Source organism: Lytechinus pictus, chromosome 7 (genome assembly GCF_037042905.1).
Source record: "Lytechinus pictus isolate F3 Inbred chromosome 7, Lp3.0, whole genome shotgun sequence".
Taxonomy (NCBI): Eukaryota; Metazoa; Echinodermata; class Echinoidea; order Temnopleuroida; family Toxopneustidae; genus Lytechinus; species Lytechinus pictus.
The window spans coordinates 5,083,148-5,155,236 of record NC_087251.1 but is presented as its reverse complement, the minus strand read 5'-3'; the positions used below and the strand labels follow the sequence as shown (position 1 = coordinate 5,155,236).

The following is a 72,089-nucleotide window of genomic DNA, read 5'->3' as shown; positions in this document are numbered from 1 at the left end:
ACCTGCTAATCATAGAGGGATTAAAAGTAAATCAAGCAGAGAATTTAATGACCATGACTTTTTATATACATAGAACTTTCAAAGAAACCTCCCACCTCTTCTTATGGAAGAGTTTTACCCTCTAATAAAAAGAGGAAATTCATCTATGTGTGTGAATTATAATCACTTCACAATCTCACATCACTGATTAAAGGTGTAGGTGTTTCTATGAATATATACTTAAGCTTATAATGCGGAAAAGGCCAAAAGTGATCTTCACATCATAAACATTCTCACCCAGTACATTCAAGATCATACTGTTATACATTTTTGACTTGATTTGAATATGCCGTTTAATACCAATGAAAAATATTAAACCATGCTACATGTAAGTTTATAATTTTCCTGTACAGGTAACGTAAAAAGGATGTCTTTTTCAAATATGGCACGTTACGTATGTACGTACGTTACGTAATAAGGGTGTCAAAAACACTACAATAATGAAAAAGGGTATCTATTTCGCTAGTAAAGCTACGTGTTTAGGGTCAAATTTGCGAGGGTATAGACTAAAATGTTTTATAAAAGATGTACTTTTTTCCCCAACAGTCAACACTACGTGTTGATTTGCGCAAGGTGTGGGAGGTGCATGGGGCCGTACTTAGGTATGATAAAACTAACGACCGAAGTCTGTGAAACCCGCTGTGACATAGATACATAATAATCAAAATATTGTGCTGTACTTGTTTAGGGGTTCAATTCAGGGAATACTTGCCAAGGGTATCGTTTTGTTTCCAATACTTGTTAAGGGTAGGGTTTTATATGCCAATACTTGTTAAGGGTGCATTTTCAGAATATGGAAAATACTTGTTTAGGGTGCTTTTTGAGACCCCATGGTTGTGCATGGTATCCACTCATCAATGGAAGTGCCCCCCCCCCCTCCCCGGGTATTTGTTTCAATATATTCATGGAATATTTGGTATGATAATCAAAATCAATATGAGCAGTTAGTGATCATGTAACCCAGCACTAGTTGGCTACCTTTATAAAGCAAACTGCAGAATGTTTTACAGGAAGCAGATTACTTGGCATCATACATACACATTGACCCTCTGTCAGTGTTAAAGAACTGGATTCCTGTGGACTGGCAAGGGAGGCGGACTTGCATGGGAGGCGATGATGGGAGAGATGGGTGATAAATATAGCATTGCAGGAAGCTGAAAGTTGGGCACATATAAATGACAGATATGATCATGGTTAAAACAGGAGATTTAGGCACAGGATTTTTGGCAAAGTCTACCCAAAACACTGATGACTCTATCCTGAACTGAGATAACCTGGCAGATCAGACCATTTTGGTTTGGCAATTAGTTATCATGGTCCTCGGCAAGGTTTTTAATCAAAGTAAGGCACTCAAAACAAATTTCCCAATCCTTCTTTTTATACTGCACAGTAAAAAAAAAAACCTATTACAGAGTGATCGTTCTCAACAAGAGCAATCAATTTCATTCAATTAATTCTATTAATCTTGGCATTCATTCAATTAATTCTATTAATCTTGGCAAATAAATCTAGTTCCATAATAAAAAGTAACATGTGCAACCAATGACAGTTTCAATACTACGAGTATCTACTTATTATTTAATTCTCCGCAAATGGTCTGGATAGTCATCTTCAGCCCATTCATGTCAATGGTGTTGTTCTTCAATGACTTCACACAATAAAGACAGGTCTATTAAACAAAATGATGCCTGTAATTTTGACTTAATACTGACATTAAATCATAGCCATGTTCTGTAAATTGTAATGATCACAAACATTACACCCCCATAAAGCAGGATTTAGAAATAATGTGTTCTTCATGGCAAAGGACCCTCAGACATGACTTGCTTGATCAAAAAGATAAGGTGTGATTATGAGACTACATACTCTGGAAATCAGCCAGTGTTTGTGAGCTAGAGGGAACAACTGATCTATATATTGTGTATGTAGATCAACAAATTTATAACATGAGTGAAAATACTTCAAAGAGGAAACTGAGGGATTTACAAAAGTTTTATGGTATACATAACCTCATATAATTCTTATGTTCAGCTAGTATGCATTCAGAAAATAACTATTTGGAAAAATATATTTCATATTCTTAACTAATTCCATGAGAAGATGGTGTTTGAAATCATAATTTAACAAGAAAAACACTTGTACAAAACAGTCAACTTAATTGTCTTATTATCCATTTATAGAAGATAAAGATTTGTGGCATATTAGCAATTACAGGATATGAAAGGGAGAAGAATGCATTTTACATGAAATATTGAAAGAACAGAAACAAATCAACAAGCTATAAATAACGCAATCAAGAATTATGAGAAATGGCAACTAATGACAATTTATTTGGAGTTCTAAACATATTTTCTTCAGAGATTCTGATTGAAGACAAATGCTTGATGAAATAGATATGATTAATCCAATGCTCAATGCAAAAGAAATCAATTCAGAGATTATAATCAAGATATGAATGCTTACTACATTGTAATCTTTACAACATGAGTAAACTGTCCTTGAAGATTGAGCAACATACATGTACTATATATATATATTTGGAAAAAATTCATCTCTAATTTTCTTTTCAAAAACAAGTTCTATAATAAATGAACTCTAAATTTTTGTACCACAATTATTGCCAAAAAATGTTATAAGTACATTTATTTTCCAGAAACTGACACTTACCATCATGCATTAAGACTTTGTTAAGAAAGTCCTATGATTCTTTTTAGAACACCATTTTGCATAATTCAAGTGATAATTTATTGTGAGGATAGACTGAATGTGGAGGATATGGGAGCACACTTGACTTCAAGATAGGCATATGACATCATTTGGAGGGGTGATGATTATTAGATCCCCCTTTTGGAACTCTGCCAAGGTCATTGACCAGCACTAGTTTGGTTGCACATGGGTGTTTGAGAAGAAACCACATGTTGGATAATGTAGATATGGTGAACATTATTCTACCCCTTACTTCATATCTGGATGAGATCAAGAGCATTCTAATTGACCTAGATGCCATGTACATGTATGTATATCAAGGTTCTTGGATAGCTGACAATTCCTGACCCTACAATGAAATCCAAAGTCATTCTGAAGGTTAAAAGCACATGTGAAGAAAGAAAATATATCATAATACTGGGGGTGTAGCAGGCATGGTGGCATAGTGGTAAAGAGCCGGCCTCATGAACAGGAGGTCTTGAGTTCGTTTCTGGCTGAGTCATACCAAAGACTTTTAAAATGGGACCTTCTGTCAGGTACATGATGTACAAGAATGGAGAAGGGTGATAATAACATGTTATGTTATATGCAAGGCCCGCTGGAAAAAAATACAGCTGAAGTGGATACCCTGGGTAAATAAGGGTTGTTGTTGTTGTGATGGTGGTGGTGATGGTTGTTTATGTTGTTGCTATTATTACTATCATTACTATTATTATTATTGGTATTATCATCATTATTATTATTATCATTATTACTACAAAAATACTACATATTGGGTTTTGGGGTTATACCATCCTGTATCTCATTTGTAGACTAGATATCAATTTATTTAGTCAGACATAAATTTTTTTAATTTTTTTTTTAAATTCTGCCAAATTCCTGCCTGAACACTTTCTATATAAATCATTGCAGACCTTCAAAGCAGCTAGAAACATGTCATGAGTAAACCAGTGTTCAATCACCTATCGTTCAAACCTAGTAACCAAACATTAAAAAATAATGCAAAGAGCATAATGAAATAAATTCCAAAGTTGTGAAATACAGCAGATTGTATGTGGGCAAGACAGAGGTATTATAAATAGATATAGATGGTAAACTAACAATAGGTATTTCAGTGTCAAGGTTACTTTCATTCCTGAATTATTCAGCTAATCAATCCTGATAAGTTTGAGTTTATTCATGAATATGTCAGGTTGAGCCAGGGCTTTATGATTACAGGTCAAAAGCAATCACTGTATGATTTTAGATAATTATTATGTAGGGCTGGATGCCGCATTGATATAACATATAAATGAACAAAAGAGATGTGTTATCTGGTTGGCGGTAGCTCTGGACGCTAGATAAATAGGTCTAGGTTCAATTATTGCTAAACATCACTGAAACCTTTATTTTTTAGATTAATCTTACCCCCCCCCCCCCCCTTCTATAAATACAGTATAAAGAACAAACAAGTGGAACGCCTCTGGCAGTCTCGCCTGCATTACGCGATTTAATATAGCAGCAGTGCTAACTTTGAAAACTACTATAAAATAATCATTCACAAAAACTCCATTCATACACTACTCAAAAAAAGTTAAGGACCACTTTTTAATGTGTGTATACAATTTTCAAACCGGGTGTTGTATTTCTAGAAATACCCGAATATGGCTGTCTTGAATCTCCTCAAACACCCTGTAACAATTTCACACATGGGTGGTTTCAGTTGTTGCATGATGTCTCTCGCATTATTGCATATCCTGAAAAGTGGGCCCATTGTGAAGTGGTACAAATGTGGATTCAAATGCATTTTCTGTCTTTAGTCTCTACAATCAACAAATTGCTGACAACAGCAATGCCAAGATACAGCTGTCCAGGATGCCATCAAACACAATGAAATCAATTTCACACATGCAGTTCTTTCATGTCTCTTGCATCATTGCAATGTGCCCGTACAAAAGTGGCTTCCAAAGCATTTTCTGTCTTTAGTCTCTACAATCAACAACTTGCTGACAATAGCAATGCCAAGGCCAAGATACAGCTGTCCAGAATGCCATCAAACACAATGACATCAATTTCACACATGCAGTTCTTTCATGATGTCTCTGGCATCATTGCAGTGGGCCATAAGACAAGTGTCTTCCAAAGCATTTTCCGTCTTTAGTCTGTACAATCAACAACTTGCCTACAACAGCAATGCCAAGACACCACCTAAGTGAAACAGATGTAGCCAGAGCCCTAGGGATGCTGGAAGCTGGCCTCAGTCAGCGAAGAGTAGTCAGAATGATGGGCGTGTCACACAGTGTCATTAGCAGAGCAAATCAAAGACACCGAGAGACAGGGCTATACTCCGAGAGACCCCGCAGTGGCCGACCAGTTTCGACAACCCCTAGAGATGATCGCTACTTGACGAATCTCAGCCTCCGCAACCGCTTTCACAGTGCACGCCGCCTCAACAATGACTTCGCTGCAGCAACTGGAGTGATTGTTTCCACTCAAACAATCCGTAACCGACTTCACAGAGCCAATATGCATGCCAGACGGCCAGCTCAGTGTGTCCCACTCACCCCTGCTCACAGAAGAATTCGTCTCAACTGGGCCCGGGAGCATGTCAGATGGACCAGACAGCAATGGCGTAGAGTTCTGTTCACAGATGAGAGCAGATTTTCCCTTGACCACAATGATGGACGTTCGAGAGTCTGGAGGCGACCAGGAGAGAGATTTGCAGACCCCTGTATTGCAGAACATGACCGTTATGGGGGAGGCAGCGTCATGGTGTGGGGAGGCATCACCTACGCCAACCGTACTCGTCTCTACGTGGTCCCAGGGGGAGCAATGACAGGAGTGAGGTACAGGGATGAGGTCCTTGAACCTATAGTGGTGCCATTTGCAGAAAATGTGGGACAAAACATCATTTTCATGGATGACAATGCCCGTGCCCACCGAGCTAGGGTGGTGACCGAGTTCCTTGAGGGCCAGGGGATTGAGCGTATGGAGTGGCCAGCGAGGTCCCCGGACTTAAACCCGATAGAGCACGTCTGGGACATGATGGGGAGGAGTCTCGACCAGCTCGAAGCCCATCCACTTGGACTGCAGCAGCTGGGTGTGGCTCTGGAGGCTGCATGGGATGCACTGGACGTCAGAGACATCAATCGCCTCATCAGCTCCATGAGACAGCGCTGTGAAGCCGTTATTGCTGCAGGAGGTGGTCACACTCGTTACTGAACTGCCTGAAAGACACTCAGACATTCGTTTTTACCACTTCATGTCGGTAGCTGATACCCCTCGGGGCCCACTTTTCAGGATGTGCAGTGATGCGAGAGACATTGTGCAACAACTGAAACCACCCATGCGTGAAATTGATTACAGCGTGTTTAAGGACATTTAGGACAGTTGTACTGAGGTATTTCCAGAAATAAAACACCTTGTATAAAATCTTTATGTACGTTTTAAAAAGTGGTCCTTAACTTTTTTTGAGTAGTGTATAATGACATAATACCACGTTCATTGACCATAAATGACATTTGAACGGTGACTTAAGACTTGTCAACTACATCCATGTCCACATTTCAATCACTCTATCTATAAACTTTCAAAGTTATGATGGCAATTCAACAATTACCCCAACATGGCCTAAGTTTATTGACCTTAACTGACCTTTGACCTTGGTTTTGTGACCTGAAACTCACAGGGGATGTTCAGTGATACTTGATTACTCTTATATCCCAAGTTTTATGAACTAGATCCATAAACTTTCAGAGTTAGGATGGTAATTTAACAAATACCCCCAACACGGCCAAAGTTCATTGACATTAAATGACCATTGACCATGGTCATGTGACCTGAAACTCGCACATGATGTTTGCTAATACTTGATTAACCTTATGTCCAAGTTTCATGAACTAGATCTATAAATTTTCAAAGTTATGATAGTAATTCAACAAATACCCCCAACTTGACCAAAGTTCATTGACCCTAAATGACCTTTGACCTTGGTCACGTGACCTGAAACTCGAGCAGGATGTTCACTAATACTTGATTAACCTTATGCCTAAGTTACATGAACTAGGTCCATATACTTTCTAAGTTATGATGTCATTTCAAAAACTTAACCTTCGGTTAAGATTTTGAAAATAATTCTCCCAACATGGTCAAAGTTCATTGACCCTAAATGACCTTTGACCTTGGTCATGTGACCTGAAACTCAGGCAAGATGTTTAGTAATACTTGATTAACCTTATGTCCAAGTTTCATGAACTAGGTCCATATACTTTCTAAGTTATGATGTCATTTCAAAAACTTAACCTTAGGTTAAGATTTGATGTTGACGCCGCCGCCGCCGTCGCCGTCGGAAAAGCGGCGCCTATAGTCTCGCTCTGCTATGCAGGCGAGACAAAAAATGAGTAAAATATCTTGTTCAATCTCAAGATTCCTTTAGATTTATAACTTTTTCTTTTCTTTCTTCATATGGAATTTAATACTATATATCATATCTTCATATCATCCCCTCTACAACTTACTTTGTATATGACATGGGTACATCACTGGATTCCTTATAAAGTTCATATGCACCTATTTATTAAATTATTCTGGTTAAGAATAATCTATTTTGCTTATTTTTCCCACTTTCAATACAGTCATGTATGTGAATTTTTCAAAAGCATAAAATTGAAACGGAATATCCAACTAAAAACCAGAACTTGCGGGGTGTAGGGTGTACCCCCCGGTCATTATTCTGAATTATTACCTATACAAGGCATTTTAGGAGATAAATAAAAGTCATATTTCGCTCGCTACTTTAAATCCGAGACCAACGAGGTAAACATTTGCCATGTTGCCCTCCCCAGGCTTTGCCCATAGAAATCCTGTACAAAATAGAGGGCAATATTGGCCATATTTCTGCTAGTGCGCTTGCGCAGTAGGAGCCGATTTCGATCGCTAATTTCAGTATTTCAGAAATCTGGCTGGAACCAGTTTATGAACCAACGCATTGTAGATAATGCGTGGCGCGGCCAGTGCATACACAAATGTAACCCAAGCAAAAGATTTCTACACGTTGAGTGTATGTGCACGCCATGCATGATGTACGACTGCAAGGTAACAATTACGTCACAATTGCTTTTTAAAGGTTTACTTCGCTAAGGTCGTGAACATGAAATCAGAAGTAGTGATAAGCAATTAATCAGGCATATAAATTGTTCCAAATTGTAGCTTGAATTACACATTGTACAGCCTTAGGTAATAATAATAATATTGACTGGCTCTTCTTTCGGGAAACATCAAATATGTCGCCCTTAAAAGAACCATATTGCCCTCGTCTAAAGACTTGGGCCAATATGATTCTTTTGCAGGTGACATATTTGATGTTCCCCTCAAGTCAATATTATATAATTGTTTTATGGGAATAATTTTCAATATTTTGTTCATAATGATAATCTAGTGAGCTAATTCATTGGGAAGACATGGATTATGAAAGGTGCTTCATCAAGAAGTGTTTTGATTTCTTTATGAATAAGTCATTGGTCAATACTTCTTTGAATTCTGCTCAATACATAGATTTCAGAATTCTGCCCTCTCAACTACCATCCTAAACATAACTTGCCCAAGCCTTTATTCAATTAACCAATACTAATCAATTAGAAAGTGTCTAATTGTTATAATTTGAAAGGAAGTAACAGGGCTTCTGATGGAATATGTGGGGGCACCGGGGTCTAGGGGTCTCATCTTTCGATCTGAGGGACTTGGGTTTAACTCCTAGCCATAGTGTGTTTTCCTGCAGCAAGAAATTTACCCACATCGTGCTGCACTCAACCCAGGTGAGGTGAATGGTTACCCGGTAGGAAGAAATTCCTTGTGAATGCTTGAGCGCCTAGGTACACGTAGCAAAGCTGAAGCCAGGGTAATTATAATAGGAGGGCCCACTGGGAGAACAGTTTTAGGTACTGACATGGCTACCCTGGGTAAATATACTATAATTATTTATAATATTATTACTACAATCCGCTAAATACACATACTTCACAGGAAAACTTTTCCAAAAAAATTGGAGGGAATGTATTTTTTAAATCAATAGAAATGTATATAATAAAATACATATACGGTATATGATTAATACATTATTCATTCGCACTATAATAATCTGTTAATATTTTTATTTTCTTGATTCCTTTTACGAACAGGCGATGTACCACAGATACTACTCACACATAGTATTTTCATTAAAACCCCAGAAGTTGTACATCCTATATAAAGAAATCATGATCATTATTGCATACCATATTATGAAAGCCAATGTCTACAGAAGAGAGGGTTAATGAACCCAACTGACATGGCACTGGTGTCAATGACCTAATGTATCGTTCCCCAACACTTTCCCATCAAATTAACACTATTAGAGCCAGCCAACTGTAACAGTTTCAGTGCAGCGTCACTAGAACTTCCTTACCTTCCTTTCTAGGAGCTGTGAATTCTCTATTCTTGTGTTTCTGGAGAATACTATCAATCTAAAAATTCTTACCCAAATCTAAAATCATCATTCCTACTATGTCACAAGGCATACCAACATAAATTGACTGAACTAAAACTTAACCAGGGTTGTCAGAGAAATAGCCTGGCCAACAACTCCTTTCCTTCAAGGTTTCGAGTCATTTTTAAGTCATTGCGATGAGATGATCTTTGTTATCATTTTTAAAAACTAGATTGTAGCATGAGACAATCTTATCATGAGTCTCCACACTTTCACGCGAGCCAGTCCTCCTAAACCAAAACATTTAATTGTAAAAAGACATTTATATAGTTACCTTCCCATCTTATCATTCTTTAATGATTCAGTCCTTTAAATCACACATATATGGATCATGATCGTTTGTTGCATGACATATTATTTTGTCCTGGAATGTTTTCTGCTTTTATTTTGTTCAATCACTAAGTTGGTTATTGTTTTGTGTTTTGTGATCCACTTTAATTTTCAATCTTACATGTTTTTTTTAATTAGGACCCCATGGAAGAACAGTGACATTTTGTAAATATCTCTGAAATGGGCTATTCTCCACTGCAAATATTTTCTTGATTGTCATGTATTTTATTTATGGTATTATGATATATTATTATGTTTAATTATATTATTTTTCATATGAAAATAAAAACAAACAAAAACAAAGACATAAACAAGGATCCCAACATAAGTAAATGATAACATCTTCTGTGATAATAGATAACACAGGGCACCCTTCAACAAAATAGAAACATGAATGTGCAAAGCAATGTTACAAAATCATGAGAAACTAAGTCACAAGATTTACAGAATTTAAGAGAGGAATGCTATATCTGCTGTGTCAATCTGTGAGAAATGATACCATAAAAACTTTGTGGAGGAAATAAGCCAAGATCAGCTGCCCTTCAAATGATCCATGTTGATGATCTGATAAATACTATGTGTAAGATGGTTTACTGCATGGATAAGGAATTAAGGTTTTCATTTTCTTCTCATATTTATCTAAGCAAGGAAAGAAGAAATGTGTTAGATTAGCATAATTTCAATCATGTCATCATGATCTAATCCCACCCAAAACACTGATGGGTCTACTGATGTCAGTGACCTAGACAGAAGGATGACTAAGTAATGGGGGCATTGGGAAGGGGGAAGAATATAGTATCAACTGAAAAAAACTATGTTTCTTATTTTGATTGAGATGATCGTGACGGTGAGTACGATGGTGGTGATGATGACGATGATGATGAAGATAATTATTGTTTCAAAGTAATATCTAAGTTTTAAAAAGATAAACCTGTATGTCATCTTGTCAAAGCACTATTTAAATTACTTTGTGCATTTTATTCAAAATTACATCTTATTCACAACTATCATTGCTAAGAATGCATATGCACTGCTAATAATACAATGACTTCTTTGTGCAAATTCAAACATTTCCTGTTCATGCATCTGAAATAAAGAACACCAATTTACCAATGCAGCACATTTATCTTTTTCATGTCAAATAAACATTTTACCAGCTTACTGTATGGCGACATGTCAAAGACAATACTGTCAGATAATGACCAAGCCTTCTCTAGGAGTGAGTTCAATTGACTTTCCGAAGCAAGATTAAAATACATAAATCTCACTCACAAATTAAAACATGATACTGATACATAGCATTGTTACTTCAAGAGAGGACACTAAATCAGCACCTTTTCTCTTACTTTTCAAGTCTATCCACAGCACATCACAGATCAGTGAATTTGAACAGAAGTAAAGGTCAACTGGGAATGCATGTAATACAAGTCTGAACTGGAAAGAAACCTACTGTGGAATTATGATCAAGATATCTGCTGTATTCAATACATTTGTAAAAACCAATGGTTCTGCAGATACACCTTTCAAGAATCGACACATACGTTTTGCAGTATGAAAATAAGGGAAGGGATGATATCACTAACTCATTAATTCTACTGTATTTTATAATATGAAATATTAATGCTAGAAATCTGAGTAAGCCATAGTTTAAAAACCAACCTATTTGGGTGAATGTCTATGAAAACTGTGTTTATAGAGTTAAATGGCATTGATTGAATACAACCTAGGCTTTATAAAGGGACTAAGTGACTGAGCTCCTACATTCCATCAGTCAGGGAACAAATTCATCTTCAGAAAAAATATGATAGAATCAATATAAAAGAAAATCAATCTTCTCCTCTATGCTAAAGTAAGGGCAGTGGCCAAGTCTGCTTCCTGTCTGCTGACTCTTCTTAACACATATAATACCAAAGGGTGCAAATTCTACACTATAAGCTCTAGGATCTAGAATCAGACCTGATGATCTGTCATCGCGTCACTTGTCCAGGGTCCTAGGTCCCGTTTTAATTGGATGTCAAGGACGCTGTACAAATTTTCTTCTAATTTCTTTAGAACCCTCTCAAAAAGAATATCCCTTTTCCTAATTTGATTAAGCGGAGTTGAGATTAGCTCATATGTCGACTTATAGTTCAATGCTACTATTTCAGGGGTAATCATGGATGACAAAATATGGATCCATCTGCTTCTGATTTTTTGAACTAATTTTTTTAAATATATAATCTCTGGTCATGATCAATTCAAACCCAAAGCTCAATCAATTGACCTGGAGTAATACTATACTGTTTCTATCACATTAAATCTCTTCTGTGAAGATTTCCCCATACACATGATAAGCAGCAGAATATCTCATGTGACTGCTAAGATCCCACAAATAAAGACTCAAATAAATGTTTATGTTTTAGTATGTATCTCTCACTTTTCATCCCCTCATCTCTCTCTCTCTCTCTCTCCATCTCTAACCCCCTCCCCACTCTCTCTCTCTCTCTCTCTCATTTATGACATTCAATTGACAAAGTGAAGCCAGAAATTATCAGTCTTCATTTACACTGTATGTAACTATGATTATAAAGCATTTCTTTGTAGTTGAATATCGGGAATCGACACTGGCAATTTCATACAAGTCACATGCTAATTTCCTCAGTTTAAAGCTCTACATTCACAGGTGAATATGAGACCATTAAATCACATTACAATAATTTGTACTTTTATGCTCAGGAAACAGTCTACAAAATAGGTGCTAATGGCCTGGGGTGGTATTCTGAAAATTGTCTGAACTTTTCTTGTAACTCAGCAAGATAACGGCTCGCTAAAATTATCTTAAATTGGTATTCTGAAAATTGTCTTATCTCCCCTATTTTATCTATGACATGCCCAATATTCTGTCATCAACAAATCATTAAAGTTGTTATATGCTTAGGCCAACCAATAGAAGTGTCTCTTCTGAATATTAATTTTAAGCGCATTGTTGACATGAGGCCGCAGGCGTATTTCCCTTGTGCCCTCGACCCTTATGCATGTGCGCCACTGTGCTAAAAATACACGTGGCTGATCTCAGAGTCATATTTTCTTTGAAAAGATTCATCATCTCGAATACCAATTTTTAATTGCTGAAAAGTCTACCAATCCGTCTCTGTAATATCTTTGGAATGTCTCCTGCAGTAAAACATGATGTTCTTGTGGGATGCAGCAAGAAATTATTATTTTTGATCGAGAAATATCGCATGCAACATTAAGTTACAATAGCCCCCTACCTCTTGTAAATTTTCTTGTATTTTTGCAAGGAAGTAAACAGAACGCAAAGATAAGAGAATTTTCAGAATACCTTTTATCTCGATATGTTATCTTGCGCACATAGATATTTAGGCGCCGTTTTTAACTTACGCATCATTATAGCTCTGACATCATACGCGCTCAGTGAAAGTTACAAGAAAATTTACAAGGAAAGATACAAGAATTTTCAGAATATGGATTTTATTGTAACTCCAAAGATACAAGAATATTTCTCTTAAGACAATTTTGAGAATACGGCCCCTGGATAACATCATGTACATTGTAAAATTTTATGTAGTAATATTCTCGTGCTTATTGCAAACAGAGTTACATTTGATTAAAAACAAATATCGAGCAAAAGTGCCAAGCATAGAGTCCTGATTGGTTGAAAATTAGGCTAGAATCATGCTTGATTTTCTTTGACAGGCCCCTGGAAATCTGGTCCTCATCATTCTCCTCTTTCCACCTGCACACGTGTACATCCAGGAGAGTATGTTCGGCTGATTCATCTCAATCTAATGACTGTCTCTTTGTCTACCATTCTCAAGTATTGCTATAATTTTAGGTCAAGGATGGTTTGATCAGAGTCTATAATCTAGGAGAAAGCCTGTCTTTGACACATCAGAGATGATTCAACATCTGAAACTAACGGTAGAAGAAGACAGGCAATGCTAGCTTTAAAAAGAATTGAAGATTTGTTTTCTTCAACTGGATAGAAACAAATTCGTTTCAAGCCACTAGTACATTTCTTAATTTCATTTTCTAAAGCATATTTCAACAATCTTATTTTCATAGACTGGTCTTTGTTCTGAACTTTTTATATCACTTCAACCAAATTTTGAATAAGGCAATTAGACACCATTATCATTTACTTTCTTAAAATAGTGTAGTGGAAACCAGTTTAATGTGTAATGGGCACATTGGAATTGGAGTTGAAAGCAATATTAGTGGTCATCCAAACCAGTTTGGAAAACCACCTCACGATATGTTTTTTAAGAACACTTTGTCTTGTTAAACTGCTTTAAGCATAGGTGAGGACACAACCATTCTTCAGGAAGCGATCTTCGCACAAAAATACAAGTGTGTGCGTGTCGGGCGTGCTTCTCTGTACAATCTGTGTGTAAAATACTCACACGGCAGTTTCAAATTTTTGGCAAAACGTGTGACCACACAGACAGGGTTCCCATAGCAACAAGACTGCTTTACTTGGAGTGGTTCTGGAAACCAGCTCAGTGGAAACTATGTCAGTGGAAGCCACTTAAATGCCTAATGAGAATGCTCGAAGTGGTCTTAGAAGCAATTTTAAGTGGTCTTTCATATCAGTTTGTAAAACTAACCTCACAAGTTTTTAAGACCTCTTTAACTTGTTACACATCTAAAGTGTAGATGACAGTCTTGTGCAAGAAGGAAAATGAACCACATCAGTTTGAGACGGAGTTAGTCCGGCTTTTTAAAAATGGGGATGTTACATATACGTGAAGCCGCCTCCAGCGCACGCTTTAGTGCACTTTCAACGCATATGTAACTGGAGCTTTAGATTATGGTAAGCAATTACAGAAACTACAATTTACCTATTGCCTATTCATATATCCCACATATCAGCAAAAAGCTGCAGTAATTTTATGAATATGCTCTTGTCAGTGCCATACATGAAAGGCAATAAACTTCATTTGCTTCTCAATTCTGAATCTTATTGTGTAGCTCCTTTTTTTACTAATAGGACCATAGACAACTGATAACTTACACACCCTAAGTTTACATAGACCATAGACAACTGATAACTTACACACCCTAAGTTTACATACATTACCATAATATTTTATACACAGTCATTTTGTTCGTGACTGGACTCTACCATTTGTAGATTTGCTGTGCACTATATTCTGGCTGACATCCATCAAAACATGCTGGAGGAAATAATGAAATATTTTTATTGTGATATTTTTTGTTTTGAATTGCATGGTCTATGAACAATGGGTTCTGGAAAGCAATTACCAATGTCCCGATTTTTAAATATTTCTGGGGTAGACACGACAAGATAGAGCAACACCATCATCCATGAGAAATTAGACCCCATTCTTAATTATGTCCTTAGTCTAGGGGAAACCAGTTTAGTCTAATACAATGGGAATGCTCAAAGCAGTCTTGGAACTGATCTCAAGTGGTCTTCCAAACCAGTTTAGAAATCCACCTCCCGATGTGGTTCTCAAGACTATTTTGCCTCATTAAACTGGTTGAAGTGTAGATGACACAGTTTTTCTACAGGAAGCGATCTCCGCACAGAAGTACGAGAGTGTGTGCATGTTAGGCGCGATACTGTGTGTAGAATACCTGTCCTGTGGTTTCAAATGTTAACTGAGAGCATTTCCATAGCAAGAAGACCACTTTACATGAAGAAATTCTGGAAACCAGTTCAGGAGATGGTGATGAGGATGCTAGCAAAGCGATCTTCTAAACTGGTTTCCTAAACTGGTTTATGGGAGACCAGTTTAAGAAAGTATTGAGAACAGGGTCATCATTTTGAATAAAGTCTAGTCACCAGACCAATAAACACTATTTCTCCTTATTTCGCAACAATCTTCTGAATGTCTGCCTTTCAAAAAATCATAGTCTCAGTATACACCTCTGTATCAGCTGTCAAAGATAAAATTCTCAAAGATTTACAAGTCACTTGTTCTGGGTTATCACTCCCACCTTCGTGCAAACTATCTAATCTCCCGGATAATTGATTTAATCTTAGGCGACTTAAATCTTAGATGATATGCAAAAATTAGGGTTTAAATGAGGATAAATATGCAAGCACTCCTGGCTGCTCATGAAGGGCATTGTTAATTTATTAATCCGAACAATATCACCTCCTACGCCCCTTGGATTTTTTCATCAACCCCAAAATAATGTCATGAATATGGAAACCTTGATATATACATATTGTCTTTGTCATTCAATAGTGATGTAGTTGATTATGATTATGGTGATGATAAAAAAATACTATAGCATTTCAAAACATGAGGAGCATACATCTCTTAACATTAATTGAAAGCTGACAGTCATTTCATTTTAGCTTGACTCTGCACAGTACAGAACATACTCCACTTCCAGGAGCTGATTTCTTGAAGCAATGACAGTAAACACACAGTTAATCTAATATTCAGGGAAAGATTCAAAGTGATTTTGTAACTGGTAAAGGCAATGATTAATTCACATTGACAACTCTCCACCTAGGTGTTCAAGGATACCTTGTATGACTCTCACATAGTTGTTTTCTATAGTTCTTTGTGATTTCAGAATTGAAAGGTCTATTGAGATGGCAATGTTGGAATGAATCATATACAGACATGTACCTCTGTGATGAACATGAAGACTCTTTGACTATCTTGACAAAATATGCAACATTATTTTTAAAGAATGCAAATTACTTCTGTCCAGTATCATGGATAATTTATGGGCAGGTAGTCCCTTGGCTGGCCTGTCCATTTGCTGACCTGGTACTTGACAAAGCAACCAGATGATTCTTTGAGCTTAAGTCATCAAGGGAAGTTTGAGCTCTTTGATTGGATGTCAAGGACTACGGGATTCTATGGACAAGACAATTATAGCCACATCCTTCTGGAAACTTCTTTTTAGAAACAAATTCCCAAGGCTCTTAATGATTTAAAAGGAAAAATGAAAATAAAATCCTTGCTAGATATTCAGTTATGACAATGTGATCAATCATTCATTCCAGACATAAAGAAGGATTTGTTCTTTTAAGTGGTTAATCTCCATGTCTTCGTAGTTCCTAACACTCTGTTGGTCATAGTATGATCTGAATGACATTGACAATGTACATTTTCCATCCATAAATTAACAAGCATATATACATAACTCCCCAATCAGGGCAAATACCAGGTATTCCATTAATGTGAGTAGAGTATTCATACCCAACCCCCACCCCCTCACACACACACACTTACCCTGGTTTGTAGGGATTCTTTAAGGTGTGGGGGTATTTGCAGTGTTAAATCAAATCATACAAGGTTTTTTTTTATCAAATAAGAGGTGTGATGCAAGTAAATTATGCAATCTTTATAACAGAAAAGCAAAAATACTTGAACTTTACCTAGTTTGAATTGGCCAAAGATGAGCACATGTGCTTATTAAGGAATTTGAGAACTGAAAGAGTGTGCAAGTATTTTCACATTAAATGGTAGGTGTGAATAGACCTGATGGGAGTTCCCCTTTTCCCAGGCACTTCTTCTGTTTCTGATATTGATCTAGTTCTGGCAGCGAGGATTAAACCCCCGATCTAGATCTTGAGCCAGAGCTCTCTATGACAGACACATCTGCAAGGCTGTCTAAGGCCAACAAGTCTTTTGTCACATGTCACTGCCGCATGGTATTCAAACTCAAATAGCCATATTACAAGTTAAAGGTGATAATGACCTTCATGATGATGAACAAGATCTATTCATTTATCCATCCTACTACTAAAGCTGTTTCAACTCATCAATCTCTTCTGGTTTACAGTCCTTTTCAGGACTACATTCAAGAAAGATTACTCTATTCTCAAAAATTTCCACATTCTCGCCTATCCATTTATTTTTCTTCTTCTATCCACTGTTTCTATAACACTCCACATGGTGTACCTTAAACCACATCAGCGATTATTTATTTAAAGGACTCAAATTCCTTAAACCTGTGACTCAATAGACAAAGTACCTTATTAAAAGTCGCGTCCAAATCTTCACAGGGTGTAGCATTTCACAGCAGTTTTCTTAATCCTGATTCTTCTGTCCATGGATAAATTTGGGGAGTGGAAAGCAGGATTCCTGCTGTAAACAACAAGTAAACATAGCTCTGACTTTTGGTATTAATCTACCTAGAGCCTCCATGGAAAGTTCTGGTGTACTTTTATTAAAGATGTATGCAACAACAACATAACAAAATATGCAGGCCTAATGAAGAGTTAGAAGATTGTATAAGACCCTCAATTTTTTATTGGACATTGAAAGCATGATACCATGTCATAAAGAAACAACATTCCCCAAATTCACAAATGGTATAAAAATCACATTATATGCAGCTTTAATATGTAATGAACATCTTAGAGGTCCAATAGTGAATGCAGGCTTTGGTCAAAGGGTGCTCGTTGCATGCTTGTTGCTATGATTCAAGCCCATTAATGGATTAAGCGCAGTAAGTGCACTTGATACAGAATATATGTATCAACCATAGTTTCAAACAGCAAACCTACAGTACCTATTCTAATTTGGGACAATGACTCCCTTCTCATAGGCAATCAGGTGAGTGTCAACATACTGAACTGTGAAACTCTCTGTCCCTTAACTTATTAAAGGTGACCCCAACTCAAAACCCACAATAACTTACCTAAAATGAATCAAAATCCTAAGTTAAATACATGATATACAACTTGTCAAAATTCATCAAGAAAAAGACACAAAAACTTTATTTAATGTAGAAGAAATTTAGTAAAGAGCTTTAAAAAACAAGTGGAGCACCTCTGGCAGTCTCGCCTGCATTACGCGATGTAATGTAACAGCAGTGCCGACTTTGAAATTGAATATAGAATAATCATTTACAATTAACACTATTCATATGATGATAAAATACTATGTTAATTGACCCTAAATGACATTTGACCTTGATCGTGTGCACCTGATTGTGTGACAGAAGACTTGTGCCAGACGATCAGTGATACTGGATTACCCTTAAGTCCACCTTTCATGAACTAAATCCATAAACTTTTTAAAGTTATGATGGCAATTCAACAAATACCCCCAACGTGACCAAAGTTCATTGAACTTGGTCATGTGACCTGAAACTCACGCAGGATGTTCACTGATGCTTGATTACTCTTTTGTCCAAGTTTCATGAACTAGATCCATATACTTTCAGAGTTATGACATTTAAAAAACTTAACCTTGGTAAAGATTTCATTTTGATTCCCTCAACATAAGTTCATTGACCCAAGGTGACCTTGGTCACGTGACGTCAAAACTCTGGCAGGGTGCTTAGTAATATTTGACAACCATTATGTTCAAGTTTCATGAACGAGGCCCATATACTTTATAAGTTATGGTGACATTTCAAAAACTTAACCTTCGGTTAAGATTTGATTTGACGTTGCCGCCGCCGTCGGAAAAGTGGCGCCTATAGTCTCACTCTGCTATGCAGGCAAGACAAAAATGAGAAAAATGATTTGAAGATGGGAGTTTGCTCAAATGTGCTCTCTGGGAAACTGAGAAGTCTGGATAAAAATGGTGTCAAGGAAACTTTAGAGCTTAACAAATATGTATGACGGAAAAAAATTACTCGTTTCAAATAAACTAATTTCCTAACGTGCACTTTTTTCAAGACAATTATCATTTTGACTATTTACAGAGATGCTTGCTTGGCAAAACTTATTGTTTTGGGGGTGGAAATTCATTAATGCTAATACTTATTTTAGTCTTCCTTCATTAACAAATTAGAATATTATACAAAATATTCATAGTTTTATTATAAATATTCATCTGTATATAATCACACCTGTTTATATAAATTATACACACCAAGGATTGAATTGAATTGAATTTATTTCCGTTAAAAACAAATAACAATACATATAAAACGATACATGTTAATTGATGAAAAAACGGGAGGATGGCCCTACTCAGCAGCATCAATCATGGTGCAACTGGTCTACCGAGGGGTCCTCGAATTTCTAATGAGTGTGCCAAAATCCCTAAAATCTGTTTCCTGACATATTTTTTGAATTGCTGTATTTTAATTTTGCTTATATTGTACCCATGATAGCTCTATGATAAATCCATATTAACATTGAGAATTTGAAGAAGAAAGTAAGAAAATTACTTTTGAGGCACGATGCCATGTTACCCTCTCAAAAAACTAAACGATACTGAATTTCTGGAAAAGAAATTAGAAAGGAGCCAAAGATATGAAAGAACTATCAAAATAAAACTTGACGTCAAATTGGCTGGAAAGTTAGAGAGAGTTTGTCTCTAATAACGTCATAAGACTGAAGAGTGACGAAATCTTTCTGTTTATACCCTGCTGTATTACTTCCACACACCACGGGAACTCATCCTATGACTCACATCAGAGCTTTAGGTTCATTGGCATGTTATCCAGTCTGGCTCGAAAGAGGAAGTGAAGGAAATCTCTCAAAAGATTTATCTGTTTGTTTCATTTTCAATTGTTTCACTCAATGTACGATTATTTCTAGTAGGATCAACGCACGTTGTTAGTAATCCTAAGGATCCTACCCCATGATAACCTAGAATATTGTATTCATTTCTCTTTCTTTCAGAAACGTGCACCCTCCCACTGAGGCAGAGGAGTTCCGACACTGGCAAGCAAAACAAAATTTGTACCCCTTCTTCTGATTTCAACAGCTGATTTTCCAAACTAAAATTCCACTTCCGAAAGATAGGCCTATGCACCCCCACACCACTTTATAGTTCCATCTCCCCAGAATGTGCCCCTCCAAACCTACTGAAACCCTTGCTCCCCACTGAAACATGTAGGGACCTGTCTATAAACACCACCTGCTCAAAAAGACCACTTTTATCAATGTCCTTGGGTCTTATAAAATTCTACTGTAATATTTTGACAATACACAAATTAATTACAAAACAAGAGATATTGAGCCAAGGCCCGGGGGGGGGGGGGCACTTCCATTGACGGATGGATACCATGCGCGACCATGGGGTCTCGAAAAGCACCCTAAACACGTATTTTCCATAGGCCTATTCTGAAAATGCACCCCTTAACAAGTATTGGCGTGTGAAACCCTACCCTTAACAAGTATTGGGAACAAAACAATACCCGTGGCAAGTATTCCCTGAATTGAACCCCTAGACAAGTACAGCGATATTTTAATTAAGCCACAGACGCCCGCACGGATGTCGGTCGTCGGTTTTACCTTTACTACATCATTGGGTATACGGCCCAACCTCCCACACCTCGTGCAAATCGGACTCAACACGTAGTGTTGACGGGGCAAAAAGTACATCCCTAATTTCAGTCTGTGTTTATACCCTCGCAAATCTGACCCTAAGCACGTAGCTTTCCTAGCGAAATAAATACTTTTTTTCATTATTTTAGTGTTTTTGACACCCTTATTACGTTACGTACGTAGCGTGCCCTATCTTGAAAAAGACATCCTTTTTACATGTTTTTTTGGTCGCGCATGGTATCCACTTGTCAATGTAAGTGCCCCCCCCCCCCCCCCCCCCCCCCCCGGGGAGCCAAGGTCACAAAGAACTTGTCTGAGTTGGTCATGCTGAAACTTTAGAATGCATTCAATCTGATCTGATCCAAGACTATGATACCAATATCAAAAAGTGGTTATGGGTCCACAGAACATGCCACAAAAATCTACAATGCAGCATTTTGCCTAAAAGCAGATTTAACGTTCAGGCAGAGTAATAAAAAACAGATCAACATTGCAAAAGTGTTGCTCCACTTAGCACAGCTTCAAAAAAACTTTTATTTTCCAAACATGCAAAGCAAAGGACACAACAAACGGATACTTCTATTAAGTGAATCTCGTATTGACGTCATGTGGATTACAGTTTACCTAGCGTATCATGAAATACTTGCTGCAATTACTTCCTCTATATCTCATTCTATGACTCATGAATACAAAGTTGAAGTGAAAAAATGGCCTCAGTATAGATATAGATTTATCCTAGCCTGGTAAAGGAAACAAAGGCAGTTGAAGAATACATGTCATCCTTGGTTATATCCCAGGCATTTCTGGAAATAACTGCATGTACATACATTTCTAAAAGAAATACAAATAAACTATATTAGGGATGGAGATTAATTAGTGACCTTCATTGGCTAATTAATGAAAACCAACCCTGAATGTTTGTATGACCGTTTAATATTTAATTTGATGGTGATTGTGATTTTGATAATTAAAACTTATACTAGTATGTATGTATGACATCTTAAACTTATTGAGATGAATAGTTCTCATCATGCTCATCAAACCTATGCTATAGTCACACAATGACACTGACTTATTTATCTACTTTGAATGCCAAACCATCATTGGTTTTGAGTCAGTTATGTTGGTGTGACTTTGATATGAGACAACCAAATGATAATTCATTAAAAAAGTATTTTCAAAACAATGAGACTCAGTATGCTATGTATTATTGTCTTCATGGCATACACTAATCAAGAAAAATAGAATGGGTTACAATGTCATCCAGAGAGTAATAATAAGTCATGTTTAATAATAAATTAATATTTGTTGGGGAATATTAGTGTTATGAAATTCATTTTCAAGGATATTATTACTTAGATAATTAATGAAGGATACTTATAGAAATATAGAAATACCAACATATATTATGACTGTCTCTCACATGGCTCCCACTTTTTGTCTTTATATTGTAGACTGAATACATCGTGCACTATAAAAGCACCAAAAGACTAAGCATTACAAATCAGAAGGATGAGTCTGCCCTTAAGGGAACAGCCTTTTGGGAAATTAAAATATATAAAGGTCATCTTCATTGAAATATAGCTATGCAACAAAGTAGCTCTATCATCTCAACTTTGACCCCATGACCCCATAAGTTTATTTCATCATTTCCACTCAGATTTACTGCTGTTCAAAAAAAGAGTATGTTTCTGAATCTCTAAAAGGCAAAATTAAAGTGTTTCTAGAGCAATTGATTCGGTTAAGGATGTTATACAACGCCTACTTTATAGTTTGCTGTATGCAAGCGAATGGGAGGCTCAATGTCAAACATTCATACTGTTGCCGCACGTGGCGTCCAAAATAGTAATGTTGCACGGTCTGGACATCATAATATCATTCAATTCATTGTAAATAAATGCAGGTGCGATACGCTTAGGGCTTACTGGCTAAATGTGCATTGCTGCTGCAGAACAGTTGCGCCTCGTTGAATACAGCGTCTTTCTGTCACATCTTGCAAAATCTCGTAATATCAATCTCATGCTTATTCGCTCATTGTTTTAAAGGTAAAATGTAAAGAGAGATTGTGAGAATATTTGATTGAGGGAATCATTTGACCAAAGGATTATTCTGGTTATGTTAGGAGTCCATTGGACTGTTGCCAGTTTGCACGTACCAGTTGGGCCATTGATGCAAAGTGGCGCCAAGTGTCACCAACAAAGGTGCCTAGAGGTTCAAATTGCCTCTCAATGTAGTGGCGCGTAACTACGACAAAAATTGGATTTGGTGCGACGAACGGCATCAAAATTGAATTTAGCTGGACGAAAATTTCAAACATTTTGAATTTTTTTGTTTTTTGTCGTGCCAAATAATATTTCTGGCACCACCACATGCCAGTTGGGAGGCAGTTTGAGCCACAACATGCCATTAGACACCTTTTTGGTGACACTAGGTGCTAAAGCCATTTTGTAATGGTATGAACTGCCGCAAACTGGCCATGGTCCAGTGGACTCAGCATTTAGAAGTGGTATGAAAGCATGTGGTTGCACGTATGTACAGCAAGATAGTAGACTGCATCATTTGGGAATTTAAAGTTGAAAGAAAAATTAAGACAAATATGTTAAACAAATAATGTCTTGGTTTAGCGACAACAGTTCCAATTTCTTTCCAAATTTAGTGATAAATTATGTACTGCAAAACAAACTATCAATCATTTTTAAAAGAAATCAAGACTTTTTTACCTATCAAGCAAATACCAGTAATATATGAGAACTTGAATGAAATAGCATAGCATGACAGCAGTTACACAAACAATAATTCCTTGCACCAGGCAATTATCAGTGAATTAGAAATTGCATTGTTTGTTAACAAGGACAATAAGGTTATTTGTTCCACTTTGGATAAAAACATGTTTACACTTACATCTCCTAGTTCCATTTTTAAAGAAATGTGCTTTATTTGTTCCAAACTTAATATGAATGTTTGTGGTTGACAGTGGTTATAACATTGAAAATGTTTTTGATAAATGTTCATTATCATGATTGGCTTAATGAATAATCAAAAGGTTCTTGGAGAGACTAACATGAATAATCAAAATGTCAGTAAATATGTTTTTCTCTAATTTCATATGGCATTAGCAAAACCCTGGAGTATAAAATTAAAAAAATTATAGGCTAATATTTACGGTTGAAATCGAAATTCGAAGACAGATATCAATCATTTTTTTTTTGTTTCAAACTTGATAAATTGAATGATTATACTTCTTAATTAACAATTATTATCTATCAATTGATTGTTTTTCATGTCAATTGATTACCCAATTCATTAATCTTGGCCATTTCAATGGCTCCAATGGCCACCAACTCCTGTTCTCATGCAAATTAATTTTCGCTTGTCCCATGATAAGAGTAATTATTTAATACTAGGAATTCAAGCATCCAATACCAAGAGTATATTTCAGCATTAAGATCTTTTTTTTTCATTACTCACATCAGTGGATTTTTTTTTACCTCCTGCTATCTAAAACCGAGTATATTATATACTGTACATAAAGCCTGTGAGGATGACTGAGTTCAGTAATCTAACCTTAGAGCTCAGTTATTTACTACGATACACATCAGATACAATTGATGAAACAATCTGTCCCTTTAAACTAGCCCACTTGTAGCATAATGACTGCAAATCTAAGCAGTCACGCAACTTGTCTATGTAAGTAGCCTAAAATCATCCCATTTCCATGTATACTTCAAAAAGTATCGAATCCACAGGGATACTTTATCAAGTTGATCTGGAAGTATTCAATTTTCTTCCTACTCAAAAAGAGGCACCATCAAGAAGATTTGGAGGAGGAAGGAAAACAGATGCACATATATGTTACATGCATGACACAGGAGGCAAGTGCTACAGACAGGGTAAAATTGATGCATCATTTTATCCTGAAATAGATTTGCCCACCATAATTTCTTTGTCAGTTATGGAGATTTCTGAATCATTCTGACCCAAATATAATAAATATATCAGTGTAATCTCTAGAAAGGAAAATTCATGAGTAAATAAATGAAAAGACCTCAATCACTAAAAACTCACTGCTACTTATATTTAGTATAAGACCCACTTTTTTCCTTTCATTGTATCTGCATCGTTTTGCTGATCACTGCATGTTTGTATATTCTTGCTTTCTAAACTTTGCAAAGCCTGAACATACCAATTCATTCTAATAATGATGGTGGGACCAGTAAGAAGCTTTGCAATATACTGGGCTTCCAGGCAATAAAAATAGACATAAAACATCAAATCCAATATGTTTTGATGGATTTATATCCTCTGGGAAAGTTCTTTTTAGATCTGCCAAGTATTGAGGATTTATCTGTATCTCATAATCAAATATGTAACCATGGTTACAACATTGTCATAGTAATTTACTAGTCTTATGGCACTGCTTTGTATCGTATGAAAAGACACTATATAAATGAAATGCATTATTATTTTTTTTTTATTATTATCATTATTATTATTATTATTATCACCGTGATATCAAAAGTGAGCAAAAATATCAAACCGATAATAAAAACAGAAAACATCTACTGTCAATTTCAAATCAATGAATTATGTTTTTGCTGTAAACAGTCTTTTAATGTTAAGGCTGCAGGGATTTCTTATTTTCAGCTGCCTTAATATATCAACATTCTAAATGCCAAGGCAACAAGACATAATGTAAAAGATAATGGTTTTTTGCACTGAGCAACAGAAGAAAGTATCAATATATCAGAGACTTTTAGTAGTCAAGAAATGTTATATCTATTCCAATTTTCTTCCTCAATGAACCACCCTTCCTAGTACAAAAATTCAACTGTCACTCCACCTTTACTCTGTAAACAAAGTCTTAAGGAAGCAAAACTTAAATGAAAATCCATATTTATGAATGGCACCCTACTTACAGATCAGGTGCAAGCCCCCACCCCCTAGCTATCTATTCTCTTTTAAAAATCCAGCACATTACTATACTTCCACTCCTTAGACAAGGTCATAAGCAGTCACACCCCATAAATATCAACACAAATGAATCCAATTCACAGAAACAAGAAAAAAGGAAAATAAAAATCCATATTTATGGCATCAACTCTGTGATCAAAGAAAAGCCTCCCTCCCCCAATTCACAGACATAGGGGTACGCACAAGTCTCTCTCCTACCTCCTCCCAATCCTTCCCCCTTGATTTAAACCTCCTCCTACATCACTCCGCCTTCACTCTTCAATCAAGGTCAATAGGCAGCCATGCAATGAAGCCCAACGTTTTAGAGGAAGAAGATGATTTCCTCTGGCTTGCAACATGAAACCCTAGGCCTAGACCAACCCTTCCTTAGTACTCCAATCTCCAAACCATAGATGCTGTATTGCAATTGTTCACACAAATAGAAAAGAAATTTGATATCCATGGGTAAATTGAAGTTTCCGGGTTCAATTGTGGTTACTGTATTGTGTCCATCCATTTTAATAACTACTCTGTTTCTTAAGAACACAGTTGCACATCTTTTCTACACAAAGGTTTTTTACTACACAATTCGTATCCTGTTGCAAATCATATTTTAAGTAATTCCCTTGTCTGTGATAATTTCCCCTGCATCTCTGAATAGGTATAATTAGATAGATGGCGTGCCTTAAATGCTATGTATCATCATTATCATTATTTACATATACCCGGAAGGTAACTTGTCTCTTCAGAAAAAAAACTATGATATGACAAGTTCTGAAGACATTTATCGAAACTGATATATATCACTGTGATATTCCAATGATGCCATTTTAAAAGGTAAATGTTACTTAGCTAACACCTTTATCTACTTTCCAGTTGGTTCCCTCCCACTTAGTCTAATCCTAATTCGTCTACAACCAATTTAGATACTAAGTATTTGGTCCAAGCCCATTCACTATTTTGTTTATTATCCAGTTAGGCTATATATGGTAATATTCAATTGGTCTCATACCATATGACAAGATGAACAATATACAAATTTTTAATTTGACAATGTGCAAAATAATTAAGAATAAAAAAGAGGGTATCAGACCAAGTGTTTTGTAGGTCAAGCTGCAAATGGACAGAATTGATAGAAGATCAAATGAGATAAGCCAAAGTGGTATAAAACTATGTGAAAAGTGGACCAAGTGGATATAAGCCTTCCAAGTGGTTGATGGTAAACTCTTACCTGTTCAGAAAACGTTGATAGTTTGATCTCTGTCGGGATCTGAGTTCTTTGCTCTGCCATTGGCTAAATCTTGTGGTTGCTAAACACTGTATCTGATCATTGACCTTCAGACATTCAACTGCAATGCGCTGCAGAAGACTTGTCCTCTCTAGCTCCTTACGAGGTCTAAATAAGGTCTGAAGATTGAGACTATCAATATGATGTGCAAGAGGATCCATGGAAAGGAAAGGGTTGATGACACTGAGAAAGAAAAAACATTTAAACATTAAATTTCAATCTTCTTTTACCCCAACAAAAGATTAGAGTACAGTACATGCTTACATGGCTATTTAAGCAGCACTTCAAACCAAATCAGTATTTTTCCCCTCACTCTTTTGTTAAATTGCATTTTTTAACTATTCACTTGTTATTCCTTAAATGCTATGCCATCCCCAGGATCAACTGTCAAGATTATTTGAATGAATAGAGTATATATATTTCTTTATAAGCATTAACTTCAGTTCATGAAACAGTCAATGAGACTATGTGAAATATAATTAGCTTAAATGATGTCACAAGCCCACTTAGCCATTTGATGCAGATCAATTTTTCATGATCAAAACTTGGCAATATATTTTTTGCATATGTATTAATGTTTCAGCTACTTTCATTACAAGCATCCTAGAGACAAATTATTCAATTAGCCTGTTTGTTTTCATAATTAATGAGCAAGAATGCTTTGAATCACATAAATTGATTGTTGCTGTATCTGGCAAGACTCTACCAGATTGCATGTCAGTGGGTTTAATCTCAAATGAACCATTTCTGCACATGTTTGATGACAGTCTTATTGTGAAAATCTCACAATTTACCTTCTAAGTTCTTTATTTTGTTTTTTCCTCAAAACAATGTGAGAATGGACATCATGCGTAAAAACAATTATTTTAGATTCTATTTTAGGTACACGATACATTAGGAATCATAATATAACAAAATGCAATCACCAAATAAACATATTTTGCTGATGATTATAGACAATGTGACTCATTAAAAATACTCAGTCAAAGTTTTAGTCAAACAAGGACTTCATCCTTGTTTTAAATTTGGCTTCAAGAATGTCAGAGGCCCGCTTTATAAAACATAATGAAATACAAACAATGAACCTTATACAATGGGGCAAATTAGAGAATGAATTATTGTTAGAGAAATACACTGCATTGGGTATAATCATCAGTTATGTTGTTTTGCATAGTGTAAATCATTAAATCAGGACACACTTATACAAATGCAAGGCCTTTTGGGACAAAGTATTGATTGAGGCCTTATTTTATCAGCTTTTCTTCATTTAATAACTGACAACAGTGCTAGGGGAATTTTTTATCCACTTCTGCATTTTGTTTATAATTCATACACCAAAAATAAAAAGAAATTGTCGAAATAATACAATTTTGCCAGTTTGTTGGAAAAACAGTGATTTTGAAAGCTCCATCACATTTTAAGAATTTAAATTACCGATTACCATTTGAAAAAGGATGAAAAGTACATCCTGAATACAATATGGAATGCTAAGAATGTTAGTGAGTAAACAATAGATGGATTTGGGGAATACATTAACCATGATGGGGCAACTTAGGCTATACAAGCATATCATCATCATGGGTTGACTAAGGCTATTGACCCAAATATTAATTGTCCTCAGTGCTCTGGATATATGTTATCTTTCCTCAGCTTCACTTTGGAAAGATAGCTAGACACATCCAGATCACCTTAAAAGGGATGGTTTGTCTCATCACCTTCACAACCACTAATCATGAGCCGATTACAGATAACATTGAGTCATTTCAACAAAAGGATATTAGCATGAACATATCAAAATTAGTCTCATATTGACTGATTTCCATTGAAATAGTAATGCAAGATATCAAATGTTGTTCCACTTTTTTAAATGATCAGAAAAACGACAGCTGTTCACCGTGTTTTCTACACTTGTTTAAAAGGAATCTCAGAGATTCTTGGAACAGTAACCAAGCAAAACAAATCAATTACTATATTTATATTTTCACAATATCTGAAGCAAATTTGCTCATATAAACCTCACAATCTGTATATATGTGTACTAAATTTTTTTCCAGCTTAAAAAGTATTTAATATCTAAAGCAACAACTCTTTCACTACTGAACCTGCTCTTTAACAAAGTTATAGTTCTTACCAATTTACAATAAAGTCTTCATCATCTTTGCTAAAACACTGGTCATATCTCAGCACAATCAGTACCAGTTCTTTGTCTCTGGTTCTCGCATCTGAGTCACATTCAACAAGTCCTGTTTGCCATTGAGAGTAGTCCAGGTCCTGAGGGCTTGGTCTAGGCATGGAGGACCAGTCACTAAGACATGGAGCAAGAGAACGGACCAGACGTCTACAGGTAGCCAAAGGATGAAAGACAGAGGTGTAGGACGAGGCACTGTCTAGGATTTGATCCAAAATAGACAATTTCTATAGTTTTGAAAATGAATAAAAAATAAAAATGCTATGGATTTGATTATCAGAGTAGATCTATGTAAAACATGCATGAATGATGTTTAGATTTACTGTTGAAACAACATTTTGAGATGCTGCAAACCTGAACAAGCTTTCTCAGAAAATTAGTAAATTCTGATAAAAGCAAATATAATGCTACTTAACTGATCATTTCAAAGGAAAGAAAGCAACTGAAATATGAACTAAATGTTCATGTACAGCATATTTTGAAAATTGGATTTCTATAATTTTCCACAAATTTGGCCCTATATTATGCAAACTTTAGGATACATAGCCAGTATACTAATTAGAGTGATGGAACAATATTTCATTCGGTGAATGATAGATGTTCTATTCAACTTATCTTTGTGTTGTTGAAGACATCCCCTACCCTTTCACCTCATGTGCAATTTTGTACAATCACCATTGTATAAATGTTTTCAATTTTCACACCCTTTGTCAAAACATCCAAAACGTAAACTCACTTGGCACTTTTCGAAAGATGACTTTTCCAGCTTCGTGGAGCAAGCAAGTAAGGTACATATTGCAATTGAAGCTAGTTCTTGAGGCAGACCATGGTGATCAACCTCACCATGGCTGATACGATCCCTGAGACGAGGACCATCAGGATGAACTAAAAGATCCATCAGCAGGTTCTAGATTCAATTCAAAACAAAATGAAACATGTGCCTCAGAGGTAGCTGGTTGTGGACTTTCATTGCCATCTCAATGAGAGTATTTGAGGATAGTTACATGAGTGCAACAGCCAAATTTGGCTGAACTTTCCATCTTTGCTTCTAACGCTTCTGAAAACTCAATATGACAATGTAAAATTTTTCAACCTGGTGGATCTGGGTGCAGATAGTACAATGTTATAGTCTACTCTGAAATAAGCATTTTCTTTACTTCTATATAAAGTGATCTCTTGCTTCTATATAAAGTGATCTCTTGCTGGGCTAGAACCATGAGTGTTCCTGGACAGTTTGTGCAGTCGTTCAGTCTGCATTGTTATAAGGAAAGAGTTAAAAAAGTATTAAAGCATTCCAGCCTGCAAGCGGCATTGGGGGACAATAGAGGTATGGGGTAATCCATAATTAATCCCTCATACCGGACAGAGTCAGCATGAACAGTTGCTACTAATAGTATTCAATTCAATTAAATAGATCTTTTAACCATCAGATACAAAACAAATACAAACAAATTGACAAAAAAATATATATATTAAATATATACATGAAACGATAGTAGGGTGAATCCCAGAGTATTAGTAATTATTGCTAACCCTGGATGACCCTTGGGTACTAGACATAAATGTAAATTTCATGCTTAAACGTAAGTCCTATTGAAGTCATTATTAATCACCTCCCTTATGTGGAATTTATTTATTCTTTTATTCATGTATCACCATTGAACAGGGTGATCATTGAATCAAAATTTACCATTTCACTCTGGGTTCTGCATAAAATCAATGTACATGTAAAGATATACAGTATTAAAGGGGTACTCCAGTCTAAAACAATATGATTTGAATAGATAAAGAAAAATCAGACAAACGAAACACTGAAAATTTGATAAAAATGGGACAAGAAATGTCGAGGTTATGACAATTTAAAGTTTTGCATTATTTCTGTGAAATAGATCTATGCAGGTCTTCAAATATATTCCATGAGGAAACTGATGTCATATCCCCACTTGTTCATTTGTATTTCATGATCAATATCAAATTATATTTTAATCAAATTTTGTCTTCCAAGAGTTTTAAAACTTGGATTAACAACTAATTTAATGCCTGAGATATTCACTGTTGCAACTTATTTTATTAAAAGGGAGACATACCATACCCACATGAATGAAAATATGACATCTTTATGATTTCATGTAATACTGTAAATTTTAGCAGTGTGGAAATTTGCACGTTTTTCGTGGCAATATCAACAAGCGCGAATTTATGAGCATCTATTTTAATGCAAGTTTTGAAACGCCGGTTGATTGCGTGGATCTTTTTGGCAAAGAGACTGCATAATTGACCTATAGAGGGCGACATATAACCAAGGTTGAACGCCAAAATCATATGCATTGCGAGAATTTGTTCCAATGCGATCATTTTATTTAACAGTCGCAGATCGGTATTTAAATTTTAAAATTATGATTTTGCTTAAAATATTAGTTGCTTTTGCTGTTTGATTGGTGAGTGTTTCTGTTTTAGCTTTTAAAACATCTTGTCGATTGCCCAGGTTTGTTGAATGATCCCATGCACTTTGAATAACCATAATCCCCCCGGTCCTTAACCGATGCTCTGCCTTCCATACCAGGCAAGCAGCGCCTCCGTTTTGCATTCCCTGATGTCTGCCCGCAAAGAAAAGTTGCGCTAAATGTTACAAAAGCTCATGTTTGGATCAAAACAATGCTGAATTACACCGCTTTAGAGCTAGAATTACGATCAGAAAATACAATTTTGTTGCGGAAATGTTAATTAAAACCACAGATGGGAAGAAGTGACCTTGTGATTATGGAGTGAGCAGCGCGAATTCAAGAACCCGCAAAAATAACTGCATTTAGAGTAGCGCAAGAAAGAGGAAAGTGGGGATGTGATATCATCAGCCCATCTTCTGAATATTCATGACGACCTGCATTTAACTTTTTTTCAGAAAACAATATAAATTAATAACTTCATTATTTGATATCAGATTTTGATGAAATTTTAAGCATTTTACTTGGTGAATTTTACTATTTAGATACAATTATTTTCACCTCAGAGTACCCCTTTAAGGTTGACTTTGATCATGACTATTCCACTGCACTCAAAAGGCACAAGTAATCTTCTAAACATATAATGCTACATACCATGAATGGCTCAGATATTGTAGGTATAAGCAGGTTGGGTGCTCCGTCACTCAGCTCAACACATATCATCTACCAACATTATACATTAAAAAATGTTAATAAACATAAACAATATTGCAAACAATGGGTGATGTCAAGTTCATTGTTGGAGTTGAGGGTGTGAATACAGTTAAAGGTCAAGTCCACCCCAGAATTTTTTTTATTTGAATCGATAGAGTAAAATCAAACAAACATAATGCTGCAAATTTCATCGAAATTGGATGTAAAATAAGAAAGTTATGACATTTTTAAGTTTCGCTTATATTTCACAAAACAGTTAAATGCACAACTCAGCAATATGCAAATGAGAGAGTCGATGATGTCCATCACTCACTATTTCTTTTGTTTTTTATTGTTTGAATTATACAATATTTCAATTTTTACAGATTTAACAATACGGACCAACTTAACCATAAACTGTTAAAATAATGGTAATTCTACATGTTCAGGGAGAAATGCAACTTTGTTTCATTTGACAAGGAGGAGAAAATAAGAATATTTCATATTTCATATAATAAAATACAAAAGAAATAGTGAGTGGGTGACATCATCAGTCTGCCAATTTGCATACCGACCAGGATGTGCATATAACTGTTTTGTGAAATTAAGCGAAACTTTGAAATGTCATAACTTTCTTATTTTACATCCGATTTTGATGAAGTTTTCAGTGTTTTGCTTGTTGGATTTTTCTCCTTTTTTTCAAATCAACTTTTTGTTGGGGTGGACTTGTCCTTTAAATTAGGGGAAAAAATCAAATGAGGCTTTTAAAACAAAATCACATTGTTGATGGCTCAATACTTAGTGACATATCAGACCAAGTAGAAGCCTCATGAAAGTGCAGCACTACGGATGGAGTAGAAACTCCCAACCAAACTGTCAATACTGAAATCAAAATCATGTTGTGACTTCAAATTCAAAGAAATAAATCATCATAAACGTTCATAAATTTGTATTTCATTTTAGTTTTAGGATACAAGTATAAAGTTGTCCTTGCCTGAATTTAAAATCTCCCTTTAAAATCATAGTAATCACTGAGTTCTCATTAATTCAGGGCAATGTTTTTTCACCTTGTTAACCCTTTCAGTATAAAATGATATTAATAATTTTGATTTTTAAGAATTTAACATTTGTTTTTATAAATAACGAAAATAGCAAACTCTATGCTACACATATGGGATCTTAGCTTGTCTATGTTGGACATGCTGACATGTGCAAAGACAAATTTCTTACTTTTGTACATCAACATGGATATCATTATAATTGTCATAAAGCCTTATTAGTTAGGCAGGTTTAAAATACTCACCTCATCAAATGTTGTGAACAGTACTGTGGACTGAAAGAAGAATGTCAATTACTGTAAATGACAGGCCATGTACGTGAAGTAAACAGATATTTCTTTATGATTTCATCATATCTTATGTTACATTCACAATTTTGTTTGTTTGTGTTGCTTTCATGTACAGCAAATGCCAGATATAAAAAAAATTGAAATTATGGACTTGTAAAAAAGGGGGGAAAATAAAGACGTTCAATGCATGGGGATCATCTACATTAATGTAAATATAAAAGCTTAATGCCAGTTTTCCATTTCATTTGTTAAAGCAAAGAGGTAAACTTACATATGAAATCATATATGTGGTATATGTGGTGTAAGCAATAATGTATTGTACCTGAAAATAACAGATTTATTGATTTCTACTGTTTCTGGTACCTTAGATACTTTCTCATTGAGAGCACATTCTCAAGCTGCTGCCACACTCAAGGAGCTCTCCTATATTGCGGGGTCAGTGTCTCTGGACTGTATTTTGTGAATGATTTTTATACCAATTAAGAGTCATCTTAGGATTTACTGACCCTGCACAACAGATTTTTTTAGCTTTTCATGAATCAGAGAATCGGGAGATGTTTCAAACTGGTTTGGTTGTATCTCAATATGTACTGTTAGCAGTGTTGTTTTACAGTACAGTGCATCCTATGGAGTGCTCACAATGTGATGAGTCAAAAGACTATGACTTGAATGGTGCACTGACAAAGGCCTCTACCAAGGATAATCACATTTGAATAGAATCTTAGCTCATTGTCATCACTTCTCAGCAAAGGCAACAAAGCACATCCAGTATTCAAGATCACCCCTTATAAAAGCATTTGACCTTGATCCATCACACCACTATAAACACACCTTAAAAGGATGTACATGTGATTTATGCCACAACATTGGGAAAATTTGCAATCAACTTGAAATTACAAATCTCCTACTGGATGTGGTCAGTAGTGGATTTGTGAAAAGAAAAGATGTCATTTCATGAGCTGCAACATATGACCTATGATCTGCGGAATCTGAATTCAAACTCAACATGCATTTTAGTGTGATGTACCTGCACACCTTAAAAAAAGAATCTGTCCGATATAAATCAAGTTTTAATGTTGTGGAAACTAAATTAGAGACAAACATACAGTGCAAGGCTTAATGGCCCCTCTAGACTACATGTACGGGGTATGAAATAGTAGGGTTGGAAAAATGACTGCTACCTGTCAATGCGTATGGTCATATTTTTTAGTGCTGTTATCGATAACCTCTTTATCGCTAGTTTTGTCAATAATCCCATGTTTTTTGCCACTTAGCAATATTGATAACCTTTCTCTCGTTGTCAATAATACTCGCTATTACGTAGGGACATGACAGTGATTTGCCGTGATTGCGAAAAACGGACGGAATTCACGGAAACAGCCTTTTGAAAATGGCTTTTTAAAAGGAAAATCATGGAAAATGTATTTTTCCTCAAAATGCACAGAACAGCAACAGAAATTACTCCAAAATCTCAACAAAATATGAATACATACTATAGCCACAAAACACAATCTCACTTCAAACATCGTGACTGCACTTGACTCCACTCGATCGTATCGACTACAGGTATCACAGGCCTAATTCAATCCCCATAGACTTGTGTGTTAAAGTGGTACCTAAAAAGAATTCCTTAAAAATAAGGAGGGAATTCGAGGGTTGAATGTTTACTATCTGTGGATAGGATAAATGTCTGACATTCCATATCTGACCAGAAAAGGGTACACTGTACCTCGACCGGCTCATTTTAAAAATAAATCAGCATTTATGAAGACTACACCTGACGGGATCAAATTCATCACTTTAGAGAGTCAAATGGCCCTAATTCTTCCGCCCGTAAAAATTAAGTTCCACAGTGGTGATATATCTTTCCAATTTGGAAAAAAGAAGTTCAGTAGGTGCCCTCCCTAGAATCAGTGTTAGATTGTCAATCATATTCATTCATTTTTGTCAATCAGCAATATCAAATTAAAAAATTTAGAATGGGTTGGGTCGAATGAATATTTTTTGACTGCCAGTTGTAATTAGGCCCGTGTGACCCAAAAATAAGTACCAACTAACATAGAAGGCAGCACAAGACAGTGTGTTGCTGCCCTCTACGTTCAAAGATGTACAGCACAATATCAAAATGGTGGATAGATGAAAGTCGTTGACTGCTCAGAACGATGTCCAAAAAGCCCCAAAATTATCGATAAAACTTCATCCAACCCTAAAATAATGCTAATATGTGATAGGTGAGGATGTATCTATGTTTGTTAAAAGATGTTATGTAATCTTTTACATTCGATGAACGCGGATTTTAAAGCATTCTTGGTACAGTGGCAGTTACAAATTTTGACCAATGCGAGTATTGTGAAATCATTAATATTCAATCAATGTATAAAGAGTGTGTATTGATATGTTTTTTTGTCGATAGTTATCAATATCGGTAAGATAATTTTAGTGATACAGTATATCGACAGAGAATTTTCTTAACGATAACAGCACTAATGTTTTTATATCTTTGTAGCTTAACAAATACTCCAACCTCATCACATACCAACATACACATGTAGTTTACAATCACACAAATTATACATGAATAACAATTGTAAATAGAGTTTGAATAATTAGGGTACCCCTAAAAGATGAAGCTTAATGAATGGGGCATCTAATTTATAATATGTACAAAAAAGGAAAACAATATATAAATACAAACAACACAGAAGAAAAACAGTCACTAAACCAACAGGGGGGGGGGGGGAGTTGTTAGGAAAAGGGTGTAAAACTGAAGATGAATTATGTGATTTATTTGGCATAGGTTTATAAGAGAACTTTTGGGTTTGGTTTTAAATACAGCAACATCACTATTGGAAATTACAGTGGAAGGTATGGAATTTCATATCTGAGGACTAACTGCTCTATATGCGGCATAAAGAGATGACCGATTGACTACTACTGGATAATGGAATTTAGGGTGGGAACAAGTAGTGTATTGATGGTAATCTTTATCATATTGAAATAGATTTATCATATTAAGGGATGCTAGGTTGTGTTTAACATACAGTAGTACACCAGAATTGCAATATGAAGTTAATGAATCAAGATTGTCAACGTGTTTAATCTATAAAATAATGACGGAGCTAAGTAGAGGGAGTTTAAACAAATACATTAAGTCTCTTTGGGGAGCGCATGTACATGTGATTTGATTTTGTAGTGCCACAACTTGCCCATGCGATGTTGCCATAATAAATATAAGTAAGTAATCAAGAATTGTAAAGCATAAGCAAGTGTTCTTCTGTAAGAGTATTATGTAATTTAGCTAATATACCTATATCATTTGACATCTAGCAGTGTTCATTCAATGAAAACAATTTGTCAACAAGTATAAATCCTAAAGATTTTACAGAATTACCATTTTTAAAGTTACTAATTTCAAGTTACACAGTCCTTTGTTTATGCTTTCCATGTCATTATCCATGATTAATGTAGTGATATCCTTTAATACATTAATAGGCTCATTATTTATAATTTACTCTGGAAACAGATAAGCAATAATAAGAGTTCAAGCGAAAGGAGATGTCACCATTTCATTGTACATGTTAATCATACATTATGACCTTGTCTCTGACTATTGTATATATAGAGTTGTTTTACATCCTGTATAGATGCTATTCTTGGACAGAATGCTGTATTTTCAATAGAAATGCTTCGAATAATAAAAAAAATCATGCAGGCAATGCCTGGATCATTTATATAATGAGACAGTCAATCAAGGTTACTTTTTTGTTCTAAATTCCTAAAGGGTAATTGGAAAAAACAGGTGTTATAATGTTTTGCCTTTTTATTGTCTTCAGTTATTTTTTACACTTTTATTCTCAGCTTAACCCAAGAAGCCCACTCTCCCTTTTTGGCATGTTATTTTTACCATTAAGATTACTAATGATATCCTGTTATTACTGTAATGGGCTCATTAAAGTGCTTTTTAGAGAACAAGTAATGTCAGTTCCACGAAAATGAGGTACATTGGTTCAGTTGATATAGTATTAGTCTCATGATCCTGAAAAACATGTTAAAATACAAGTCATCACCCTTTTTAATGACTCCATTGACTGCATATAAAAACCTTTTTTAAAACAAGTGGAAGGCCTCTGACAGTATGCGATTATGTGATTCAAAATTGCAGCAGTGCTGACTTTGAAAACAAAGTTGTTTGTTAGTTCTAAGAAAAAGAATCATTCACAAAAAACAAAATTCATATGAAAATGAACTTCCACCTTCATCATGTGACCTAAAACTAATGAATACCCTTGAATACTTGTATGTCAAAGCATACTTGTGCCAAAATTTTAAACATTATGCGATTCAAAATTGCAGCAGTGCTGACTTTGAAAACAAATTTGTTTGTTAGTTCTAAGAAAAAGAATCATTCACAAAAAAACACAATTCATATGGAAATGACCTTCCACCGTCATCATGTGACCTAAAACTCATAAATACCCTTGAATACTCGTATGTCCAAGCATACTTGTGCCAAAATTTTCAACATGTTGAAAATTTGGGCACACATTACAAATTTGTGAACCATTTGTAAACTATGCCCAACATAAGCGCAACATAGCCATGCCAGTGCGTGCCACTGCTTGGAGCAAAAAATAGTAGGCACATCCCCGGGGAAGTGACACGCATTTCACGACTAGTTTATGACAAGTTCAAGACAGGGCTCTAATACTCTGCGCAAAGGCTAAGCATACTTCACGCATAGGCTAAGTAACTTCATGCATAGTTGTAAATGATATGCGTAAAATCGTGCGTGCAGACCATTTGATCAGTGTAAGAGGTCCTGATCAACAAACGTTGAGGGCATCAACACCAGGGACCCGTTGCATAAAACTTTTGCCATAAAAGAGTCAGGCAATTTTTTAATGTGTAATTTTCAATGGCATAATTTTTTGTTTGCCAGAGTTTTTATGGCAAAAAGTTTTATGGAACGGGTTCCTGAACGTTAGAATATTTAAATTTGCACTAGATACGTCATAGAATAGGGTGTCGAGAATATTTGCTGAAAGCATGTCGGGACAGTGTGTGAACAGTGCATGAAAAATGTCGCAACTTTGTCGTGAATGTGTCAGGACAACGCGTGCACTGATACAGGCAAGTTGTTCCATAAAATGTCCCACACTGGCACGCTTAAATGCGTGCAAATGTCAATCGGGTATTTGACCCACATTCCACAGAAAGGAGACTTTTGAAACATCAAAAATTGGCAAGGTCTTACAGCAGTCTCCAAAATAACTGAAATTTGTCATCTCTGTGGAATGGCTCCAAAAGACCCCCCAAAGTACTCTGAAAGACTCAATACTTCTTTTCTGGGCTTAGAATAGTCCAGTAGAGATCTTTCAATGGTCTTTCAGGGATCTTTTATGTAACAAGTGATCTCTCAGAATTCTTTCCATGTTTTCCTGGTCTTTCAATGCTCTTTTAATGATCTCTCATGAGTCTTTCACAATCTCCGCAAAAATCTTGAGACTGTCAAAAGATCATGGAAAGACTCTTTAGAAGTTTGTAAGTTCATCAAGAGACCGCTAATAGACTGCTGATAGACCATCAAACAACCATTTTCCTGAAAGGCTGTTTTGTACCATTTCAGAAAGTTTTGGGAGATTACAGACACCAGGAAGACTACTAAAAGATCGATCAGAAATCATGAAAGACCTCAGAGATCTTTGAAAGGTCATTGAAGGACCCTTGAAAGATCAAGCAAGTTTCATGGTCTTACAGTAGTCTTTCAGGTCTTGCTCTCTGTGGAATGGGGGTTTAAATGAGCTCATTTGATCCCCTTTTTATCTACTGGATAAGGGCTTCTTAGATAGAGACTTTTCAAAATATAAATACAGTGAATCCCAAGAAAAATTAGTTTTATAACCAATTTTAGTATGATTTGCCTTTAGTTCTAATGAAAGTTTGTTAACATTTTGACCTATCCAGTCATAACTTTTTTACAGGAGGTCAAAGTTTTACAATGCTGTACATGTACACTTTGTCTGACATGTCACTCAACACAAACAGGGCATTTTCAAAATTTTACCCCTACTGACCTGATTTTGACCCCTCAGATGATCAAGATGACCATTAGAAATTTCACACCAAGTTGAAAGTTGTTTTTGTGACGTCACTGAACCCATGAATGTGAAAAATCAAACTTGGCAAATTTGTTGAAGTAGCTGGCAAATCATGACATGAGCTGCCTGACTAGGCAAACAAAAATTGTATGGCTGTCCTCCAGTTGGCATTTTTTTAATTATTGTTGGTCGGTTGGTCTGATATTTTTTTATAAGCAAGGAAATAAAGTGATTTATTTTTTTGAGAAAAAAAATATATAAACAAACATCTACATTTAGACTATGGAACAATTTCCCCCTTTTGTTGCTAATGTCTTGATCACTGTAACTTTTACATCAATAACGGTCGATATCGTAGTCCCACAATTAGACTTTTATGGTGGTGTTACAACATTAACTGGAAACGATTGTTGATAATTTGATCTTTTAACACTGTCAACACCATTAAAGTCTACATGTGGGACTACAATATTTACTAGTGTAACATCATAAAACGATTTTTCAGAGTCAAGAAAGGGCTAAATATTCTAATTTTTGGGGAGTTTCCAACTAAATCAACACAATTTCAAGAAAATGTAGGAAATATATGGCCATTTCATGAATAAAAAGATGTAAAATGTGAAATTTCAGCAACTTTTTGGGAAGGTTTTTTCTTGTCATTTTGTCATTTATTCTATGTAACTTTTGCTGATATTGGATTTTTTTTAAATAAAAAAATAGTCGCAGACAAATAATGGGGTCGGTCAGTCGAGGACAAGCACACAATTTTTCCCCCTATCATACATGTTCTCTCATTATCTCATTTTCAATGAACAAAGTTATATACCTCAGCTGTCAGAACTCTTTCAGGACATTGGTTGGCTTTGGCAAAAATGAGTCTGATCAGGTGTTCAAGAAGAGGGCATATGATCATTATGCAGTGATTATACCTGAAAAACAAGTAAGACCAAAAAAATGCCTGAATCACAAAGACAAAGGAATAAAGAGAGTCAGAAAAGACAAAATATAATAAAAGAATAGAGAGAGATGTAAGAGAGTGGGAAGGAGTGTAGGAGATAAAAAAGAGGCAGAAGAAACAAGAGATAGAGAGACAAGATAATGAAAAACATTTCAGGATCCCCTTCTAAAATCAATTTAACCTTTCAATCATTTTTTATCATTAAGAGTTTCATAATATGTGGGATACACATGCAGTTCTTTTAACAAGCTTAGGAGAAGAGGTGGTTTCATTAGTTTTCTTGCATTAATTAATTTTGACTGAACACACCAAACTGACTTTATGGAGCCTTTCAAATAAAATTAAAAGTTATATTAAGAGTTCATTATACAGGATCATGTGATTCTTTCTAAAATCTGCTCTAAAAAAGGCTTCAAAGCTTATTCAGTAATTTCATGTTTGTTGCTTCTATTGTTTGTATTTGCATTTGTTAAAGTATGCTCCAGATCTATTCATCTAATCCACTTGTCAAAAAATGGGTCCACTTCAAACTAATATAATTTTTGTTTCATCTGGTTTTCCTTGAGTTCGTGAATTTGCCACAATTTATGATAGATACACTACACCCACACGATCCAACTGTTATCTCGACCCTATTGCTTTATGCCTTTCCTTTTCAAACCATAAATGTGAAATGACAAAGAGAAAAAAAGAAAATGTGTTGAAGTATGTCGATAATCGCTCACCCCATTGGCTACCCCCGTGTCCTGTCATTGGCCAGCGAATGTGACATAAGGAAAATGCTACACACTTCTTTTTACTCCCCCCTCTAAAAATTAAAATTAATAAAATAACTAATAAATGAATAAATAAATATATAAGTGAATAAATAAATAAATAAATAAATGAAAAATTAATAAATAAATAAATAATGATACACAATAATAATGATGATGGTGATAATGATATTAATAATAATAATAATAATTTAATAATAATACGATTATTCAAATTAGCGAATAGACGCATTTGCGAGAGAATGAAGGTCCTTACTGCAGATGTATCTAATAGCTTTCCATACAGTCCGTGAAGATCAAGCAACGCGCGCGCCTGTATTCCGCGGGAAATCTTCACAGACACATCCCCAGCAACAGGTCTGCGATTGGCTGACAGCAGCCTGATTAGCACCATAACACAATGTCCTTAGTTATAGCTAAACAACTGCCACGCGGGATCCCCCTATATGCAGGGAACAGCCAAAAAAATATAGCGAGCGATTTTGGGATATGCGCACCCGCTGAAAGAATTGCAAACGTGCACTCATTCTCAACTTAGCACTGGGGGTACAAGACGTGATTTTTTTGTGATTGGTGCACTACGTGAATTTTCCCCGATTAGTTTTAAAACATGGGTAAACAAAAAGTTGGACGTGGCCGTGGCCTTGGTAGACCACGCAAACAAGAGGCTGACACTGCTAGGAGGATGGCAAATGGTTATTACAAGATCAAGGAGGAGAAATAGTGAAAATACCAGGCAAGGAGCAGCGTCAGCGCAGGTCGAGGGACGCTCTCGGGACCGGGGCGACTGGAGATCAGCTCTACACCTCTTGCAAAATCAACCACAAATACCTGTGTCAGGTGAGGTTGCTGATGCTGTTATTGCAAGTAACGTTAGTACTACTGCAGATAGAGCTAATACCGGTAATGCCGTGAGTGTTAGGAATGAGAGTGGTGTGGTGTTACCAATTCCCATGGGGTCATTTGCGAGTATTGTGCTACCATCATACACTAGGCCTAGTGACCTGGATCCCCCTGTAGGTCTCATTCCTTCCGAGAAAGGTTACAGCAAGCTCATCCAATGTATGTTACGAGCTCAATTTTGGACCAGGGGTCTGCAATCAGCAGCAATGCAGATTTTTACATAAGTGCGTTGCATGTGGCATCCCCGGACATAGGAAAGTCAAGTGCCCCAAAATCCTGCAAACTGGTGGCCAGGAGCAAAAGTAGGGATAATGTAGAATTAGGTATCAGTTTTGGTTGAGAAGTTAGTTACCAAATTGAGGGGCTATCCCAACAAAAGGACTGCCAAATTTTTTAAGGTTAGGTTTTATGTTTGGTTTTGACTTGAATTATATGGGCCCCCCAGATGCCAGTCAATTTTCCAAATCTAAAATCAGTGGAACACAACAGGTAGGAGGCGGAGAAGAAAATTCATAAAGAAGTTAGGCTAGGTAGATATTTAGGACCATTTGACAAGAGACCATTGACTAACCTTAGGGTCAGCCCTATTGGTCTTGTGCTGAAGAGAACTGGAGAATACAGGTTAATTCATCATCTTTCCTATCCTACAGGTCTTTCTGTAAATGACTCCATACAGGAGGATGCATGTAGGGTTAATAAAAAATAATAATATAGGATTTGTACAGCGCATGCACGTATCCACCTTGCTAGGTGCTTAAGGCGCTCCTATATTACCTCGGTTAAGCTAGTCTAGCAATTCTGGTGCGCACCGCTTTTTGAGGAATTACTTCCTGCCAGTACCCATTTACCTCACCTGGGTCGAGTGCAGCAGAGTGTGGATAAATTTCTTGCTGAAGGAAAACACGCCATGGCTAGGATTCGAACTCACGACCCTCTGTTTGAAAGGCGAGAGTCAGAACCACTAGACCACAACGTACCCACAAAAGGTTAATATAGTAGGTTTGACGATGCAGTAGACATAGTGGCAAGGATTGGTAGAGGAGTGCAGCTGGCAAAGGAAGACATAGTCAGCTTTCAGGTTGCTCCCTATAACTCCCCGGGATTTTGAATTGTTGGGTGTGAAATTTCAGGGTCTGTATTATGTTGACAGATGCCTCCCCCTTGCCCAAGAGAAGTCAGAGGGTCCCATCACCAGACTTACATTGTTTGGCCTTGAAATTGACACCGAACACATGGAAGTAAGAGTCCCTTGTGAGAAAAGAACACAATTGAAATGAAAGATCGCTGAGACAATGAGTAAATAATCATTGTCTTCAAAGGAGATGCAGTCCTTGATCGGGTTGCTTAATCCAATCTGCAGGGCGGTTAAACCGGGCAGGGCCTTTCTGAGGAGGTTTATAGATCTGACAAGAAAAAGTTCAAAACCGGACAGTGTAATCCAACTCTCAGAGGGAACAAAGTCTGATCTAACAACATGGCTCACCTTCTTAGATGACTTCAACGGGGTGACTGTAATTCGACAGGGTTGCTGGGAGAGCAACTTTGATCTTGACCTCTTCACTGACGCGAGTGGTACAATAGGTTTCGGTGGTTACTTTCATGGCAAATGGTTTTGCGCCCATTGGCCCCCTTGTTCTATCTGGGGATTATTCCATTGCATGGGAAGAGATGGTCCCTATAGCCGTAGCACTGTTGGTATGGGGCTCCGATCTAGCAGGGAAGCGAATTAGACTTCATACCGATAATATGGCCATCAAGAATGTTATAAACAAACAGACATCCCATTACCCAAGAATAATGTCAGTTGTACGGACCATAGTTCTCCAATGTTTAAAGAGAGAGAAAATACTTATGGCAGTTTATATTGCCACAAAAGAAAATGATATTGCTGACTTTTTCTCCTGGTTACAGATGAGCAGGTTCCGCATGCTGGCACGACAGGTGGATGCAGCTCCAACACCAATAACAGAATGCATTTGGCAGATATAGAGCAGGAGATATGCCGGCTTATTTCAGATGCTACAACTAGCGGAACCAAGACCTCGTACCAAAGAGCTATCGACTCGTTCCAGCAATTCCGATTGGCGAGCAAGCTGGATTCGTCCTGGTCGGCGACTCCCCAACAGGTCATGTCATTTATGGCCCATCTGTCACTGAGTGGTAGAGCACCATCGACAATAACACTTCAAATGGCAGCTCTATCATACAGCTGGCTTGACCCAACCACCCATTTTTTTTATCAGGAATATGATTGAAGGATGCAGGCGGGGAAGAGAAAAGATTGGCGCAGGCCTATAACATGGGATGTCCTTGTCAACATTTTACCTAACTGTCTCATCTGTGTAACCCATTATGTGTAACCCACTATCTGTGTAACCCATGTTTCAGGCATCATTTCTGTTAGCCTTTTTTAGAATGCTGCGGGTTAGTGAGTTCCTGGTAGAGGGCACAGGTGGGACGGTGACAGGACCCTCCTTGACCAAGACACAAGTGTTTTCCAAAGCTCTAAAGAAGCTTACCTGTTGGTTACCATCCTATTCTCAAAGACAGATCAATATGGCACTTCAACAACTCTGAAAATAAAAGGAAATGGATTGAACAGCAGCTGTCCGGTAGGGGCGATGATTAGATATCTGAAAATGAGGCCAATGATGCACGGCCTTCTCTTCTGCCACGCAAATGGGTTGCCACTAACTAGGTATCAGTTTAGAGCAGTTGAGGAAAGTCTTAGGAGTCACAGGCTTTGAAGCAGAGAAATATGGGACCCATTCCTTACGAACTGGGCCGCCACTATAGCCGCTATTGAAGGAGGGGCAGAAGAACAGCTTCAAGAAATGGGAACATGGCGGAGCAGTGCGTTTAAAACATATGCAAGAATTTTAAGGGAACTGAAATTTCTATAATTATGTTTATGCAATCAAGCTTATGATTTTAGTTTCTACAAGTATGAGGTATAAGCACTTGACTTTAGAGAAGCTCAATTTATGTTACGACCAGGAAGAAAGAAGCGTGGAAAGTTTGTCATTTAATGCTAGGGCGTATCCCATTGAGTTTAGCAGATAATACAGCACAAGAAAGTGAATTAGAAATCTAATAATATTTCAACAACAAAAAAATTATGTAAGCACACATAAGGATGAACATGGAAGAAGATGGATAAAGCACGATATAGGAAGTGAACAAATATTGAAAGCTGTAGCAAGGGGAAACCAGCTATATAATTATGCACTGTGGGGGGGGCGTGGGTTCACCCAAGAGTTGAAAGATATATGATGCTTGTGATATTATAATTTTGTTGTCATGCAGGACCAACAGGCAACCGGGATCTGGATCGTTGGAGACAGCCTTGTGCAAAGGGCCGGAGAGAGGGCAAAGGCTACAGGTCTCCAAAACCTTGAGGTTCAGCCAGGGAGCCAGGTCCGGTGGTTCAGAAGGGGAACTACACTGTACATTTCAAGGCCTTGAAATGTATGACCTGGCCAGGTCTGTATAGTCTCTGCTCAAGCATCACGCTACCCAGACGTGGTGATTCTTAACGCGTACACCAATAACATCGGTAGACACCTAGTGAAGAACTGCAGGCAGGCGGTCCAAGAGACTCTCCTGACGATCAAACAGCAGCTTCCGAATAGCCACATCTGCTTTTCTGAAATCGTACCAAGGCTATTTTACTACGGCAGAGCAGATGGTCCGCACTCTCAATCAGCATTGAACAACTGCCGCAAGACTGTCAACAAATATGCCCGGGGAAAGGTGAGGAGAATGTTACCAGTATCTTATCTGCATCACATCATAAGTATACAGGATCATAGGCAGTATTATCAAGATGGGGTACACTTATCTCATAGTGGTAGCGATCTGCTCATAAAGGACTTCCGGATTGCTCTACATTCCTTGGCTGTCTGAAGGGTAACAGTTCAGGCAGTGCAGCCACTATGAAGATGGCAAAAACAAAAAATTGGAGGGGAACGCATCTTGCTGTGTCTCCTGGCTTGGAATTCCGGATAGATTTCTTCCTCCCAGCAGGTCACATGACCAGGTTCCCCCTCCAAGATTTCACATTCATGTCTTGAAACCTCCCCCCCTCCTGATACACGAGATAACTATAATATTCAATAGATGACAAATGTATAGGGGAACCGCCCCAGGAAATACCTGTCCTGGGGTCCCAGTCAGATGTCTTCCTTCCAGCAGGCCATGTGACCCGGTTCCCCCTGCAAGATTTCACACTCATATACGCCTCTCCCTCCTATATCTCTGACACTCGAGATAAACATAATATTGAATAGATGATTATATAGGGGAACCAAACCCCGGGAAATACCTGTCCTGGTCGGATGTATTCCTTCCGCAGGTCACGTGACCTGGGGTGGTATTCTGGAACACTGTCATAACTTTTGTCATAAATTTTGTCATTTCTCTTCGAGATGTGACACCGCTATGATTGTCACAAATCGGTATTCTGAACATTGTCTTTCCCTTGTGTCATATCTCTTAAAGTTCCCGCCCATCTTTTTGGAAGCAATCCAATCAAAATCATTGTTAGTTCCCAGTGAGAGCCCTTCTAGCCAATAGGAAGGCCCCATGACAGGTAGGGCGTATCCCCAATACAGTTGCTGGCATCGCGCAACTACGCGAATATTGATGCGCTTAATTACAAAGAGAGACAGGGAGCTGTGAAGGATTTTAGAGAAGTAGAAAAAGAAGGAAAACAGAGAAAAAAAGGAGGAATTAATATGTAGGGCCTAACTAATTGTAGCATGAAAAAATAATTTTGAAAATTGTCATGGATGATGAGTGAAACTAATACCACAATCTAATCTAAACAATATCATTATATGCTTGACATTCAGTCAGCAGGGTATCGTGATATTTGGTACTAAAAGATATGACAAAATTTATGACTGCTACCCCCCTGTCATAACTTTTGTCATATCTTTTGCTTGTATAAAAGGATTACGCACATCTAAAGCCGCGTATTTTTGGTGCGCGCTACAGAGATGAGACGAGATTTATGACAATTTTTGTGACAAAAGTTATGATATCCACCAGAATACCAATTTTGTAATATCTCTGAGAAAAGATGAAATATGGAGAAAAGACAATGTTCAGAATTCCGCCCCTGGTTGCCCCCCTTTTCATTTGACCTCCTTTGCCGAGGTCTCCATTGTTTGATTTTGCTTAATGGACAAATATTGTTGAAAATTGTTCGGATTATCAAACTGGATATGCTACAATATGGGAATATCCCCCAGTGACAATAAAAGTGGAGAAATGGCCATTTCATGTGTGAACTGTATTTATTTTTGCAATAATAATAACAATATTATTCATAATAATAGTAATTATAACAGTAATAATAATAATAAAAATATCATTAATAATAATAATGAAATAATTAAAATCATAATAATCATAAACAATAAAATAAAAAAAATAGGCCTTAAACAAACCAAGGCATACACAATACAAGTTAACATCTAATAAAAAAGATGTTTTCTTTTAAACTGAATGACTTTTCACCTTAGTCAAATAGAATCCCAATTCCTACAAAAGTCAATTCTATACCCTCTACAAAAGTGGCTGGTGTTCACTCAAGCAAACAGTATTTTCATGCATTTCAGTATAATTGTTTTATTCATTTATTATTACTTATGCAGCACTTCGAAATCAAACACACTAATATTACAATACTAATTTCAATATCAATATGAAATTAAGTAAAAGTCTATACTATAGACCATCCTACAAATACAACACTGTAAAAGGGGCACACTTTGTAAATAAAAAAAGCTTGGATTTAAATTTAATTTTGGTACTATAAAGACTTTAATTCCCAGTGCTTAGGAACTGAAGTGATTCATTATTCTCCATTGACCTATATTACAAAAAAGTTATGAATCAAGTATCTATATGATACTATCCAAGTCAATTATCATATTGATTTTTTTTTTAAAGATCATATCTGAGAAGCTTACCTTTGAATACTATAATAATTAAGAGCTTCATCCCACAAGGAAATGTGATTGTCACAGAAAAGACCTATCCTCTGAACCTCTTTAGACAGTGAATTTAAATGATCTGGAAATAAAACTAGATGCATAGGAGAAACATAAAATAAAATAATTTCATAAAGACCAGCCCCGACAGAGTTCTCTTGAATATAAATTTCACCAACGGGACTCTTTTGGATTGTGAAGTCAAAACATTGTGTAACATTAGGCATCACTGCCACATTACCGATTGTAACAGGGCCTCTGTGTATAACATAACAAAATGCTCTTATATATCCTCCATGACAAATGTTTCAACTAATCCTAATTACCTGTCATTATTTGACATTTCAGTGCAATTTTTGGAACCATCCTAACATTAACGAAATGATTTATACAAACTATCCAAGAGATGATGTTCTCCTACATTACTAAACTAAACATTTCTATAGAAAGATAAGGCATAAGCAATGTTGTGTCTCGCCCACTTGTGAAAGTAACCAGAGCCCCGTCTTACAAAGGGTTACAATTGATCCAATCAATCGTAACTCTATGGAAATCCATCAGTGTCATAATTTTTTCTCAAGAAATTTAAAAAAATGTCCTTTGTTAACAAATGATATCACACCAAATTGTCATGAAATCAATGAATTTCTGGATATACATTCACATCTAGAATATTTTTAGAACAAACATGCATTTGATATGTTGACTTTGCTGGCTTTCCATAGTTGCGATTGATTGGATCAATTGCAACTCTTTGTAAGACGGGCCCCAATGGCCCGTCTTACAAAGAGTTGCAATATTGTAAAGAGTTGCAAAGAGTTTAAATATTGTAAAGAGTTGCAAAGAGTAAAGAGTTTAAATATTGTAAAGAGTTGCAAAGAGTAAAGAGTTGAAATATTGTTGAGAGTTGTAAAGAGTTGAAATATTTGTAGAGTTGAAATATTGTAAAGAGTTGCAAAGAGTTGAAATATTGGAATTTGGGAAGGCATGCAACAGAATTGCATCAAAAGTTCATCGAATAATAACTGGGATGGAATAACATTTGTCATAAGCGTCTTGCACATAAACTTTAATGTTGACCTCAAAATGACCTTTGACCTTACCATGTGACCTCTGAACACAATAACATGCAGGTCTCCTAAGTCCAGCTACAGCCAAGTTTGGTTAAAAAGTGACTTACAGTTGCAGAGTTATGTCATAACAATGACCTCAAGATGACCTTTGACCTTACCATGTGACTTCTGACTGAAACTTAACATGCAGGTCCCCTAAGTACATCTACAACCCAAGTTTGGGTGAAAAATGAATTACCGTTGCGGAGTGTCATAAGAGTCTTGCACTTGAACTTTAACATTGACCAGAAAATGACCTTTGACCTTACCATGTGACCTCTGAATGAAACATAACAAGCAGGTCTCCTGAGGAAAAATACAACCAAAGTTTGGGTTTACGGTTGCAGAGTTATGTGTCAAAAGAGAGTCTTGCATTTAAACTTAATGTTGACCTGAAAATAACCTTTGACCTGACCATGTGACCTACGACTGCACCATGACATGCAGATCTCCTAAGCACATCAACAACCCAAATTTGGGTGATAAGTGACTTGCGGTTGCGAAGTTGTGTGTCATAAGAGAGTCTAGCATGTAAACTTTTAACGTTGACCTGAAAATGACCTTTGACCTTACCATTTGAACTCTGACTGAAAATTAACATGCAGGTCCCCTAAGTACATCTACCATCCAAGTTTGGTTGAAAAGTGACTTACGGTTGCAGAGTTATGTGTCATAAGAGAGTCTTGCACGTAAACTTTAAAGTTGACCTGAAAATGACCTTTGACCTTACCATGTGACCTCCGACTGCAGCATTACATGCAGGTTCCCCAAGTACATCTAACATCCAAGTTCGGTTGAAAAGTGACTAACAGTTGAGAATTATGTGTCATAATGTTTGTGACGGACGGACAGATGGACGGACGACATTTTGATCCCTTAGTCTCGCCTTCACCTCTGGTGGGCAAGACAAAAATTTATTCAAAAATGAAATGGGAAAAGACCACTGATGCACTGTGAATATTTATATCAATTATTCTTTTCCTTTGTTTGGGGGATTATTGAATGTTTTGGAAGTGTATTTTTTATATATTGAATATGTTGGGGTTTTATATATATATATATATCTTGCAGCCATGGCAACGCGTCTTTAGATGCGTCTTTTTCATTACGCTTCCTCCATCTTCAGCGCATTGATTTCTTTGAAAGGTGAGTTTCACCATCCATATGCCCATGAACAGACGTGTTTTTCACAACTGTTTCAGAATCAGATTTTGAATTCTCTTTTTTTTGTCATATATATATATATATACATATATATATATATATATATTCATGTTTGTTTTTGTCATACATATATATATATACATATATATATATATATATATATATTCATGTTTGTTTTGTAAATTGGAAAATATTCTAATTTTCAATCTTTGAATGTGCATTTTTTATGCGAATAAAGAAAACTCTTACCAGGGAATTTATCATGTAGTAATGGAAGATAATTCTGGAATTCTATCTGTTTCCTATGTGGAATGCTGGATGAATTAATGCCTTGATTGTGGAGCTTGTAGCCAAGATCAGCTGCAACCACTAATAGAAAACTGGCGTATCTAAATTGTAAAAAAAAAAAAAAAAAGTCAATCCCCTCTAAGTAAAATGTTTTTTATCATCTTTAATCAGCACTGCACACTAACAATCATTTACTATTAGAATTACTAAGTTTAAAATGATAAGATGGTAGGGTTTTTTCATATTCAAACACTTCTTTGCATTTGGTGCACCTACTTTGTTAATCAATATTTGTATTAAAAAAATAATGGAAAAAAGTGTTCATTGTATCTTTGAATCATGTCTTTAGAGTATGTTTTTTAAACTTAACAAGTAAATAACAAAGTAAAATACTGAGATTGTATCTTACATAAAATAGACAAGATATCATGAAGTTCAAGTTTACCTTGATGGAATTTCACCAGGTGATGCAAATCCATGCCAAAGAATATTTCTAAGGTTAAGACTTGTTGGAGGTCCAATTAAAACTCGTAAACAAAATAACTGAAAAAAAGGATAAAGAAGAATATGATATACCTTTGATAGTCATATAATCATTTATGAATATTATCGTAAGCATGGTCAATAATCTCTGGAATTGTTGCTACTAGACATAAATAGAAATAATTTCAGATTATTTTCTCCAAAGTACATTCCAAAATGTCATTATTGAACAAATTTCGTATTTTTTGTGAGGGAACAAAAAAATATCATATTTTGAACAATAGTATATTTTAAAAAAACTTAAGAAGGCTACTCACTGCATGACATCCAAAGAAGCTCTGTAACTCTTCTGTTATTAAGAGATCTTTAAGAAGAGATGGACAAGGCTTATTTTTCATCAAATACACCTGCAATGCATATTGATTGAAAAAAATAAATATAAAGTCAAATTAAGAGACTCAATCTTTCACAAATTAGAATATGCTTGATTATTACCTATACAAGGCATTTTAGCAGATGAATAAAAGTCATATTTTGCTCGCTACTTTCAATCCAAGACCGATGGGGTGAACATTTGCCATGTTGCCCATAGGAATGCTGTACAAAACTGCTAGTGCACTTGCGCAGTAGGAGCCAATTTCGATCGCTTATTTCAGTTTGCATTTTGTTCAGAATGCAGTGCCCACGAGCTGGACGCGCGACATAAAATCCCATAGGCCTTCAAGTAATAGCAGACGATCAAAACGTAAACAACATTTCGACATGGCAGCCTCCAGTTTCGCTACGTTAGATGAAGCTGAAATCAGAAAAATTCTGACTGATAAAGACTCGGAGAACACAAAAAAGGCCACAAAGGGAGCAGTTTAATTGTTACGGGCATGTTTGGCAGGGAAGGGTCTCTCCACAGATTTTGAGAAGCAAGAGCAAAGTGAACCTGCAGCTGTTTTGTCCAAATTTTATCTTGAAGCACGGAAAACTGATGGGGAATATTACACAACCACTTCACTCAAGAGTATCCGTGCCTGGCTCAATCGCCATTTGAAATATGCAATCCAGAACTGATTGATATCATTAAAGACACTGAATTCAGCAATGCTAATGTGTCATACAGAGCCGCAACAGTACAACATAAAAAGGCTGGCAAAGGGGATATTGTACACTATCAGAGTGTGGATAAGAAAGACATTGAAAAGTTGTAGCCTACACCTCGGGTGTTTTCGAACAAAACAGCCCTGCTGGATTTCAACAAAAGGTATGGTTTGAGTTAATGATTTATATCTGCCGCAGAGGCAGGGAAAATCAGAGACTTGAAAAAGAACAATTTTTCTGTAAAAACTTATTCTGATGGACGGCAGTATGTTGCTCAGGCAGTTGATGAATTGACAAATAAAACTTGTGAAGATAACCAATCTTCATGTAAAGATGCACGAAGAATGTACAAGACCAAAGACGAGAACTGTCCTGTTGTATTATTCAAAAACTACATATCTAATTTAAATCCTGGGTGTGACGCCTTCTTTCAAACACCTTGATTTAAGTCTAGCTCAGCAGGTCCATGGTACAAAAATTGTTTTCTTGGTAAAAACTCACTTGGAAATATGATGGTGCATTCATCTAAAACAGCAAAACTATCAAAGATGCATACAAACCACTGCCTCAGAGCAACGTGTATATCGATTTTGGATGTTTATTGGCTTTGCTGCGAGGGAAATTTATGCAAATGAAGGAAGTCTTTCATCGTATACAGGCCAAGTGAGTGATGTCAAAAAACAAGAAATATCTTATGCTTTGTCTAATGCACTGAGAAGAAAAGAGCAAACTTCAAGAAAGAGAACGCATCAAATGTTGGCGTCAACATCAACACCTCCTGCAACTGTGAGCAGAGTAAATGACACTGAACCAGGCCAAGGCCCCAATGATGCTACCAATACCATTTAACTAGAGGCAGAGCCTAACTTTGATCTCAGATTTACATTGACAAGCTCACAAAAGGTCATCCTTAATGAGCTGGATGAAATCCTGGAAGATGAGACTCATCCTCATCAGAGCACTAATGTTAGGCATTGTGATGTTTTGACAGCTATTGACATGAACACCAATGTGAGAGCTGCAGCACGTGCCTCTAACACCAATAATGGCAGCACGACAACAACATCTACAACAATGCAACTGCAATAAAGCCCATTTGTCTTAAACAATTGCAACGTAAAAATAAACTACTATAATTTATAGAACTGTAAATGTTCTTTATACATAGTGTTATGAAACATTGAAAGCCGAGTTCATTTACTGACTTTGAACATGTTATGAAACGTTGAAAGCTGAGTTCACTAACCGACTTTGTACATAGTGTTATGAAAGCTGAGTTCAACAGTTTCCATCCCTGGGGAGGAAGTCGAGATCCATATATTGTGAGTACAGGTACATGTTAAGAATGCTATAATTCATTTTTTGTTAATTTCTTGTAGATCCTTTCGTAATAATAATAAATATATTGACTGGGCTTCTTTCGGGTACATCAGAAATATTGACCATGCTAAGACCATATTGCACTCGTCTTTGACTCGTGCAATATGATCTTAGCTAGGTCAATACTTCTAATTTAGCCCTCAAGCCCAGTCAATATAATATAATTATCATACTTTATTTTATATTTTACAAGGAATAAGATGTCAAGCTAGCACATCAATGATGTGGAGCTCATCCGGCATCTCGCAACGAAATTGAACACAATTTTTATTTCAGCCCAGTTGACACTGTACATAGTGAATTATATTGGTGACATAAATTGAGGATATAGAATTGAAATTGATGAAGAAATGACATGGAAGCATTTTTTTTTATCTATGAATAAATTTCATATAAATTAAGCATAAATAATTTTCTAGTCAAAATTTCTTAACTCTGTGTAGAACCTTGGTGAACCTCATGTAGCTCTCAGATGGAACAAAAACAATCAAAATCAATCAACAAATAAATTAGTAATTTTATTGAGTTTTGAAAGTATATGAATAAATTAGCATATTTAATGAGTTTCAAAATTCTGTGTTGAAATTTTGTATCACCACCTCGAGCAAACAAAATTTAAATTGATCAACAAATGAAGAAGAAAAAACATATTTTGTGATTTATGAAAATTTTTTGCATAAATTAGCATAAATAATTTTCCAGACAAAATTTCAAAATTTTGAGTACAAATTTGGTGAACCTCATGCAGCTGTACCAGATGGAAGAAAAAAAATCAAAATCTGTCAACAAATAAAATTTAAATTGATCAACAAATGAAGAAGAAAAAACAAATTTTGTGATTTATGAAAATTTTTTGCATAAATTAGCATAAATAATTTTCCAGACAAAATTTCAAAATTTTGAGTACAAATTTGGTGACATCTTATTCCTTGTAAAATATAAAATAAAGTATGATAATTATATTATATTGACTGGGCTTGAGGGCTAAATTAGAAGTATTGACCTAGCTAAGATCATATTGCACGAGTCAAAGAAGAAGACGCATTTTCTGTGATTTATGAATAAATTTCGCATAAATTAGCATAAATAATTTTCTACTGAAAATTTCAAAATTCTGTGTAGAAGTTTGGTGAACCTCGTGAAGTTCTAACAGATGGAAGAAAAAAAATCAAAATCTGTCCACAAATAAAGAAGAAGAGGCATTTTCTGTGATTTCTGAATAAATTTTGCATAAATTAGCATAATTAATTTTCTACAGAAAATTTCAAAATTCTGTGTACAAGTTCGGTGAACCTCATAAAGTTCTACCAGATGGAAGAAAAAAAATCAAAATCGGTCAACAAATAAAGAAGAAGCATTTTATGTGAATTTTTTAAAATATGCATAAATTAATTTTGCATAAATTAGCATAAAAATTGTTCTGGTCAAAATTTCAAAATTCTATGTAGAAGTTTGGTGAACCTCATAAAGCTCTACCAGATGGAAGCAAAACATTCAAAATCGGTCAACAAATAAAGAAGAAGCATTTTTTGTGAATTTTTAAAAATATGCATAAATTAATTTTGCATAAATTAGCATAAAAATTGTTCTGGTCAAAATTTCAAAATTCTATGTAGAATTTTGGTGAACCTCATAAAGCTCTACCAGATGGAAGCAAAAAATTCTAAATCGGTCAACAAATAAAGAAGAAGCATTTTTTGTGAATTTTGAAAAATGCGCATAAATTAGCATATTTAATGAATTTCAAAATTCTGTGTAGAAGTTTTGAATCCCCCACCTAGTGCTATCATATAAAGCAAACAGAATTGAAATCAGACTTGAAATGGCGAAAAAGAAGCATTTTGAAATTGTGGACGGACGACAGACGACGGATGCCACGCCACGGCATAAGCTCATTTGGCCCTTAGGGCCGGATGAGCTAAAAAGGGAGCTGATTGTGTTGATGTCCAAATTGGGCAATGAGTGACTGCAAATCAAAAGAACAGATAAATATAAAATTCACCACAAAAAAAATAAAAAATAACTCTCACAGTCATTCCTCTAAATTTTTCTAAAACTATATATTTTTTCTTTTTCTTTTTTATTCATATAGTTAGTAGTTTAGGTGTTGTTTGTTTGGTGTTTTTTAATACTTTTCAACTATACTTTCAACTATCCCGCAACAAGGATCGGGACGTAAACAATCAGCCCTGCACATGACTATTGTTTACTTATAAGTCAAGCTGTCATGAGAATTTATTCAACCGTGAGTATTATGTCTTTTGGTTATCATTAGAACTTACTTAAGATAATTTCATATTCCAAAATGATAATTGTATTAGGTTTGAATATGAGACCTCAATATTTAATGAAGAAATGTTAGAAGATGGGTTACTTTACAATTTTACATGATCGAACAAGTGTAGATATAGGTTGAATAATTCATCACTGGTTGTGTTTTATGTACGTACACAATAATTGGAATAATTTGCATAGGAGCGCAGCCGGCATAGTTGCATAAGTGCGGATGAGCGTTTGGAATGCACACAGTCAATCACAGCGCTGCAAATTTTTTTTAATTTCTGATGAATTCATTTCTTTTTAAGTATTGATATGAATTGTTCTATAAATATTTCATTGCAAAAAGTTATATCCTTTGAGAACTTATCAACTTATTGAATGTTTTGTAGTAATGAACGAGAAATAGTGAATAAACTGGCTTCGATATAACACAGGTCAAATTTTCTATACATTATACCCTGCACGTAGACGTGTGTGTGCTATCCAAACTTGCTCGGCGCACCTACCTACCTACGTCCACAATTTGTGCATATATATAAGAGATGTTTAATAAGAGATGTTTTTAATTCTCTTGGAAACTGCATGCTCGGAAAATACTGAGATAGAAAAGAAATGAAAATAGACAAAAGCTCATGTGATCCATCACAGACTAAACACCATCCTGACGTAGAGGTCGAAATGGAAGAAATAAGCGAGAGCGGCGGCCGCTTTAATACTTTACAACTTTATTTGGATTCCCAAGGTCCTATTAATCATACTGGATGAATTTGAGGATAATTCACTTTGGTTTATCAGTCTACTTGCATCCACATACACATGAAATTAAATACAATAATACAACAATTAATACTAGAAAAATCTAATTATCAATATCAATTACCCGGTATTGTGTAAAAATAATTATTGTTAAAGCAGCAGAAAGTATTCATCAGGAACCTTTTACTAAAGGGACTGTCACACTTTGATGGGTGTTTCATAAAGCTGTTTGTAAAGTTATGAACAACTTTATGCACGATTCAAACATGTTCTTAGGTGCCAAGTGATATCTTATTTAGCCCAAGATAGGGTCATCAATCAATCGTAAAATCATCTGTAACTACGAACAGCTATATGAAACACCAACCTGGAGATTTATGCCTGTGTTTTTTTTCCTTTATTCATATTTATTTATGTCATTGGTATCTAGGTATTCCATTTTGATATCAAGAATAGCATTATCTTAACAATAAAAAATATGAATAATTCAGGTTCTTTATATGAAGAATCACTTGTTATCAAAATGTAATTCTCGATATCAATAAATGTGATTAAACAAGCTTGATGTAGCTTACATACGACAGCATATACTGGCTAGATGTTCAGGTGTGAAAGCCCTGTAAGATAAAATTCCGCATCAAAATATGTAAATTCCTGAAATGGGAATTACAACTCACATCTCCAAGCGCCCTCTCTAGAGCCGATGTGGTCATGAGTAAACTAATTGAAGGACCTCTCATATCTCCCTCCTTAAGAAGCCGCAATCCTTCAAGGAAAACCTACAGTAAAAAATTTATTCATCACCATGCATTATCAACAATGCTAAATTCACAAAATAGATAAGATCGCCTCAACAAATTATTTTTAAACAAATTCCTATGTACATGTATATGTAATGGTCAGCTGCGGCATAAAGCAACTAATACTGCCGTTAACCACAAATTCACACAAAACTTGTGCAAGAGGAACTGCAGTTAGTTTTGTAAAGTATGTAGCCAATATTTAGTCATTTTGACCTCTAAAAATAGTATGTCACTTCTCCTTTTTATTACTTATCTTGATAAGGGGGAAATTCACAGCATCTTTAGGCTTCACATTTGTTTTACAACTCACCATCTAAAACAAAACCGAAATCTTTTTTTTTCTTATTAGAAAAGCTTGTACACAGAATTGTTAAGACAATTTAAGCCATCATATAACATATACTGATAACACACTTACTTCAGGGGAACCTGTCCATTCAAACCATTCACTATATGTCTCCTGCAGGTCATATAGAGAGAGCGCCATCACATGTTCATGGATGTCCAGACAAAGTGGAGTAAGTTTACTCACGATGTCAATAAAATCTTTCTTGGTCTCCCAGGAATCTGAAAAGGTGTTGTACATTATTTCAAATTGTTGCAGAAGTTTAAAATAATAATAATGATGGTCATAATATAATTCAAAGTAATATTCAATTCAAACCAATTCTTTCCCTCTCTTTCTCTCGCTCGATCTCTGCTACTAAAAAAAAAATTATGCAACCAAATATGTGGAAATTCATTTTGATAGGAAAATTATTAGGACTTTCTAAATCATCAATACTCATATCCAACAGAAACAGTAATATCATTTCAAGAACAGTCATATGAATGCAGATAATATATAAGTTATGGTTCTTCAATGTCAGGCATTTTCTAGTCAAAGTTCAATATCTTATATCATTCACATTAGTCATAACATACAAATTTCACAATGCATTCAGATTCTTGAATAATGACAACAACTGGATGATATATTACATGTTTCATGAAAGTTCACTGCAGTTGTTGCTTATTATAAATAATTAAGATTATCACAGGCAACTTAATATAAGTTAGAGCCACATCTTTACTGCGCATATCCTGCAAACCTCTTTTTCATTGCCCATTCTCACATTTCATCATAGACAATTAAATGGGCTGCAGAGGAAAGCCTCATAATATGTTTTTGGTAGCATTCCCACAAAAAATCTCAACCTCATCTTTCCTGCAGCCCTACATTTGTCCACCATAAAAAAAATGTGAGAATTACCAATGAAAGGATGCTTACAGGATTCCTGTGGGAATCTACCTATACCATCCTGAAGAGCAAGTCTGTTCACAGAATCCCAATCTATAAGGCCATTGTCTAACAAACAAGGCTTTCCAGAAGATGATGTCCTCGTTCCAATCTCACAGATCAGATGATAGACTGAAGGTGATAGATATGTATCCTGTACAATATTTACATCATCTTGGATCAACAATGATGCTTCATTAGAATTTACAGACATCCTGGGATAGCACCATCTAATATGAAATGTGTAAAAGAAAGAGTTGCAAGAATTTCAAAGTATATAATGACATCTTTGACCTCACACACTATGAATCCACATACCAAAAGCTTATCAGATCATTGTCCATCCCTTATACATACATGAGCCAAGTTTGAAATGGAAATCTCACATAGTTCTTTAATTATCTAAAGAATGCAGGCCAGACTCGGGGAAATGATGGGAGAAAAGAGAAAGAGGTGAAAGAGGAAGAGGAGGAGCAAGAGGAATAAAATAAAAGAGATAAAAATATTAAACATCGGTGAAGAAAAGTCATTTGTCAAGTCAAGAACTTTCTAACACTGTTGCTCACTTCTGCACAAGAGGGTGGTAGTTCATGTAGACTCTATGCCATTATATCATGACATAGGATTTTACATTATGTTTAATAAAGGGCGGAATTAGAGAGCCAGCAAATATGATTTTGCCCTGTCAGATCAAAACACACAATAAAAAGGAAATCCTAATTTGATTAGCTCTGAGACTAAGTTTGAGATCAAGGCCGATTGTAATGTGACAGAAGTAAGGTATTATGGCACAGTTTAAGTTGGTAAGCAAAACTCAATTTATCTGAAAATTTGACATGAAAAGTTAAGTCCCTATTGTACTAACACTTCAAAGTCTCACTTTTCATTTTGACATGATTCAGACTCTTCCGAGGAACAAGTGCAGTACAGATCACATGCCACAGGCACAGTACACACAGGAGGCCAATGGCACATACGCATTTCTTAATCTTAGAGAAACATATGTGACACTCCCACCTTTGGAACTCTTGCTTATCCCTGTAAATCTCATACTCACGCCTGACTGTATCACAGCCTCCCAAAGGGCCACTTCCATTGACAAGTGGATACCCGGCGCGACCATGGGGTTTCGAAAAGCACCCTAAACAAGTATTTTCCATATTCTGAAAATGCACCCCTTAACAAGGATTGGCGTGTGAAATACAAAAAGACAAAAATCGATGAGCCCCGTCGGGGGTTAGCATTGTTAACCCCCTAATGGTGGCTGCATGATAGCGAGCCGTCTGTGTGAGAGTAGAAAAAAAAAATTAAATGTTAAAAAAATCCTCGAAACAGACGGCTGCCAGCTGTCTAGGCCTACCATAAGTATTTTCTCCCAATGGGAGCCTAATTTTCTACAACTTGCTCTGCTTTGTATTTAAGTTAGGCTCCTCACTTTTTTTACATTTTTGTTTGTTTGTAGTGTAGTGTAGACTAGAATCCAACGTTAGATTATAGGCCTAAGTGAGGGCCTACCACAACCATTTTCTCCCAATGGGAGCCTAAATTTCTACAAGCTCTGCTTTGTATTTAAGTTAGGCTCCTCACTTGTTTTACTTTTTTTTTTGTAGACGAGTGTAGTGTAACATGTAGACCAAAAGCTTCAGTCTCTGTATTTTGGTTGTTTCGCTGAACTACGTTGGCTCCACTCACCAATACATAGACTGAAGAGTTGTTGGCCCATACCTATAGACAACGTATAGTGAACTAATGTTTTATAGGTCGCGATTTAAAACTTTTTTTTTAAAGCGAAATTTACAGTTTCATGGTTTCCATTATCAGGGAAATATAAATAACGTAAGTAATTGCGTACCTTGGACCGGAGTTATTGAAAAAAAATCCTCTGGATGATTGAGAAATCTTTCATCTAAGACATTTTCACCTAAGCTGATGGTTTTTCTTGCAAGTGCGATCTTGAATGACGTCATTATCTTTATTAAAGGTCAAGTGCACCCCATAAAAATGGTAATTTTAATGAGTAGAGAAAAATCAAACAAGCATGACGCTGAAAATTTCATCAAAATCTGATGTAAAATAAGAAAGTTACAACAGTTTAAAGATTCGATTATTTTTCACATAACAGTTATATGCATACTTCAATGACATGCAAATGAGAGAGTTGATGATGTCACTCACTCACTATTTCTTTTGTTTTTTATTGTTTGAATTATACAATATTTCAATTTTTGCAGATTTGACAATGAGGACCAACTTGACAGAACCATCAAATGTTAAAACAATGGTAATACCACATGTTCAGGGAGGAATAAAACTTTGTTTTATAGGACAACAGGGAGAAAGTTGGAATATTTCATATTTCATATAATAAAATACAAAAGAAATAGTGAGTGATGTCATCAGTCCCTTCATTTGCATACGGATCAGGAAGTGAATATAACTGTTTTGTGAAATTAAGCGAAACTTTGAAATGTCATAACTTTCTTATTTCACATCTGATTTTGATGAAATCTTCAGTGTTATGCTTCTTGGATTTTTCTTCTTTTATTCAAGTCAACTTTTTGTTGGGGTGGACTTGTCCTTTAACTTTTTAATGTCTTGATATATATCGAATGTCGTCTGCTACCTGTGATCGTAGCGGTTTAGCTAGCATGTGGAGCAGATCGTATAATATCGAAAGCAATAACAATATCCCAATCGTAAATTATTGACGCCCTCTCCGTTGGTAAATACTTCATATTTTGGCTGCCATTTTGGGGGGTGATTCTCAAGACCAAGACAAGTAAACATCGGTAAAGTACTATTTTATCACATTTTAATCTCTTTTTTCAAATTTCTTAATTCTTCACATTCTCAAGACATTTAGGTAGTTTCTATATCCTTAGACTGTAAATTCAATTTAAAAAAAAAATATTGAAGTCTGGATAGTAGGATGGGGGGTCGGGTGTCCGGACACTTTATATTTTTGAAGCCTTCTTTTTTGTCTTAAGATTACACTAAAAATATGAATTCAATAGTTGTAATCATCCTCTATTTTGTTCTCTATAATATTTTCTCACATTTTGTACTAAAAATTGATGCAACTTCGCTTGTAATTTTTTCCAAATGACTTTCTAAAATTGATCGTCCGGACACACAACAACTGGGTATACTAGTCGACCGAATTGATGACCGTGATAACACATGCGAGCTCACACTAACGTACTACCGTCGGTGAATGGGGATTATAGTGACATGTCAGAAATTGATAAGGAAATCCCCAGAAACGACGGTTATTCCTGTCTATGTAACATGTAGACAGCTGGCAGCCGTCTGTTTCGAGGAGTTTTTCAACATTTTTTAATTTTTTTAATTTCTCCTCGTACACAGACGGCTCGCTATCATGCAGCCACCATTAGGGGGTGAACAATGCGAAATATCACCGACGGGGCACATCGATTTTTGTCTTTATTTCATAAATATATTGAAAAAGAATTGAACCAAAATAGAATTATTCTGTTTTGGCCTGAAATGCACCAAAACAGGGAAAAAAAAATTAAAAGGGGAAAAACAGTGACTTACTTCGGCTGTCACGCAACTTCACTTCCCCGTTTTATCTGAGCTTAAGTACATAAACATATGGCCATTGAGTCCCCTGTACAGATCGCGTTAGAACTTCGGTCTCTGTATTTGGTGAGTGGAGCCAACGTAGTTCAGCGGAACAACCAACATAACAGAGACCGAAGCTTTTGGTCTATGACTAGTACGTAACATGTTACTGCGGTACCTTATAGTTATATGTTACTTCTTAGATAGTTAATTTGATCATTGATACACTATGTTTACAAATACATTTGTTGGCATTATTATACAAATAATGCATGCAGCCGAGTGCGTTAGTGGAAATGCAGAGCACGCGAGGTTTCTTTAGATAGGTGCCGCACTGTGCACGAGCCGCTGGCGGCGTGTGCCCAGTGTGCACCATCTGAAGAAACCGAGCTTTCTCTGCATTTACTTTTACGCACGACAGAGCAAGTGCATTATTCGTTTTATAAAATAGCAACACAGAAACAAATTCTTAAAAAGTTACAGTACAGTTTTGTTGGACTTCTCCCGGGACTTCTACCGCATTGGTTTGCTTGAGCGTGCAATGTCAATTTTCGTTGCGCACCTTTTGCACTGCCATGCAGTGCACCAAAAAAGTTGGATGTCATGTGACGCGTATTGGCCAATCGCGATGCTTGAAATAATACACCTATTTTATAACGTGGTTTATGTCACCAGTCCATTCATTGCCGTTTATTTCGTCAGCGGTGGTGACATCTTTCCACTCCCATTGACTAGTCTTTGTATGGCAGTGTATCCTATTGCCGGACACCTTTATTTCAGTGCTTTAAAAATGACAACTAGAGGAAATACAATCAAGAAAAAATCACACTTGCTATTCCAAATATTATGAATATGATAAAATTATTTTATATTTACCAATCATTTTCTTTGCATCGCAGTTGCCGCATACCCCTCCACGAAAAACAATTATTTTCGTGCGCGACAAATTACATCATGATTCCGGACGCGCGCCGGACAGGTAAAGATATCCTTGATTATAATGATGTAAGAACAAATTTGTGTGATTTTTTTCTTCTTATTTCATATCATGAGTAAATTCTAGGTTTTTATATATCGAATCTGACCAGATGTTGGTAATAAATTCGTGTTTGATAACTTATTTATTTTTACTTGTTAGCTGCATGTTCCATGGCACTTTCCAATAATATATGCTCTCGTTCGTATCGTGATGCTCATCAAGTTCTATCGATGCGCTGCCGATCGACGGCTCTACTCACGGTAAACCTCGCGCACAGGTACCTCGAGAACTAGCCGTCGACGATCACCCACAATACACCACACCTCATTTGATCGAAGGAGTGGACGAGATTGAAATTCGGCAAATCAGGCCCATATTTCCGTTAGAAAATATATCAATTGTTAATGCAAAACTATATTTTAAGCATTTTCTGTCATTTTAGAGATAAATAAGGTAAAAGTTGGATTTTTTCGCCTTGTTTTTGCAATCTTGTTTTATGTATTGCTATGTGAAATTGAATTGCGGAAGTCTTACGGTACGAAATTGTTTTTGAACGCAGTAATATGCGTGTCCGGAATCATAATAGTGTCCGGCAATACAATACGTGACTAGGCCTAGGCCTATATAGTAACACAACGATCACACCCACACCGACACACACGACAAGAGAGGTGACAAATTTCACGATAAGGCCCATTTGTTATGTAAATTATGTTATTTGTTTTAAATGTGGAATAAATAAATAAATTTAAAAAACTATAAAAAAAAACTAACCACCGCCGATTTTGTCTTTGAAACACACCATGAAACTAAATGGCTGGGATCGTAGTTTATTAATATTATGATATCGAATTGCATAGGCCTACTGATAACTGTTTAATGACACATATAGAATACAGATTCGATACATATTCTTAAATAGATCTTAATAATTATTAAAATAATACTGATATAACAATTAATTACGTTTTTTTTAATCAATCTGGAAAGGTGACCTTGGCTTGACAGGCATTTACCGGTAGGTTCAATGCAAAAATTGTCGTCTGCGCTCATATCATGCATGCAGCGTTCCTTGTTTCAGAACACGAGAGGGCGACATAAATCTCTCTTTATTGGGTGATTTTTGTCGGCGGGTGCCGGACGCGACGCGTGCCGGACGCTCCTCTCTGGGCAAGCTCGACCATTGACATACTGATACGGTTCCTGAAGGGTGAGCCTTAAATATTGAATTCATAAATTCAAATGTGTGTGTGTGTGGTTTCTTTTACCTTGTACAATAATTCATAACCCGCTAATATACATGCAAAATCCCGAATAGGAATTCTGTATAATAAAAACTCCATTACTAAGTTTTGTATAATTTTATGCCTACTTCCAAGCTGTTATTTCCAAGGTATAGGCCTAATAATTGCCATTATTTTATTAGCTGTAGCCAGCTTCCTTTCAGATGGACATACGTGTTAAGGAATAAATACAACAACAGTCAGAAGACACCTGAGTCGATTATAGCACATTTATAAAGTTCTTGCTGAAGGAAATAATGACATAGCCATTTTACTATTTATACATATTATTATTTCAAAGAATGTCTAGAAGCTATGGAAATATCAGGTCCTCCAGAAAAGATAGATTTTATCAAAAACTGAATATTCATTTAAGTTTTTCAGTATTCAGTATTTTTCGGTATTTTCATAGCTTTTATACGTTCATTTTACTATTATTCTCTCTAACCTATATACTTTACTCATATTAAAGAGATATCATTCACTTCTAATGACTTGTTTTATGGCACTCCTCAACAACCTACACCGTTTTAGAGTTGTGTGCTCATCTGGGTCAATTAGTTGGCAAGACCAGGAAGCAAAAAAGAGGACTCACTCACCTTTACAAAACACAAAACTGTAATTCTAAGAGCGCCATCTCCGTACATGACATTGTTTGGGTTTTTTTAGTAGAAAATAGTTCGGTCTTAGAGAAAATAATTAGAAATTATAGAGGTTTTGCTCAATCGTCATGAATTCTAGTCGGGAGCTAGATTATCGTTCTAAAATTCGAAAGAATTGAAATAGGAAGTCATGAGCTTCCTAAGTATTTATGTCGATTATGTTATTTTCACATATGAGTAAACGAATTTGAAGTAAGCACTTATAATCTGTATACATGAGTAATAATATTAGTAAAATGTTGAAATTCAATAATTCAAATTCATATTCATTAATCACAATTAAAGATATGAATATAAAAAGCACTCTTCTCTATTTCAGCTGTATTTGTATTATATTTTGTTCATATAATAAACGTCGTTGTTTGCTAAATTAACAACGACAGGCGGACCCAGAATCTCAGAATTAAAGGAACATTATAGTTTTATATAATATTATATCTTTCTAAAAAATGAATCACTCCAAAATCGATGTATTTATTAAAAAAAAAGAATTATCGCCAGAAAATGAATACTGATGACAACCTGATTATTTCATTGTGCCTTAAAGGACAAGTCCACCCCAACGAAAAGTTAATTTGAATAAAAAGAGAAAAAATCAAACAAGCATAACACTGAGAATTTCATCAAAATCGGATGGAAAATAAGAAAGTTATGACATTTTAAATTTTCGCTTAATTTCACAAAACAGTTATATGCACATTCGGGGCGGTATGCAAATGAGGGTACTGATGACATCACTCACTCACTATTACTTTTGTATTTTATTATATGAAGAATGAAATATTCTAATTTTCTCCTCATTGTCCTGTGAAACAAAGTTATATTTTTCCCTGAACATGTGGAAATACCATTGTTTCAACATTTTATGGTTCACTCAAGTTGGTCCTTATTGTCAAATATGTAAAAATTGAAATGTTGTAGTTCAAACAATAAAAAACAAAGGAAATAGTGAGGTTTTTTTTTTTATATCAATTTTGTATTATCATAATTTTTTTTTTTCAATTTGTTTCCCCTCCACAGGGATTTTATTATTATTCAAAACATAACAAGATATCTTTTCAATGACAAATCAAATTAATAACAACGAAATACAATACAACAGTAATTGTAACAAATATATAAATTGAACTGTCAGGTTTACATAATAGTAAACAATTTAAGGAACAAGCAAGGAGTAAATGAACAATAATATTCATATGTATCATTGTACATGGAAAGGGAACTGAACAGATCACTTCATGTAAACATGGCACGTAATTGAAACCATTTCTTTGTAAACTTTACCATTTTACAATTTGACTCTGCGATATATTTTTCATTCTTGAAATAATTCTGAAGTGCAAATTTGATATTATCAAAAACAGGTAATTGATGTTTTACTCTGGAAGTATAGATCATCTGTCGTATCACTATCAATAAACAATTTAATGCATAATTACTTGAACCTCTTAAACCAAATAATTTTTCTTTATTAGAGAAAAAAATTCTATTTCCAGTTTTAAGAAATATCCATTGTTCAAACCTGTCCCATATATGTTTAATACATGTACATTCACAAAGTAGATGAGTAACTGTTTCACGGTGTACATTACAAAAAGTACATTCTTTTTGTTGAGCTAAATTAATTTTAAACAATATTTCATTTGTATATAAAATATGTTGCATTATTTTGAACTGAAACCAACGTAAATTCACATCGGTAGTACAACTGAATCCAATAGAGCAATACGATTGCCATTGCTTGTCATTCATATCGAATATACACTTCCACTTAAGGAAACTTTTACATTCCACTTTTCTTTTCTTTTTAAGAATCGTATAGATGTGTGAACAACCTTTATTATATTTCATAACAAGTGCTATTGTATCAGGGATAATAGGTTCTTGGAACTTGCTAAAGTGTGTGCCATTGCTAAAACCGTCTCTTATAGCATCACATAATCCACGGTAAAAAATAAAATTTATTTGAACATTGTATTTTTCCTTAAGGTCATTCAAAGAGAGGAAATTGCCATGTACATCTAAAATATCATTAACAAAACGAACACCCCTATTATTTAGAGATCTACTGTGAATTGAGCTATTACCTATTTTGATAAAATCATTGTTCCATAAGGGTTGGCAAGGTATATCATTACAGTGCATAGATAACAGTGTGCTATACGCTAAGAACATTTCTTTCCAAAAAGGATTTTTAATTTCGTGTGCCAGTCTAAAAAAATAGCTATTTCCCATATAAAGATCCAAGTTTTGCGTTTTTTATGCAAAAAAGACTGAAGAAGACAAATAATATTACCGTCAATGGAACCGTTTATCATTTTTTTCATCCAAGAAATTTTCAATGACTGGCAATGCAGATTTATGTCTATCATTTTTACTCCACCTTCAGAATAACTCTGAGACATTTGATTTCTACTTACTTTATCTGGTTTCTCTCCCCATATGAATCTATGAAATTGGGAATTTACATCTTTTAGAAATAACTCACTTGGATTCGGGAGAGAAAGAATTAAGTAGTTCAATTTAGACACAAACAATGACTTGACAACCGTAACTCTTCCAAGGACCGTCAGGTAACGTCTTAACCATGAAGTCATTTGACTTTTGATCTCTTTAAACTTTTCATTGTAATTATGCACCGTCATTTTCTGAAGATCTGTACAAAAATCTATACCTAAATATCTGAAGTATTCATCAAATACCCAATTCAAAATCCTATTGGCAAGAATACAGTCTTTCTTGTTCTTATATCCTCCAATCCATATTGCATGTGTCTTGGTTATATTAACAGTCAAACCTGATATTGTTTTATATTTTTCCAAGATGTCAAAAGCACTACTCAATTCTCTCTCTGAACCGTTTAATGTCAGAAGAGTGTCATCTGCATACTGTAATATTTTATGACATTTACCAGAGGGCATCCTCAAACCATCTATTGACGTTGATTGTCGGAACAAAACGCCAAGTATTTCAGCACATAATAGAAAAATATATGGAGACAATGGATCTCCTTGGCGACAGCCCCGCTCTATTGAAAATCTGGGAGACAGGTGTCCATTGATTAAAACACAAGATTGAGCATTTTCATAAAACACATCAAACCATTTAACAATGGTCGGACCAAATTTAAAGAAGTGTAGTACATTGCGAATAAAGTCTTGAGAAATTGAATCGAATGCCTTCTCAAAATCTATAAGTAACAATAAACCGGGAATATCGTTTAATTCAGTATATAATAATATATCATATAACAAGCGGATGTTTTCTCCGATAAAGCGTCCGGACATAAACCCTTTCTGATTCTCATGAATAAGAAGAGGGAGTACATTCTTCAATCTATTAGCTATACAAGTAGATCCTATTTTGTATACAACATTTAATAATGATATGGGTCTCCAATTTTTTAAATAGTGTCTATCTTTGCTTCCTTTGGGGATTAAAGTAATAACTCCTAACTTCTGTATGTAAGGCATACCAGATAAAAATGAAGAGTTTAAATATCTAACTAAAAATATATGGATTTCCTTCCAAAAATGTTTTAAAAATTCAACAGTGAATCCATCTAGACCAGGAGATTTATTGTTTTTCATATTTGTTAGGGCATAATAAACCTCGTCGGTGGAGAGCTCTCCTTCTAAATTCCGTGACATAGCATTTGTTAATTTATTTAGTTCATCTTTGTTTATCATTGCGTTTAAATCAATATTTATAACAGGGTGCCTTTCATATAGTTGTGAATAAAAAGAAACAATTTCTGATGTAATATCCTCATGTGTTGTTACTTCCTTATTTTCATTGGTAATCAATTTGCATATTCTTTTATTAACAACATTTTTCTTTTCTAAATTAAAAAAATATTTGGATGGTTTCTCTCCGAACTCCATCCATTTAGTTCTGGATCTCATCTTTATTTCTTCATTATTTTCTTTTCTCAATGACTCTAACTGAGCTTTCTTCTCATTCAGAACAGTTAACTCCCTTTCTATATTTGTATTTAAAACCAAATTCTTTTCTAAATTTACAATTTCTTTCTCTAAATCATTTTCTAGATTAACGGTTTTTTTCTTTTTTGCAGCAGCATATGAAATTGTTTCACCTCTAACAACTGTTAACAGCGTATCAAAAAACAGCTGATCGCTTACATTAAACTCATACCAAGGATTTTGACCATCTACTACATTTCCACCGAATCTTATCGGTCGGGTTGAGTAGGTATCAATTGTTTGTTGAATAATATTGATATAATTTTTTTTTTACAAACAAGTGCACACCTAGTTACCAATAATGCATATAGCATTTAAATTTATTTGAAAGCAGGATAAAAGAGCATTGTAGATTAAATGCCTTGCTCACGGGCATAGGTGCCGCGGCCGGGGATCGAACCCCGGACTTTCCATGTATAGCCAGGCGCCTTAGACCACTCGGCCACGGTGACGGACATCATCGATTTTCTCATTTGCATGTAACTAAACTGTGCATATAACTATTTTGTAAAAAGTAAGCGAAACTTTAAAATGTCACAACTTTCTTATTTTACATCCGATTTTGATGAAATTTTCAGCTTCATGCTTGTCTGATTTTTCCTTATCGATTCAAATCAATATTTTCCTGAAGTGGACTTGACCTTTAATAAGATTCCATCTTTTATGATTATGTTACTGCATTAACTTGTAAATGTTGTTGTTGTGTTTGTTGATGGTTTTATTATGTTTCTTCACTTCATCTATTTATTCTCTCATTTATTATTCTTTTATCAATAGCCATGTTAGTCAATTGATATTATGTAAAGAAGCGTTCATCTTCAATAAACCTGTTTGGACGATTTCCGTTAAACTGCTACTCACGATTTCATACATAAAGGTATATACTGTATTATCTGAATTCATATTGCGGTGATTTTTTTTCCTGAATGCTAAGAAAGTATGAATGCTTGTAAGCAAGCATGGGATTAAAGTCCTCTCCGAGGGACCTGGTAATGAGGATAAATGCCTTACCAAAGGGCAATAGCACACCAGGTGGGAATCAAACCCAGGCCACCGGGATTCGAATCCCCCGCTCTATACCGATTGAACTATCGCGCCTCCTCGAGACTGAAGATGATTGTCATATTTACCACTAAACACACCATGAAGTTATATACATGCATGTTGATTATTTTTATTGTAAATGTTTATGATTATGTACATATTTAAAGAATTCAATGTGGTAATCAAACATAGATTACTTACAAAGGTAAGTAATTCAATATTTACAAGATTCCAAAGCCCATATTATACTCATCTAATTTTATATAACTTTAAATAGGAAATGAAGGATACAATTTATTGTTGGGTAGTGCTGCAGTATCTGTCTAACTCATTGCGTTATCGCAAAAAAAAAATTAATGAAAATGGTTTGATTTGCCACACACAAAAATATAGAATATAATTGACAAAGCAGAAGGTCATAATATAAAAAATATATAGTTTGCAGTGATCTCTCAAAATGTTCAAAACAATTATTGTCTGATACAATCAAATTTCAATATTTACATAACCATGGGCGTCAATCGGTGGGGGACGGGGGGGACGTGTCCCCCCCATGATTTTTTCAGGGGGGGGGACACAATATCAAATGTCCCCCCCATGTTTTTGTCACAAAAGAAGTGTGACCATCTGGGGGGGGGGGGAATATGTGCATACCTTCTCAAGGAAATGAGAGTTGATTCCCTTAAAAAATATAAAGAAAAAAAAACAACTGTCATGTAACTTTTCGATGCATGCAATGAACGGTGGGTAAATTCGCATTCAAAAGCAGCGCAGCTAGCCGTCTATGAGCCGTTCCTGTACGTACGACGCCGGGGTACACGCGAGCACCCACATGGAGACCCGCACGTGCGTGGTGGGTTTTTTTCATGTGGGTATATGCACGGCATGACAGCATAGGCGGATCCAGGGGAGCCTGGCCCCCCCCCCCCCTATTGGCGGAGCAAAAAAAAAAAGAAAAACAAAGGGAAAGAAAGAAGAAAAGAGAAGAAGGGAAAAGAGAGGAGAAAAAAAGAAAGGGAAACATAAAAGGAGGAAGACGAGTGAATAAGATAAGGGGAAGACTTGGAAAGTAATGATAAAAAATCTTTCATGCCGGGATATAAAATTTTTGCTCGCGCTCGCATCGCCTTTTAGGTGATTTACATATCTTGCTCAATATGGAGCTTAAATATCAAATCTTGAAGTCAATATACAAAACATATTTCAGCTCGAAAATTTAACTTTCATTATTTTGTTTGATTTGCAAATTTGATTTTTAAAAAGTGTTCTGTAAAATGTTTGTTTTATGGTCTGAATATTAACATTTTCTGCCTGTGCTGCGCGCTCGCAAAATTTGATTTGTCAGGTACCTATTATTTTCCTGTATTCCATAAAGTTATCAAAATATCCCTATTCAGGTCAGATTGTGAAAACGTATCAGCTAGCGCTGCATGCTCGCATTTTGATTGGTGAATTATGTTTATCTCAATATTA

General features: G+C 35.7%; 1 protein-coding gene across 4 annotated transcripts; it reads right to left on the bottom strand.

Annotated features, from left to right (window-relative positions):
- Positions 1–12,137: 12,137 nt before the first annotated feature.
- LOC129265104 (endoplasmic reticulum membrane-associated RNA degradation protein-like) lies at positions 12,138–64,723 on the bottom strand. Of its 4 annotated transcripts, none has more exons than XM_064101731.1 (15): positions 64,611–64,715; positions 59,072–59,310; positions 58,220–58,368; positions 57,676–57,777; positions 51,811–51,900; positions 51,456–51,553; positions 50,972–51,111; positions 48,426–48,540; positions 40,637–40,739; positions 33,668–33,697; positions 32,326–32,394; positions 29,967–30,137; positions 29,174–29,457; positions 26,986–27,225; positions 12,138–17,658 (listed from the first exon to the last, which is right to left on the bottom strand). In XM_064101731.1, exons 2-15 carry the CDS (start codon positions 59,292–59,294, stop codon positions 17,571–17,573), a joined length of 1,902 nt encoding a protein of 633 aa, XP_063957801.1. In that variant the 5' UTR covers positions 59,295–59,310; positions 64,611–64,715; the 3' UTR covers positions 12,138–17,570. The 4 variants fall into 4 exon arrangements, with proteins under 4 accessions (XP_063957801.1, XP_063957803.1, XP_063957802.1 ...); XM_064101733.1 differs by having other exon boundaries at positions 13,036–17,658; positions 59,093–59,310; positions 64,611–64,723; XM_064101732.1 differs by lacking the exon at positions 12,138–17,658 and adding an exon at positions 25,985–26,170 and having other exon boundaries at positions 59,093–59,310; positions 64,611–64,723.
- Positions 64,724–72,089: the final 7,366 nt, after the last annotated feature.

Bases quoted from the DNA above. Each gene is read 5' to 3' on its own strand.
- LOC129265104 (XM_064101731.1), bottom strand. From the start codon at position 59,294: ATGTCTGTAAATTCTAATGAAGCATCATTGTTGATCCAAGATGATGTA. The intron at 48,541-50,971 runs GTAAGAGTTTTC...CTATGCATCTAG, and splicing joins ACTACATGATAAATTCCCTG to TTTTATTTCCAGATCATTTA. The intron at 30,138-32,325 runs GTATGTAGCATT...AATTGAATCTAG, and splicing joins CAATATCTGAGCCATTCATG to AACCTGCTGATGGATCTTTT.